This window comes from Balaenoptera borealis (genome assembly GCF_965194805.1).
Source record: "Balaenoptera borealis genome assembly, chromosome: 4".
In the NCBI taxonomy this organism is placed as follows: domain Eukaryota; kingdom Metazoa; phylum Chordata; class Mammalia; order Artiodactyla; family Balaenopteridae; genus Balaenoptera; species Balaenoptera borealis.
Window position 1 is genome coordinate 134441810 of NC_138861.1, and position 72089 is coordinate 134513898.

At 35.0% G+C, this 72089-nt stretch overlaps 1 long non-coding RNA gene across 1 annotated transcript; it reads left to right on the forward strand.

Annotated features, from left to right (window-relative positions):
* Positions 1–10037: 10037 nt before the first annotated feature.
* On the forward strand, positions 10038–42474 carry LOC309628398. The gene is made up of 2 exons (XR_014244476.1): positions 10038–15285; positions 15610–42474. It is a non-coding gene; the product is annotated as an uncharacterized lncRNA (long non-coding RNA).
* The last annotated feature ends 29615 nt before the right edge of the window (positions 42475–72089 follow it).

Here is a 72089-nt window from a genome sequence, read left to right on the forward strand (position 1 = left end):
TTAGCCTCAGGTGTAGAATAATAATTGGGTTATTGAAAAATGTATATATGTAAAATGCTTAAAAGTGGTCAGTATTGCCAAGGAAATTGATAATTATTACACTGTAGTTCCCCTTTCTAGTTTAGAGTATTTCACTAATCTTTAACCTTTGCAACATCAATGCTACTTTTATGCTCACTTGGATTGGTGTCACAGAGATGTCACTGTTGCTCACATTATGATCAGAGGAACAAGAAAAAACAGTTTCTTTGTTTTATTTTGTCTACAACAGTTCTGGCTTCGCTTATGATTAGTTGGAAATAAAAAAAAACTACATTTAGTCCAATTTGGTTTAAAACTTAATCCAATCCAGTAATTTTAACAGTCTTCTAAAAAAAAATGACTGCTTGACTCTTTTATTTCCACTCTTCCCATGCACTTGATAGTCTCAAAGATGGTGTTAGGTTGATGGTGTTCGGGGATAGAGTCAATTGGGGACTTTTATGAACATACAGGGGAAAAGGGAAGAGTCTTTGGATCCATCAGATATTTATTGGTTTTCAGACCACTGCTGAGTGGGTGTTCCATGTATGCTGTAGTATTTCGTTGGCCTGGTCCTTTTTCAGGATTTTCTGCTGGCATTTGCTGCTGACATCTGGGGCTGATGAACACAAATTGCAATTTTTCTTTGCTCAATCAACAGCTCTCTGCTTACTCAGCCCTTGCTGCTTTGCAGACTCTCTGCCACCTCCTCTGTCTGGATCAAGTCACTCCACTCTTGGTCAAGTCACTCCACTCTGTCATAGCAGGTTCTTGCCACGTGGAAACCAAAAGAAGCTTGGGAGATCATTACAGACTCTCTTTACCTATGACCCCATTTCTTCGTGCCTTAACCATGCTGCTCCACCACATGGAGGCATAGGCTTCTTCGTGCAGTTAGACTTTTCCAAGTGTCCCAAATGGAGAACTGGACAAGATCTCTTTATCCTCAGCTTCCTTATCAACTAATTGACCACACCCACTTCTGAAGGCCAAACCCAGAGAAATATCCCAGATATAGGATATGTATCTGACAGCTTCCTTTCCTGGTATTTGCCCTATAATGCCCAGGGTTCTGAATGTCTGTTTATTTCTTCCTATCAGCCTAGGGCTTCCCACTATTATCTAGTTCACAGAGTTTGAGTCTTGAATGGTTAAAATGGGAGGTACAAAAATTTAAAAACTAATTTCTTCCTCAGCCATGCTTGGCTTTCAAATCTAGTAGCTTCTTGAAAATTCATATTTGTAATATCATAATCTGAATATTGGTGTTTTATTTTCCTTTGCACTCCTATTCTAATAGTTTTAATCACTTTGAAGCAGATAGGTGCCTAGGGCTAACTAGGGAGAAGGTCTTGTCATGAAAATGCAAATCACAACAACCCTTTAACTTTTTTTTCAAATATGACTTTTAGTATTTACACTAAACTATTGCTATCTTTTCTATTTAAATTATTTATACTTATCATTTCAAATCAAAATTCTAATAATTCAATGCTTAAACGGTTACATGACAATATATTTTGTCTCTATTTGTTTTTATCAGTTAATGTATTATCCTTCATCAAACAAGGAACAACACATATTCAGATACTCTATGAAAATAATCTTTTCTTATGGTTCTTATAACAGTAAAGAGCAAACTGATGATCCTTAAATTGCTTATGAAAATGAATATAATTTTAAATAAAATTTTATATTTTAAATTAAAATTATTGAAATAAAAATATTTAAATACTGATCAAATTAGTCACCCACCTACATTTATTAATGTAAATAATATGTGAGCTTTTTTCTTTCTTTTTTCCTTTCTTCCTTCTTTCTTTCTTTCTTTCTTTCTTTCTTTCTTTCTTTCTTTCTCTCTCTCTCTCTCTCTCTTTCTTTCTTTCTCTTTTTCTTTCTTTCTCCCTTTTTTCTTTTCTTAATCCATTTTAGGCTATCACCATGGATTCCAGCATTAATCCCAGCATGATTTTATGCAGAAAGAAGTGGTCAAGAAAAACGTTCATAACATGGTAAGCAGAATGTAGAATGGGCTGAGAGAATCTTGCTGAGAGAACTGTACACTGTTATGCATGACTGAGTATCATATTTATTCCTAACTACTTTCTGCCGTTATTACTCGTTACTTTTTCCCAAAGTGTATATATTTAAGATTTATTGATGTGTTTCCCTTAAACTCTTAAATTCTCTTGCATTTAATACACTGAAGTAATGCACTGCCTTAATACATAGAAATATTCATTTATTACAAAGAAATATGTATTAGTATTCCTTAATAAATAGAAATACTCATTTATTATAAGAAAATATACATTAGAACCTAAAATTTTTTATTAAATTCCATTCAGATAAAGGAGGTAAGTTTCCTAAATACATGGCAATCTCCTATCCAGAGGACGTTGGAGAGGTTATAACTATTGTATACTTTCTTATGCATATTATATACTTCTTTGAAGATGTTCCCATTAAATAAAATTTCATTTCAATATGTTTAAAATTTGTTTTTAAGAATACATTTAACATAGTTAATCTAATCTAAGCTAATGTATTTAATCTTTTTTAGGTCTCCTCTGAGTTGAATTATCTTTCTATTGTTATCTGTGGAATGCGGATTAAAATTATAATACTAATTATAAGGTTCTCCCAGTCCTGTATATCTGGAGATGAAAAATGCCATGTTCAAAAATGAAAAGTTAAACAAAGAATGGCAAAAATTGTTGTAGAAAACCTTATCATTCTAATTTGTATTTTACTAAGGTTTAATTTTGAAAACTTGAAATATTTGGTTTTATAAAAATCTATACACTATCTACAAACTAACTGTTCATTATGAGTGAGTAAATTTTACATATTTAATAATTTAAGTATTAAAAATGTAGTGGTTATAACTTAGCTTATCTTTACAATTTAAAATAACATTATCATTACATTTTTGAATGAAGAAATGAAGTAAAGAAAGTAAAACAACTAAGAAAATTAATGAATAAGAAATGGTAAGACAAATAATACCAAAATTAAATGAAATACAGAATTTTAAAGCTGCTGGATAAAATTTAAGAAAATAAAACTATTTGTGTGGTTTTTTTGTTTTTTTTTTCCTGTCTGAGCACTACTCATTACTTTTGTTGATATTATTTTCAAATTTCTCAAAACATATATTAAGTATTTTCTACAGAAGAGAACCATATGTGCTCTTTAAATATTGGCTAAGAAAACTCCCGTGGATAAAATGAATATTAACATGGCACAAAATGTAAGTTGTGACCATATTTTGCTCAAACTACCTCAGTATTTTAAAGCCAAAGGAGGAAAATTATAACTCCTAAATTTAATTACTGTGACAGTTAAGAGCAAATCAACAAATGAATAGCAAATGAGCTCTTGTTCCCATGCCTCATGAGCTTAGTCCCTATTTAATATCATATACTTTGAAGGAGTTACCCTTGATTCAATTTGTGGTGATTAGGTTCTTAGCAGAATAAAACGAAGACCATCTTGGTCTTGCTTTCCACTAGAGAAATACTATGCCTCACCTACACTGCAGAGGTCAGTATACTTCCAGCCTAAGTAGGAATTCATTAAATTCTAGAATGATTCTGCATTGTAAAACTATATAGATACATAGATTAAAAATTTGTACCTATGAAAACATGCAATTACATATAAATGTCATATACTTATGACATATCCCTGTCACATACATACCCACAGAAACATTGAATTAAGGAGTAAATTAGGAAATAGGTACTTGGCAAGTATGGCATTCCCTTTCTGGATATTTTCTAGCCATCTCCCCAATCCCTACCTTTCTTTGCAAAATTTGAAGGAACAAAATGCTATTCTGATTGTTAACTTCAAAAAAGATATAATTGAGGTATAAACATTACAAAATCTGCTCAAAGAATCAATTGAATGAGAGAGTAGATGGAGATCCATTTTAAAACTTTATTTTGAAAAAAATTCTGAAAAGAAATATGGCTTAACATTAATTTGTGAAATTATAAATAATATGGGTTGCAGAAAACTGCTGGATTAAATCTCTCAACCAAGTGGATTGTACTAACTTCAAATTGTTGCCACAAACCTCAAACCCAAAATAACTCTTTTCCTATCCTCACTTTTAGCTGATGCTCTTGTCAAATATTTTAGTGAGAAAATAAAAGCAGCCAAAAATAGACTTCCACAAGCTCCTGATGACATATCTACCCTCCTACTAGCATATGCTCTGGCTTTTTTGCCCATTAATAGAGATGAATTTTGCAAGTTCCTATCTAAAATCATCTCCTCCATTGTAGACCAGATGCCATCTGCTTTAATCTACCTCTGCTGTGTTGCTCTATCACTTCTTCACGCTCTCTCCTAAATCATGGACTTTTCCTCTAATTGTTCTCATGTGCATGCAAGCATGCTATTATTTTCACAATTTTAAAATAAATAAACTGAAAACTACTCTTCTCAACAATTTGCCCACAAACTTCTGCATCATTTCTCTAGTCCCCTTCAGTAACATCCCTGCAAAGAGTTGTCTATGCCCATTCCCATTATCTCTTCTAAGTAAGAGTAACAGCAGTTTCATCTGGTGGCCCTGCCTCTACCTAGTCTTCTTTGTCCTACCCACCTACTTAACACTGGAGTGCCCCCAGTACACAGTCTTTAGAACCCTTCCCTATCTATTGCCACTTCTCTGATAATCTCAGAGTTTTAAAACCTATATTCCAATGACTCTCGCATTTATGTTTCCAGTCCGCACATATTTCCTGAATTTCAGATTCATGTATCCAAATGCTTACTTTAAATCTTCTCTTGGATGTCTAACTGATAACTTATTTTTGAACTGAACTCCTCATCTTACCATCCCACCTCCACTCCAACCCACCCTTCCCTGGAAAATTCTGCTTTTACAGAGTCTGCCTCTCAGTGAACGGCATCTCATTTTTTTCCATTTGTTGAAATCTTAGAGTTATTCTCGACTTCTTTCTTTCTCTCACAGCCTAGGTGTATATTTACAATTAGAATATCTTCTTGATTTATTAACCCTTTAATTATTATACAATAACTTTTTGTCTCTTGTTACAGTTTTGCCTTAAGGTCTACTTTGTCTGATATAAATATAAATATTCCTGCTTTCTTTGGTTCCATTTGCTTGGAATATTTTTTCCATCCCTTCATTTTCAGCCTGTGTGTGTCCTTCAAGCTCAAGTGGGTCTCTTGTAGGTGATTTATACACCACCGTTACCGTTGTAGAGTATTCTGATTTTGATCATATACTTAACATTATCAGTGAGTTTTATATTTTCATTTGTCTTCATGTTACTAATTAACTTCCTTTCATTTCAACTTGAAGAAATCCCTTTAGCATATCTTATAAGCAGCTCTAGTGGTGATGAACCTCCTTAGCTATTTTTTTTTTTTAATTGGTCTGCAAAAGTCTTTACCTCTCCTTCATTTCTGGAGGACAACATTTTTGGGTAAAGTATTTGTGGTTGGCAGACTTCTTCTTTTAGCACTTTGGATGTATCATCCCACTCTCTCCAGGCCTGCAAGGTTTCTGCTGAGAAGGCTGCTGACACCCTATGGAAGTATGTCACAATTCACTTTGTATGTGACCTTGTATGTGGCAATTCACTTTTCTCTTGCTGCTTTCTAGAGTCTTTCTTTGTTTTGATTTTCAAGAGTTTGACTATAATGTATCTTGGTGAAGTCTTCTTTAGATTAAAAGTTATTCTGTCATCTTGCTCTTTCTTATTTGTTTTCTGAATGCTGTTTTAGTTCTTCGGTTCCTTTTTGTTCTTTTGCTATCATCATTTATTATTTGACAATTTTCTGTACCTTCATCTTTTGTGTTTCTACTACAGGTTTTTTCTTTGTGAGTATCAAGAAGCTTACATAACACATTTTATAGTTATGATAGTCTATTTTAAGTTGACCACAGTTTTATACCAAACTAAAATCTTATGTAAATATTAAGAAACAGAGCATATTTATTAACAGGAGAAAAAGTTTAATATTCTATTTTCACATGATTATATTATGACTGAAAGTGCCTTCCATGCTCATTTACACTAATACGGAAAATGTTTATGATCAAAGTTTTAGTGAAAATTAAAAAAAAAATCTAGTTACATATGATTATCAGTAGATAAAGACAAACAGTAATAGAACAACAAGCCAAAAACAAGAACAATAATGAACTACAGGGCTTCCCTGGTGGCGCAGTGGTTGAGAATCTGTCTGCCAATGCAGGGGGCACGGGTTCGGGCCCTGGTCTGGGAGGATCCAACATGCCGCTGAGCAACTAGGCCCGTGAGCCACAATTACTGAGCCTGCGTGTAGGAGCCTGTGCTCCTCAACAAGAGAGGCCACAATAGTGAGAGGCCCACGCACTGCGATGAAGAGTGGCCCCCACTTGCCGCAACTAGAGAAAGCCCTCGCACAGAAACGAAGACCCAACACAGCCATAAATAAGTAAATAAATAAATTAATTAAATTAAAATAATAATAATAATAATGAACTACATAAAAAAGAGACTAGAAAAATAGATTATCTTTTTATGAGTTATTTTCTTTGGGTAGTAATTTTTAAAGTTTTTTAATGTTTCTCATGTTCTCTAATTTTTCTTTGAGGGCATGAGTTATATTAACAATGGGAAAGTGCTAAATTTATTTATTTAATTAAGTACAGCATACATAGATGACTTGATTTAATTTAAAATTGTACTTATAGTAGGCAGCTTCTGCCTCCCAAATTATTGCACATATTTTTCTCCTTTTGGATAAAATACATGATTTTTAATTAAATGTCCCACCTTCATATGTCTCCATATTTACTCATGTATGTGATGTGGAAAATTAACATGTAGACATCTATTGAGATAATTTTCATATATATGATAATCTATATATTTAATAAAGAATATCTATAGAAGAAGACCCAAAGCACAACTCTGTCCCTTCCTCTCATTAAACTAGTTTCTGAGATTCCTTTATAATGGAATAAAGCTGATAATTTCAAAAGATTCTGAACAATCAATTCCCTTTATACTTGTTGGTTTTTCCTTTCACGAGATGAAATATTGAATGCTCTAAAAGTTAATTTCAAACATTGGCATTATTATTAAATAAGTTTTCTGCTTTGGGTATTAAATATTACATATATTTATCTTAATATTCTTTGTTTTTTTCTTAACCTAATGGCCCAACTTGGCTAGCTTCACTTTCTCTATTTTGCTTCCAATTGACTTCATGTTTCTTTGTTTAACATCCATTTTTCTGCCTAGTTATGTCTCTGAGGGAATGCTTGTCAGATTCCTTTACTAAGGGAATAGACTCCTGTGACACTCCAACTTGGTGGTTTGGACTGTCTCTCTTTTAGCACACTTTTTTTTTCTTATTTGTCATGTGGCATTTTGTAAAACATTTCCTTTCCAGGAGTCTTCAAAAAGCTACATTTTCTCTGTGGTAGAAAACAAAACTTGTTTATTATTTGTAAATGTACTGAAAGCATGACAAATACTGCAAACTACCTGATTTTTGTAGTGAATAGAGTCTGACTTATTTCTCTTCCAAAATATGACTTGAAAACATACCAACTAAGAGACATTTTGGGGAAAATGATCTGTAAAATTGTAACACATCTAAGATCAGAAACAGGAAACATCTTTTGGTCTAGAGATATTTTTGTTTTATGATTTTTTTCCTTTTGATGTCTCTTCTTTCCATGTGGATGCACTCACTATCACCTTTAGTTTTTGTCTGCCTTTGGAGGAAATCCTTTAGAGTACTCACAGAACTTTGCAAAATAAACTAATTGTTGCTGATTCTCTACCTTTAAAGGGGAAGTACATTTTGGAAACATTAATTTTAAAACTTCCTTAGCAAGATTACTTAACAGCTATAAAACAGAGATCAGGCATTTTAAAATACCTTCCATAAAAGACAGATTTGTGGATTCTAAGCAAAATGCTATAACAAATGTGATAATAATATAGTCAGCTTGAAAAAAAGTTCATAGACTAATGAAATGTAACATATCCATTATTAAATCAAGACAATATACTAATAAATGTATGTTCATTTAACTTCCTAATACATGTTCTTTAAGTAAAATTGTTCCATTTTGTATTTAAACTTCAGTGTTAGAGGTACAAATTAAGGCTAAAGATAACTCCCCTTTGTAAAAAGGGAAGAAAGATTTTAAGGGAGCAGAATGAATCTAGGAAACAAAGTATATAATTAAAAAAACAAACATTTTTAGTTCAAAGACTCAGTAAGCTTTTCAGAAAACATCACTAAAGATGAAGAGAGGTTTGGGGTTGAATGCATAGGATTATATTTAACCGTGGTCTTGTTTAAAGTGCTAAATTGCTAAGAAATATCAAGTCATAATACCAATGTTGTAGCATTTTACTGGGAATGAATAAATTTTATTGATTTACAAAGAAAAATTAAATGGCATTTCAGAAATCAGTGTAATTAGTGTTGGTGTTTCTTTCTATAGTCACCTACCACTGATTTAGACCTAAATTTGAAGCATTACACTAGTTAGGTATATGGCTATTAGCACCTTGCAGAAGAACACATGTGAAGGTACTGGATTTTTTTCTTTCCTTCTTTCTGTTAATTGGTTCTTCTAGTTTTCATTTTCCTGTAACTTTAAATGAAAAAAATCAAGTTTGTGTGTGTAGTGGAGGGGTACCTAGGAAAACCCTAAGAACTATGTGTCTGTGTGTGGTGAGATTGAGAGTAGGTGGTCTAAAGGGTCATTTGACCTAGTAAAGGGGCCAATGAAAGGAAAATAGTGTGTGAACCATTAATCTCAAGCTTGTTTACACAACTGTAATTTTGTATTGCTTGTTTACTGCCACTCTGATGACAGAAACAGTTCTTCCTTGACTTAGCAGCAGGCTCCTGGACATCATGCTTAAAAAATTATTTGTGATAACAAGTGATGATAATATTTAATAAAATAGTTTCATATAATCTGATACTTTTAAATGGGAATGATATTTGACTATGTTAAAGTATTGACAAATTAACCCTATCAGGTAAATATTATGGCTTTAGTGTTTACATTTCTATAAAAATAACTTAAATTTGAGGAAAATAATACGTTTCTGCAATGTAGTAATATGTACTTCTAGAGAACAGGTTTGTTTTTTTTTTGTCATACCAGATTATTGGCTTAATATATATTTTGAAGATCTTTTATATGCTCTTTATCCATTATCAGTGCTATAAACTCTTTGGGTATTTTATTCATACTATTTCCATTGGGTTTTATCTCCTGGTGGGCTCTGTTTTAAAAGTATATATTTACGTTAAGTTGTCTTTTTGGTAAAGTTCCCAGAATTTCTGCATAATAGGTGATTAGTTTGTGATGTAAATAAAGTCCAAAATAAATTGTGAAGATCTAAACTGTGAAAATCTATCTTTCACCCCAAAATGTCTGTCATTTAAAAATTTCACTGAGTGTCTACATGTACCAAGCACTAGGCTGAGGATGGAACACAAAACATACACCATTACAAGACTCCCAGAATTTGTAGCTGTGGTGGAGACTGGGTTGAGCAGAGAAATAATTCCATAATATGAGTATGGCATATTCTGATGAGAGGATAATTTAAAATGTTTACAGTTCTAACAAAAAATAATTCACTTATAGATATTTTCTTGAAAATAACCATGTACATGGTTTAAGGCGAATGCCAAGTTTGAATGAAAACTACTCTATACCATAAGAAAATGTGTAGTGAATACAGAAAAAAAAAAAAAAAAAGAAACTGATCTGAATGTTTTATTTACTAATTGTTAAACAGCTAGTTTGATTTAACACTTTTTTCCTGATTTGATGGGAGTTCTCAAACTTTTGAATGTCTCAAAAACTTGAGAAATGAAATTTTTATTTCTAGCAATAAAGTGGCTGATTGAGATAGTGATTCTCAAGGCCTGGGAGCTTTATATCATTATCATGTGTCTGGGCTGAGAGGAGGCATGTGTAGTTAAAACAAATTCCAATAAGCAGGAAAACTTTTTCCCTTCTCTCTCCTTGCCATTCTTTCCACTAACTAATAACTAATTCGAATAACTAATTAATTCTAAATGATTTTAGAAAAACTGTATACATGGTAGAGATCTCAGAGAATTCACAGCTAATTAAAAGAGGTCTCTCAGTGGAGCTGACATGAAAACTATACCAAGAACTTTATAATACTGATAATACAATGCATGTAAAGAATTAAAAACACTTAAACATATAATATTTGTTCACCAGGATTAATTACTACAATTGCTACTGTTTACAAGAGTTAAAAATGTATTTTTTCCCCTGAAGTTAGGCTTTTTTTTCATGCAAAAATAATCATGAGCTATAGAGCTTATCTGGTTCTTCAATTAGCTTCATTTTCAATTATATATATTATATATATAAATATGTATAAATATTCTTTAAAAATACAAAAGTTTTAGGAAATTGGATCAGTGTTACTTGAAAGGAATAGTTTACTTTTTAGAAGTCAGATTTTCCAGCTCATGTGGGATAAAAAATTAGGTTACATTAGAGGCAGTTTCAATGTCATACGTAGTATCTAACTGTCATGTGCTTAAGTTAATGTGGAAAGAAAGAGCTCTATGTTGAAGCGTGGAAGAAGTGAGGAAAGAGGGAAGAAATCAGATCCAAAATCTCTCTGTAGCTTACAAAATTCCAGTACCAATAAACACATAAAGTCTGGGAAACCAGACTGAACCCACAGGACTCTCAATGAAAAAGGAGAGCTATTTGAAATACTAATTATTCCTTCAGTTTAAAAAAATCAAGCTTTACCCCCAAGGTATGAAATGATTACACATGCATAGAACAGCTGGTGGAAATTGAATGAGGATGTTAGCAACGCTGATAACAGAGGGGAAGAAGGGTGGGTAGAAAGCTTCGAAGGGAAATTGACTAGTGTATGAGTGTATGTGCTTAAAAGGAGCACTTCAGTATTATAATCTGATCACTTAATTTTGTTCTTTTATATTCTATTTCTATTCCTAGATGTCCTTAGGACTGGAAAAAACTAAACAGCTTTCTGTGAAAATGAAAGATGCTAATTTAATTTGCTAGAATCAAATAAAAAGCAAAAATCACAGATTCTTCCTACATCTCAGCATTTCTTCTTTTTATTTTTATTTTTCACATATTATTCCATTGCTATAATAATTTTGTTGATGAAAAGAAAAGAATATTGTCTGTAGTTTTTAAGTCAAGGTGTCTGTTTGACATTTACCCTGGTAAAGGACCTTTCATGAATTTATTTATTGTAACTATAGTGTTATTATTTTAATAACACTCAGACTCTCTTGCTTTCCTCACCTGATGGAGTTAATTCTATAGCCCTATTTCCTCTGTATCCACCACAGTAGCACTGGACACATGGCCCAAACTAGCCAGAGTACTACATTCTCTGGTTCACAGATAAGCATGTGGCCCATACCCAGCCAATTAGTGTTATGTTGTCAATTAAAAATAGTTCTAGACTTGTATATTCACTTTATCATAGGAGGGATATTCCCTACACCACTGTAACCCTAACTTTGGTCACAGTTTAAATATAAATAAGTAGAAGACAAGACCCTGAAAGAAATCAAAATTTTAACTTAAAAAACCAAAAAACAACAACAACAACAAAATCAAACTTCTGTTTTCTAATTGTCATGTAAGGAGCTTGGAAGTGGCCAATCCATCCTAACAACAAGCAAAAGGCTGAACAAACTGAAAAATCTACAACTCCTTTTAGAGTCATTGGAGAAATGATGTCAAAGAGCAAATAACTGTCACCAAAATTGGAGATAGATGAACACAGAGAATCATAATGAACCAGAGTAGAAACCCACGAGAAGAAATCTCCAAAGGAAGCAGTGCTGGAGTACGAAAATCTAAACTGTATTGTTGAATTGCTGGAGGCTTATGTGGCCAAATCTGAGAGTTACAAACTCCAGGGTAAACCAGTCATGGAGTGGCTCCACTTTTGTGAGTTTTACTTCCAAGAGCTTGACCAGGTTCTCACAGTGACTATTTGAAAAAAAAAAAAAAAAAAAAAAAAAATCCCTCCCAGCAAGGGAGGGAAAAGGAAACATTTTCAAATATGTCACAACACTGTATTGTTAACAAGGCCTTTCCTCAGGAGAAACTAATTTACCAGAACATAAGCTATTGGAATATGAACAGAGCCTAACCAACCTGGGTGAAGGGAAATAGTTAATTCTCACCTGCTCTAGTCTTCTACACAAGGGAAGGGAAATACCCAACCCCAGCCCACTACATCCATCCTGTCCTACAAAAAGGAGTGGGGACTGAGAACACTAGTGAAGTGCTTCACAGTTCAGAGACACAGGCTCATTAAAAGACTGAGATCTAATCATAGGATTATAGAATGCTTTTGTCTCTCCACATCTTAGTATCACTTACTAAAGGTCTATTTATAGCAGTTTCTTTGATTCAGCACATCATGCACAGATTATCAAAAAAAAAAAAAAAATTACAAGGCATACTAAACAGCAAAAAGCACAGTTTGAAGAGACAGAGCAAACATCAGACCCAGACTCAGATTCAGCAGGTATTTTGAAACTTTCAGACTGGAAATTTAAAACAATTCCAACTGATATACGAAAGTCTTTACTGGAAAAGTAGACAGCATTCAAGAATATTCAAGATGGACATGTAAATGGAGAGAGAGAGATTCTGAAAAAGAATCAAAAACAAATGCTGGAGATTGAAAGCACTCTAACAGAAATGACAAATAACTTTAATGAATTGATTAGTAAACTGAACATAGTTGAGGAAACAAATGTTGAGCTTGAGGATATTGCAATATAAACCTCTAATACTGAAAAGCACAGAGAAAAAAGACTGAAACATACAAAACAATTTCTAAGAACTACGGAAAATTACAACATGTGTAACATACATGTAATGATAATACCAGAAGGAGAAGAAAGGGAGAAAGAAACAGAAGAAATATTTGAAGCAATATTGACTTAGAATTTCCCCCAAATTAATGTTAGACATGAAAGCAAAGGCCCAGTAAGCTCAGAGAACACCAAGAAGGATAAATGCAAAAACACAACAAAACAAAACAAAAACTACACCAAGGATATCATGTTAAAACTGCAGATATTCAAAGATAAAGAAAAAATCTTGAAAGAAGCCAGAGTAGAAAAACACCTTATCTATAGAGGAGCAAACATAAGTATTACATCTGACTTATCAGAAATCATGCAAAGAAAAACTGAGTGGGATTAAATATTTAAAGACAGAAAAAAAGGTACCAATTTAAAATTCTATACCCTGCATAAATGCACTTCAAATTAAAGGAGAAAGAAAGACTTTTTCAGACAAACAAAAATTGAGAATTTTAGGGAAATTGTGAATTTGTTGCCAGGAAACCTGCCTTGCAAGAAATGTTAAAAGAAATTTTTTAGAGGGAAGAAAATTACATAGGTCAGAGACATAGAATTTACATAATAAAAGGAAGACCATCAGAAAAAAGAATAAGTGAAAGTAAAATAAAAACATTTATTTTTCTTATTCTTAATCTAACAGATAACAGTTTGTTCAAAATAATAATAGCAATAATATACTCAATTACATATGTCTATACAAATAGATATAGATATGCTTATGTATGCTAATTTATAAGTCAAAAAAATAATAGCAATTATTTGGGGGAAGTAATTAGGATTATTATGTCATTATAAGGTATTCACATGACCCAGGAAGTGGTATAGTCTTACTGGAATGTGGAAATGAGTTTGTTGTTAATGTACATTGCAAACTCTAGGTTAATTAGTAAAAAAAGGTAAAATAAAAAAAAGTGTAACTGGTATGTTAAGAAAGGAGATAAAAAGAAATTTTATAAAATACTTAATTAGGCATGTGAGAGACCTTCAAGATGGTGGAGGATTAAGACGTGGAGATCACCTTCCTCCCCACAAATACATCAGAAATACATCTACATGTGGAACGACTCCTACAGAACACCTACTGAACACTGGTAGAAGACCTCAAACTTCCCCAAAAGCAAGAAACTCCCCATGTACTTGGGTAGGGCAAAAGAAAAAAGAAAAAACAGAGACAAAAGAATAGGAACAGGACCTGCACCTCTGGAAGGGAGCTGTGAAGGAGGAGAAGTTGCCATACACTAGGAAGCACCCTCACTTGTGGAGACTGGGGTGGCAGGGGAGAAGCTTCAGAGCCACGGAGGAAAGCGCAGCAACAGGGGTGCAGAGGGCAAAATGGAGAGATTCCCGCACAGAGAATTGGTGCCGACCAGCACTCACCAGCCCAAGAGGCTTGTCTGCTCACCCGCCGGGGCAGGTGGGGGATGGGAGCTGAGGCTTGAGCTTCGCAGGTCAGATCCCAGGTAGAGGACTGGAGCTGGCTACGTGAATACAGCCTGCAGGGGGCTAGTGGGAGGGAGTCCGGGAAAAAGTCCGGAACTGCCTAAGAAGCAAGAGACCATTGTTTCATGGTGCACAAGGAGATGGGTTTCAGAGCACTGCCTAAACGAGCTCCAGAGATGGGCGCGAGCCACGGCTATCAGTGTGGACACCAGAGATGGGCATGAGATGCTAAGGCTGCTGCTGCCGCCACCAAGAAGCCTGTGTGCAAGCACAAGTCACTATCCACACCTCCCCTTCCGGGATCCTGTGCAGCCCACCACTGCCAGGGTCCCATGATTCAGGAACAGACGGCGCACCTCAGACTGGTGCAGCATCACACCGGCCTCTGCCAGCCCAGGCTCGCCCCACATTGCCCCCCCCACCCCCCAGCCTGAGTGAGCCAGAGCCCCCTAATCAGCTGCTTCTTTAACCCTGTCCTGTCTGGGCAGGAACAGACACCATCAGGCGACCTACAAGCAGAGGCAGGACCAGCAAGCTACAGTGCTGGACAACCTATTCCAAACAAGTAGCAAGACAGGAACACAACACCACCCATTAGCAGAGAGGCTGCTTAAAATCATAATAAGTTCACAGACCCTCCAAAACACACAACCAGACATGGCCTTGCCCACCAGAAAGACAAGATCAGCCTCATCCACCAGAACACAGGCACCAGCCCCTCCACCAAGAAGCCTACACAACCCACTGAACCAATCTTACCCACTGGGGGAAGACACCAAAAACAATGGGTACTAAGAACCTGCAGCCTGCAAAAAGGAGACCCCAAACACAATAATTTAAGCAAAATGAGAAGACAGAGAAATATGCAGCAGATTAAAAAGAAAGGTAGGGCTTCCCTGGTGGCGCAGTGGTTGAGAGTCTGCCTGCCAATGCAGGGGACACGGGTTCGAGCCCTGGTCTGGGAGGATCCCACATGCCGCGGAGCGACTGGGCCCGTGGGCCACAATTGCTGAGCCTGCGCGTCTGGAGCCTGTGCTCCGCAACGGGAGAGGCCACGATAGTGAGAGGCCCGCGCACCGCGATGAAGAGTGGCCCCCACTTGCCGCAACTGGAGAAAGCTCTCACACAGAAACGAAGACCCAACACAGCCATAAATAAATAAATAAATAAATAAAATTTAAAAAAAAAAAAAAAAAAAAAAAAAGAAAGGTAAAAACCCACCATACCAAACAAATGAAGAGGAAATGGGCATTCTACCTGAAAAAGAATTCAGAGTAATGATAGTAAAGATGATCCCAAATCTTGGAAATAGAATGGAGAAAATGCAGTAAACGTTTAACAAGGTCTTAGAAGAACTAAAGAGCAAACAAACAATGATGAACAAGGCAATAAATGAAATTAAAAATTCTCCAGAAGGAAACAATAGCAGAATAACTGAGGCAGAAGAACGGATAAGTGACCAGGAAGATAAAAAAAGTGAATATAACTACAGCAGAGCAGAATAAAGAAAAAAATGAAAAGAATTGAGGACAGTCTCAAAGACCTCTGGGACAACATTAAATGCACCAACATTCAAATTAAAGTGGTCCCAGAAGAAGAAGAGGAAAAAAAGAGGGACTGAAAAAATATTTGAAGAGACTATAGTTGAAAACGTCCCTAATATGGGAAAGGAAATAGTCAATCAAATCCAGGAAGTGCAGAGAGCCCCATACGGGATAAATCCAAGGAGAAACACGCCAAGACAAATATTAATCAAACTGTCAAAAATTAAATACAAAGAAAAAATATTAAAAGCAGCAAGAGAAAAACAACAAATAACATACAAGGGAAACTGAATAACGTTAACAGCTGATCTTTTCAGCAGAAACCCTGCAAGCCAGAAGGGAGGGGAAGGACATATTTAAAGTGATGAAGGAGAAAAACCTACAACCAAGATTACTCTACCCAACAAGGATCTCATTCAGATTCGATGGAGAAATTAAAACCATTATAGAAAAGGAAAGCTAAGAGAAAACAGCATCACCCAACCAGCTTTACAACAAATGCTAAAGGAACTTCTCTAAGCAGGAAACACAAAAGAAGGAAAAGACCTACAATAACAAACTCAAAACAATTAAGAAAATGGTAATAGGAACATACCTATTGATAACTACCTTAAATGTAAATGGTTAAATGCTCCAGTCACAAGGCATAGACTGGCTGAATGGATACAAAAACAAGAATACAAAAACGAGACCCGTATATATGCTGTCTACAAGAGACCCACTTCAGACCTAGGGACACATACAGACTGAAAGTGAGGGGATGGAAAAGGATATTCCATGCAAATGGAAATCAAAAGAAAGCTGGAGTAACAATTCTCATATCAGACAAAATAGACTTAAAGACAAAGACTAGTACAAGAGACAAAGAAGGACACTACATAATGATCAAGGGATGAATCCAAGAAGAAGATATAACAATTGGAAATATTTATGCACTCAACATAGGAGCACTGAAATACATAAAGCAAATGCTAACAGCCATAAAGGGGAAATCGACAGTAACACAATAATAGTAGGGAACTTTACACACCACTTTCACCAATGGACAGATCATCCAAAATGAAAATAAATAAGGATGCCCAAGCTTTAAATCATACATTAAACAAGATGGACTTAGTTGATATTTATAGGATATTCCATCCAAAAACAACAGAATACACTTTATTCTCAAGTGATCATGCAACATTTTCCAGGATAGATCATATCTTGGGTCAAAAATCAAGTCTTGGTAAATTTAAGAAAATTGAAATCATATCAAGTATCTTTTCTGACTAAAACGTTATGAGACTAAATATCAATTACAAAAAAAATGTGTAAAAAATTCAAATACATGGAAGCTAAACAATACACTACTAAATAACCAAGAGATCACTGAAGAAATCAAAGAGGAAATCAAAAAATTCCTAGAAACAAATGGCAATGAAAACAAGACGAACCAAAACCTATGGGATGCAGCAAAAGCAGTTCTAAGAGGGAAGTTTATAGCAATACAATCCTACCTCAAGAAACAAGAAACATCTCAAATAAGCAACCCAACCTTACATCTAAAGCAATTAGAGAAAGTAGAACAAAAAACCCACAAAGTAAGCAGAAGGAAAGAAATGATAAAGATCAGACCAGAAATAAATGAAAAAGAAATGAAGGAAACCATAGCAAAGATCAATAAAACTAAATGCTGCTTCTTTGAAAAGATAAACAAAATTGATAAACCATTAACCAGACTCATTAAGAAAAAAAGGGAGAAGAGTCATCTCAAAAGAATTAGAAGTGAAAAAGGAGAAGTAACCACTGACACTGCAGAAATACAAAGGATCATGTGAGATTACTACAAGCAACTATATGCCAATTAAATGGACAACATGGAAGAAATGGACAAATTCTTAAAAGCACAAACTTCCAAGACTGAACCAGGAATAAATAGAAAATATAAACAGACCAATCACAAGCACTGAAACTGAAACTGTGGTTTAAAATCTTCCAACAAACAAAAGCCCAGGACCAGAAGTCTTCACAGGTGAATTCTATCAGACATTTAGAGAAGAGCTAACACCTATCCTTCTCAAACTCTTGCAAAATACACCAGAGTGAGGAACACTCCCCAACTCATTCTACAAGGCCACTATCACCATGATACCAAAACCAAACACAGATGTCACAAAGAAAGAAAACTACAGACCAATATCACTGGTGAATATAGATGCCAAAATCCTCAACAAAATACTAGCAAACAGAATTCAACAGCACATTAGAAGGATCACACACCATGATCAAGTGGGGTTTATCCCAGGAATGTAAGGATTCTTCAATATGCGCAAATCAATTGATGTGATACACCAGATTAACAAATTGAAGGGGAAGAGCCATTTGATCATCTCAATAGATGCAGAAAAAGCTTTCAACAAAATTCAACACCCATTTATGGTAAAACCCCTCCAGAAAGTAGGCATAGAGGGAACTTAGCTCAACATAATAAAGGCCATATATGACAAACCCACAACCAACATCGTTCTCAATGTTAAAAAACTGAAATCACTTCCTATAAGGTCAGGAACAAGATAAGGTTGTCCACTCTCACCACTAATATTCAACATAGTTTTGGAAGTTTTAGCCACAGCAATCAGAGAAGAAAAAGAAATAAACGGAATCCAAATGGGAAAAGAAGAAGTAAAACTGTCACTGTTTGCAGATGACATGATATTATACATAGAGAATCCTAAAGACGCTACCAGAAAACTACTAGACCTAATCAGTGAATTTGGTAAAGTAACAGGATACAAAATTAATGCACAGAAATCTCTTTCATTCCTATACACTAATGATGAAAAATCTGAAAGAGAAGTTAAGGAAACTCTCCCGTTTACCATTGCAACAAAAAGAATAAAATACCTAGGAATAAACCTACCTAAGGAGAAAAAAAGTCCTGTATGCAGAAAACTATAAGACACTGGTGAAATAAACTAAAGATGATACAAACAGATGGAGAGATATACCATGTTCTTGGATTGGAAGAATCAACATTGTGAAAATGACTCTACTACCCAAAGCAATATACAGATTCAATGCATTCCCTTACAAACTACCAATGTCATTTTACACAGAAGTAGAACAAAAAATTTCACAATTTGTATGGAAACACAAAAGACACCAAATAGCCAAAGCGATCTTGAGAAATAAAAACAGAGCTGGAGGAATCAGGCTCCCTGACTTCAGACTAGACTACAAAGCTACAGTAATCAAGACAGTATGGTACTGGCACAAAAACCAAAATATAGATCAATGGAATAGGATAGAAAGCCCAGAGATAAACCCATGCACATATGGTCACCTTATCTTTGAGAAAGGAGGCAAGAATATACAATGGAAAAAAGGCAGCCTTTTCAATAAGTGGTGCTGGGAAAACTGGACAGCTACATGTAAAAGAATGAAATTAGAACCCTCCCTTACACCATACACAAAAATAAACTCGAAATGGATTACAGACCTAAATGTTAAGCCAGCCACTGTAAAACTCTTAGAGGAAAACACAGGCAGCACACTCTATGACATAAATAACAGCAAGTTCCTTTTTGATCCACGCTCTAGAAAAATGGAAATAAAAACAAAAATAAACAAATGGGACCTAATGAAACTTAAAAGCTTTTGCACAGCAAAGGAAACCATAAACAAGGTGAAAAGACAACCCTCAGAGTGGGAGAAAATATTTGCAAATGAAGCAACTGACAAAGGACTAATGTCCAAAATATAGAAGTAGCTCATGCAGCTCAATATCAAAAAAAAAAAAAAAACAAACAATCCAATCCAAAAATGGGCAGAAAACCTAAATAGACTTTTCTCCAAAGAAGATATACAGATTGCCAACAAACACATGAAAGGATACTCAATATCACTAATTATTAGAGAAATGCAAATCAAAACTACAATGAGGTATCACCAGTCAGAATGGCCATCATCAAAAATCTACAAACAATAAATGCTGGAGATGTGTGGAGAAAAGGGAACGCTCTTGCACTGTTGGTGGGAATGTAAATTGATACAGCCACTATGGAGAACAGTATGGAGATTCCTAAGAAAACTAAAAATAAAACTACCATATGACCCAGCAATCCCATTACTGGGCATACACCCTGAGAAAACCATAATTCTAAAAGAGTCATGTACCACAATGTTCATTGCAGCTCTATTTACAATAGCCAGGACATGGAAGCAACCTAAGTGTCCATCAACAGATGAATGAATAAAGAAGATGTGACACATATATACAATGGAATATTACTCAGCCATAAAAAGAAACAAAATTGGTTATTTGTAGTGAGGTGGATGGACCTAGAGTCTGTCATACAGAGTGAAGTAAATCAGAAAAGAGAAACAAATACCATATGCTAACACATATATATGGAATCTAAAAAAAAAAAAAAAAAGGTTCTGAAGAACCTAAGGGCAGGAAAGGAATAAAGACACAGATATAGAGAATGGAATTGAGGACACAGGGAGGGGGAAGCATAAGCTGGGATGAAGTGAGAGAGTGGCATGGACATATATACACTACCAAATGTAAAACAGATAGCTAGTGGGAAGCAGCTGCATAGCACAGAGAGATCAGCTTGGTTCTTTGTGACCACCTAGAGGGGTGTGATAGGGAGAATGGCAGGGAGACGCAAGAGAGAGGAGATATGGGGATATATGTATATGTATAGCTGATTCACTTTGTTATAAAGCAGAAACTAACACACCATTGTAAAACAATTATACTCCAATAAAGATATTAAAAAAAAAGGCTCAATTAAAACCACAAATGAGGGGGCTTCCCTGTTGGCGCAGTGGTTGAGAATCTGCCTGCTAATGCAGGGGACATGGGTTCACGCCCTGGTCTGGGAGGATCCCACATGCCGCGGAGCAACTAGGCCCGTGAGCCACAACTACTGAGCCTGCACATCTGGAGCCTGTGCTCCGCAACAAGAGAGGCCACGATAGTGAGAGGCCTGCGCACCGCGATGAAGAGTGGCCCCCGCTTGCCGCAACTATAGAAAGCCCTAGCACAGAAATGAAGACCCAACATAGCAATCAATCAATCAATCAATAAATCTTTAAAAAAAAAAAACACACAAATGACAGAAAAAGAGTGGAAGACAAAAGTAGAAACAAAGACAACGAACAGAAAACAGGAACAAATATGGCAGATGTTAATCCAACTATATCTATAATTACTGTAAACATCAAAGACTTAAAAATACCAATTAAAAGAGATGATCAAATCAGAGTCAATAAAAAATCAAGACTCCACTATATGTTGTCTATGAGACTCTTACTTTAAGTATAAATGCACATAAAAATTAAGAGTAAATAGATGGAGAAAGATACGCCATTTTAACACTAGTCAAAAGAAAGTGGGAATAGCTATATTAATTTCAGAAAGCAGATTTCAGAGAAAGGAAACTATTGTCAATGTAGAATATATGAAAGAATTGGAAAACAAAACCAAACCAAACAAAAAACAAACAAAAAATTCCAGGAGCTCCTGGAATACAGCAAGGTTATATAATACAAGGTTAATGTGCAAAAGTTGATTACTTTCCTATCAACCTATCTACCAGCAATGAACAAGTGGACTTTGAAATGAAAAACACAGTATCATTTATATTAGCATTCTAAAAAATAAAATACATAGATATAAACCTAACAAAATATGTATAATATCTATTTGAGGGAAACTACAAAACTCTTGATTAAATACATCAGAGAAGAATGAAATAAATATATATTCCATGTTCTGGATTGGAAGACTCAATATGATCAAGATATCAATTCTTCCCAACTTGATCTACAGATTCATTGTAATCTCAATCAAAATACCAGCAAGCTACAAGTTATTTTATGGATATCACAAACTGATGCTAAAGTTTATATGGAGAGGCAGAAGGCTCAGAATAGCCAGCACAATATTGAAAGGAGAAGGCAAAGTCAGAGTACTGGCACTACCAGATTTCACGACTTATTATAAAGCTATAGAAATCAACAGAATGCGGTATTTGAGAAAGAATAGACAGATCAATGGGATGGAATAGAGAACTGAGATACAGATCAATATAAATATTGTCAACTAATCTTTGACAAAGGAGCAAAGGCAATACAAAGAAACAAAGATAGTTTTTTTTCAAAAATAGTGCTGGCACAACTGGACATTCACAGTCAAAAAAAAAAAAAAAAAAAGGAATCCAGACACAGACCTTATATTCTTCCCAAAAATTAACTCTAAATGGATTTTTAGATGCAACACCAAAGGCATGATTCATGAATGAAATAATTGATAAGCTGGACTTCATTAAAATTAAGAACTTCTATGTAAAGGATAATCTCAAGGGAATGAAAAGACAAGCCACACACTTAGGTAAAATATTTGCAAAAGAAATATCTGATAAAGGACTACTATACAAAATACACAAAGTACTCTTACAAATCAACAATAAGAAAACAAAAAACCTGATTAAAAAATAAGCCAAAGAACTCCCCTGGCTGCCCAGTGGACAAGACTCCATGCTTCCAATGCAGGGGGCGCGGGTTTGATCCCTGGTTGGGGAACTAAGGTCCCACATGCAGTTGGCGGCATGGCCAAAAATAAATAAATAAATAATAAGCCAAGATCTTAAAGATACCTCATCAGAAAAGATGTATGGATGGAAAATGAGCATGTGATGGTACTTCCCTGGTGGTGCAGTGGTTAAGAATCTGCCTGCCAACACAGGGGACACGGGTTTGAGCCCTGGTCCGGGAAGACCCCACATACCACAGAGCAACTAAGCCTGTGTGCCACAACTACTGAGCCTGCACTCTTGAAGCAGCGAGCCACAACTACTGAGCCTGCGTGCCACAACTACTGAAGCCCGTGCGCCTAGAGCCCATGCTCCACAACAAGAGAAGCCACAGCAATGAGAAGTCCGCACACCGCAACAAAGACCCAATGCAGCCAAAAATTAATTAATTAATTAATTAATTTTAAAAAAAGAGAAAATAAGTACGTGGTGAGATGTTCCACATTATCTGTTGTTATTGAAATGCAAATTAAAACAATAATGAGATACTAATACGCCACTATTAGAATGGCCAAAATCTGGAACACTAACAACACCAAACACTGGTGAGGGTGTAGAGCAAGAGAAACTCTCATTTCATTGCTGGTGGGAATGCAAACTGGTTACAACCACTTTGGAAGACATTTTGGCAGTTTCTTACAAAGCTAAGCATATTCTTACCATATGATCTAGCAATTGCAATCCTCGTTATTTACCTAAAGGAGTTGAAAACTTCTATCAGTACAAAAGCCTGCACATAGATGTTTATAGCAACTTTACTCATAATTGCTAAAACTTGGAAGCAACCAAGATGTCCTTCAGTAGGTAAATGGATAAATAAACTGTGTTACATCCAGACAATGAAAAATTATTCAGTGTTAATGAGAAATGAACTATCAAGCCATGAAAAGACCTGGAGGAAACTTAAATGCATATTACTAAGTGAAATATGCCACTCTGAAAAGGCTACATACTGTATGATTCCAACTATATGACATTCTGGAAAATGCAAACTATGGAGATAGTAAAAAGACCCGCGGTTGCTAGGTGTTAGGGAAGAAGGAGGGATGAATAGCCAGAGCACAGAGAATTTTTAGGGCAATGAAACTATTCTGTATAATACTGTAATGGTGGTTACATATCATTATACATTTGTCAAAACCCATAGAATGTACAAGAGTGAATCCTAACAAACTATGGACTTTGGGTGATAATGATGTTTCAATTGTAGATTCATTAATTGTAATAAATGTACCACTCTGGTGTTGATAATGGAGGAGGCTATGCATGTATGGGGGCAGGGATATATGAATAGTTTCTGTAACTTCTCAATTTTGCTGTGAACCTGAAACTTCTTTAAAAAACTGCTTTAGATTATATATATATATATATATATATATATATATATATATATATATATATATATATATATACACACACACACATACTGTTGGTAGTATATATATAATAGTGGATAGTTGATAATGGAGAACCTTTTATTTCTCTGAGGAAACAGGTATATATAGAGAGAGAATATATATAATAATTATGGTTATTTTCTTTTCACTAATTGTACATATGAAAAGTACATCAATATGCAGAAATAAAATATTTTCGGGTCATTCTTAGGAAAGTGTAACCATATCACAATATAATTAATCATTAAAACTTGTTAGCTCATTACTCTTTGAAGACCTCCTATCTCTAAGAAAACCACTTTGATTATTTCTGGGTGTTCCCAAATGTCATGTGTGCTCAAGAACTAGTCATTTCCACCAAATTAAAGCCATTCTGCAAGTCACTTTTACTGTCCCAGATGATAGTAGAAGTACTTTCTGCAGCTCAACAGTAACTCCTGGATTTCCACAGTCAGTAAATCTGCAGTGGTGCATGTCCTAATACTAAGGGGCCAAAACAGTGATACTGTCTATAGTGGACTAGGAGTAGGAAAAATACCACTCTCCTTTGTGGTACAGAAATATTTTGATACAGATATGTTTGATAGGGCATGGATGAATTTTAGAGTTCCAATATTGAAGGAGCTAAGAAAGAAATTGATTTAAATAATATGGTCCTGTGGATTCTTTTCGAGTGATAAAGGTTTATTATCATGTAAAACTCAGCATATTTAACTTATCCTTGTCTTAGGGTGAGATAGCTTTCACAAAGCTCCTTGGCCACTCAGGCTCTATTTTACTTAGTCTCTTCATATAAGGGGTCCTGTAGTCCCTTTGGGCTGCTCTAACAAAATATCACAGACGGGGTGGCTTATATGTATATAACAGAAAGGTATTTTTCACAGTAGTGGAAACTGGAAGTCAAAGATTAGGGTGCCATCATGATCAGATGAGTGTCCTCTTCTGGGTTACAGACTTCATGTCGCATCCTCATGTGGCAGAAGGGGCTAGGGAGCAATGTGGGGTCTCTTTTATAAGGGCCCATTTATGAGGGATATAGCCTCCTGACCTAATCACTTCCCAAAGGCTTCACCTCCTAAAACCATCACATTGGGCATTAGGGCTTCAACATATGAATTATGGAGGGAGACAAACATTCAGACCATAGCAAGGGCTTTTTGAAAGTAAATTTTCATATTATTTTATTAAATGAATTAGTTTCAAGTCAAGTGATTTTTGCGAGTACTTTAAGATTTAGATTACATTTTATTTAATTGCAAATGGAAACTCAATCATAGTAAAAAAATAAGTTCAGACAATAAATTAATGTATACAAAAAAACATTTTCTTCCCCATGCCAAGATCACCAGTTTCCTCTTTCAGTGGTGGGGGAGAGGCAGAAAAACAAAATGCCAAAACTTCAGTAATTTCTTGCATATCCTTTCAGATAATAGCCATATTTAAACAAATACAAGAAACTGCCTGCAGTGGTCAACTGGTGGCCCACCAAAAGATATCTCCACATCTAAATCCCAGAACCTGTGAGTGTTAACTTATTCGGGAAAAAGGACTTGGCAGATGTAATTAAATTAAAGATTTTAGGGTGTGGAGATAGTCCTAGATTATCTGGTTGAGATCTAATGCAGTGATAAGTATCTTTAGGAGAGATACACAAAGCAAAAGGAGATGTGAAGATAGAGGCAGATGGGAGTGATGTCACCACAAGCCAAGGAAGACTGAAACCACCAGAAGATAAAAGAGACATGAAACCAATCCCTAGAGTCCTTGGAGGGAGTGTGACCCTGCTGACACCTTAATTTCAAACTTCTGGCTCCTAGAATTGGGAGACAATAAATTTCTGTTGTTTTAAGCCACCAAGTTTGTGATAATGTGTTAAGGCACTCCTAAGAATCGAATACACTGACCTTTAATTGAAATAGGTATATACTATATGCATTGATTTTCACTATGATTTTGTACATTGTCTTTGAATTTTTTTTATATCAACACATGTAAATGCACCAAATTCTATTAACATCTGAAACGTATTTTATTATTTGACTGTATCAAAATTCATCTAACCAGTCTTCTGTTGATGGTCATCTAGGTTGTTTCTGATTGACTGGTATCACTAACACTAACACAATTACTACATGTGCCTGTGCACACATGTAACATCTATATAATAAATTCTCAGAAGTAGAATTATTTTTGAAGGTATGTACATTTAAATATCTCCCCTTCATTCTATTAATCTTTTTTCTCTCCTTCCTAACAAACCCAATCACTGTGCAATACACTAGAGGTATAAAAATCATGTAATTTATAGTTTCTGATGTTTTAGTGGAAGATGTATTGTTAAATAAGTGCACTAAAGGGTTATAGGCATAGACAGTGCTCAGATGGACACATACAACGTACAGAGGGATGGTCAATTCTCGCTTTAGCAAAGACATGACACAGACAACTCTTGATTTGAGTCTTAGAAAAATTGTTTGCTTATTAGGGTGTCCCAGGCTGAATGAACAGCCAGGGATTAAAAAAAGAAAGGGGAATGTGAAAGAGCAGTAAATCAATGTACCTGAAGCAAATGTTTTGTTTTTTGTTTTGTGTATGTGTGTGTGTTTAAAGGGTGCAACAAGAGATAGCCTAGAGAAGCAGGTGGGTCCAGATTGTGGAGTCCTGAGAGAACCTGAGACTATTTTTCTCTATGTAACATGGAGCCAATGAAAGATTTAATGAAGAAGAATAACATGGTCAGAGTTGAATTTTCATAAAGTCATTTTGACAGCAGTGTAGAAGATGGATTTCAGGGAGTATGGGTAGGGACTAGAGGCCATAATATCAGTTTATCAGCTTGAAGATAAATTTCTATTTCACTTGGCACATTTCAAGGAAGCTCAAACTCAATATGTTCAAATTTGTGATTTTCTTTCTACCTAGTACTCTTATGGCACTCTGTATCTCAGTTAAGAGAATCCTAAATCTTTCAAGCAATAGGTGTAATATAAATGATTCCTTCTACTATCCTCATGTCTTATGTCAATTTGTCATCAAATACTAGAGGATCTGTCTCAGCGATGTCTTTAAATCCTGGTGTCTCCCCTCAGTCCTTATTTCCACTGCCTTTAGGTCGGACCCATATCCTCTCTTGTAAAGCCTATTTCAAATGCCTTTCATCTGATCACTCCTTTCTCCACTTTCTCCACCTATATTTCATTTTCCACATTCCCCAAAGCGTGTTGGTGGTTACCAAAGCCCATCTACAAAATAAATCTGATTATGTCATTTCACAGCTTCAAACGTCCCTTGGGTTTTTTTTTGTCCACAGGATTGCGTCCTGCCCTCCACAGTCTGACTGAATTTTACCCTACCAACCTCTTTAGCACCTGTTTGAAACATTTCTCAATCCCATTACAGAATCTCTCACTCCCAGAGTACTGGAGGCTTTGCCATGGCTTCACGTCATTTTGTGATCTGTTTCCCTGCCTGAAAAACCTATATCTTTCTTTATCTGAAAGCTCCAACTATTTTTGTTAAAAGATAGAAATTGTCACTTCCTCTTGGAGAAATCGCCTCACAGCCTATGGCAGAACAACTAGTTCCGTCCTCAGGGTGTTACGATCACATTTTGGTCTTATTTATATTATGGCGCTTTCTTTGCTGTGCTATAATTTCTGTATTTTTGTGGGTATTTCCACGAATTTTCAATTTTATTCTGAGGAGAGTCTAACCTATTACACAATACATTTTAGGCACTGAATTTATGATTCTTAAATAATTAGCCAAGATTATAACTTTACTATGAGAATATTATGAAAGAGACAACTTACTCTTCATATAGCTGAGGTTCACAAATGCCATATTTTCTGTGAATAACTGAGGGAATGGTAAGCAACTTTTTAAAAAAATCAGGTTTATGTATATTGTGTGAAGAATTGTCAACTTTTAGTGGATTTGCTTTTAGTTTAAATTTTCTCTTAATGTCAGCAGAGGACCTAATACTGTATACATAGTCACATAACTTATTTTGGAAGATATTTACAATTCACATGGTGTTTGAAAGAAATTCTGATCTTACACATTCATAAGCTAAATAAATATTAGTGAAATTAAACTGCATGAAATGTTAAAAAGCCTAATATTATGTTGCTCTATTTTCAATTTCATTTTAAAAACTCAATAGAAATTAGCAAGAAAAATGTAGATACTAGAGTGAACCGAGATTTAACAATGCCAGAGAAAAATCTAGATACCTAATGAAGACAAAAAACAAGTCCTTCTTAACTTTGAAGTAACAGCTAAATTTGGGTGGCATTTTATGACTTCCCACAGTCTGATTAAGAAGGGTCATTATGCTTTCAAGACATAATGTAGCACTGAAGTATGAATAATAACTTTTTTCTTATTTAAATGATATTAGTTTACCAAATGTTTCCTGTCTTTATGCCCATTATGCTACATTCCTAAAGACCTCTAGTAAATTTAGACAACACTATCCCCAAAAGATACGTTAGCAACAATATAAATATAGTCAAAGCACACACAGAAGTTCAGTGTGCTCCAATGATATCCTGCCTTTCATACTGAACGCTCTACTTTTCTGCAAACCCATGTATGTTGGGTACAGAGAACATGGTGTGTAATAAATTTAGCTTCCTATTCTTTATGTTTTTGTTTCTGCCTCTCTCTCTTACTAGAATATAAACTTTTTGAGAGCCATTTCTTTAACTTTTTTTCTATTTTTTTCCAAAGCCTAGTGCTTCGTACGAGGCCAATGTTCAAGAGACATAATTTGAATGAGCAAGTGAATGAATGAACAACTGTATACCCTGGTTAGAAACTGTTTCAGCTAGGAGAAAATAGGATAATTTTTTTACACCTATATTCTTTGTGGGGCTTTAAACTTATACAGTTTGGGGGGGGCCTCATTTAAGATACGTAATATACAATAATTAATATGAAATTGCTAGGGCCTCGCTCATTGCTGTGGAAGTGGTCCATGCAAATGAGGGTCTCTGAAGCCACAGCTTCATTAACCCTCTGAGACTTTTGTTTAGTACTATAATAGTATACTATAATAATGATCTTCTCTGTGGCTGGATTTGTAATCTGTTTTAGGTCACTTTTATCTGAACGGCTCTCCTTAGGCTGGACAGAGACCAGAGAGTTGAGATCTCAGAGGGGACATGCCCTGAAGGAATTCTGTTCCCGTTAAATGCAAGAGGACTTTATCTGAAGAGTAATTTTTAAACTGCATGAGAACTAGCATCATTTTTAGGTAAATTTCTTTAGTTTTCTCATATAAGTTTAAAATTCATTTAATTATTTAATAAAGATACACTGATTACTAAAATTAATGAGTCCGTTACATTATGGGTAATTACACAGATATATGAATAAAATGAGAGGGAAAGATAAGTGCATAAATGTATGTACAGTTAGAGCGAGCATGAGAAAGTTCAAATGTACATATATATATCCTATTAGCTCAGGGGGGAGACTTTTTTATTTTTTCCCCACCCTTACACAAAATGGGTTTACCTCCATTTATTTTAGGGCAGAGCTGCTGATGTGAACTTTAAAGCCTGAGATTACATCTGGGAAATCTGGGTTTTCTCCAGATGGTTTCGTAGGAGGTCTGGACCGCCCATTCCCCATTCTTAATTCCTGCCTTGTTTATATCCAATTTAATGACCGTCTGGCCTCTGTTACTGGCAAAAGGGTGTTACAAATCCCAGTGGTCATTGGTGCAGGTTTTAGCCACAGCTACAGAGAGAAGAGAGGAATGGAAAGGCTGGATTTGGCTGCTACTCATGCTGTTTATATCTAAACTGTCTCATAAAGTCTGACAAGTATATAATGGTTACTTCTGTTCACGGCACGCCTGGCCGCTGATGTTGCATCACGCTGGTCTCAGGCTTCATGTTTGCAGGCTGCCTCAGACTTCAGTTCTCATGGATTTACTCATCCCTCGATAAACCAGTTCCTCTCAGAGATTAGCATATTGGATTTATTTCAGATACGGTTTGCCAATTCTTGAGAAGCGTGTTCTGACACAGCAAGTCTAAGTTAAATAAAAGGCTTAGTGGCCACTTAGGTCTAATAATTTTAGTGTAAATTGAGATATTTGCAAAAATATTTTACCATCATTATATCTTCCCCAGATTTGTCCTTTCTTACTAGTAAAGCTTTTTGGTGACAATAGGATGTGAATCAGTTACTCTGAATTATCTATGCTTTCCAATGTGAAAATAATCCTGTCTACAATCTTCAAATACATATTCTGGTATCAGAGTAAAAAAATTTTCAAAATTAAACATACGTTTATTTTTCTAATATTTTATCCACTGTTCTGAAACAGTTTTCATAAGTCACTTGGCACTTAAAACTTGACCTGACCCTTTCTTTTTGTTGTTTTTCTGTTGTTGTTGTCTTTTGTTTGTTTCCACTGGTTGTTAATTCCATGTACACAGGAATGGTGCCTCATTCAGATTTGCATTTAAGGCGCTGACACAGAGTAAGTGTTAGGAATGAAAATGAATTATATCGAAGGTGCTAATGTGCTTTGGAGGTTTGGCTTCTTAATGGGAAAATGTTTCTATTACTTTTATAAATTATTTGCAAATAGAATGGTGTAGTGAGAAGCATCCTAGATTTTCAATCAGAATTTAGCAAAGAAAGTACAAGATAAGCCTGGAATATTTGTAGTGTCAAAAAAGACTCAAAACTGATGGGAAAACCCCCAGAAATCTGCTTGAACAGATTCTTGCTGTCCAAATATGGAATAATTTCATGATCAAAAAATAGTAATAATAATGGATTTAATCTATCCAATAAAATAGCAAATGGTAAGTCAATACAAATATGAAACAATGAATGGGTATATTGAAAGTCGATGAGGAATGGAATATTTATTGTTTCAAACTACCTCCTTGTAAAATATGTATTAATTTCAAAGGGGAATAGAAAAACTTAACAGTAGAAAGGCTTGGCTGACATTGTCTTAATCAAATGGTCAAGGTAAACATGATTAATAATGGGAGAGATTGAAATTGTGTGCCACTTTATAAGATGCACTGAGAAAACCACAACATTACTTCTATGATAGTACTGCCCCAAATCCATAACCTTAATCTAATCAAATCTATTTCAGATTGGTACACATTGTAAAAGTAATTAGCTCATGATCTTAAAGACGTCAAAGTCATGAAAGTCAAGTAAAGACTAAGGAAATATTCCAGACTGAAGGAAAATCAAGAGACATGACAATTAAATGCAACATGTAATTGTAAAACTCGATTCTTTACCATACAAGCCATTATTCAACCAATTAAAGACACTTGAATGGGATCTGAGGCTTAAATGATATAAATGTATGCATGTTAATCTCACGGGTTCAGTGGTGTGTTATGGTTATAAAGGATAATGGCCTTGTTTGTAGGAAATATACACTAAAGTATTTGAGAGTGATGGGATGGCAACTTATTCTCAAAAATATTCTTCGAACTCTTCTTCCAAGATCAGTAGAGGTTAGTAACAGTTACCAACATTAAAAAATTAAAAACTAAAAATTAATTTTAGGGTTATAAAAAGTTTGTGAGAAACTGAACTGCATTCTGTTTACAGTATTAACTTGCAAAGCAAAAAAATAAACAAATGAATAAAATAAAGTCTAAGCTCAACCTTAAAAATAATGATATGAAATCAATAGTTTTTTTTTAATACCAAAGAAAACATTTTTAGAAAGTGGACATAATTTATCAGAGGGAACTACTGAGTTAATTAGGATGCTCAAGGAATAATTAAATACAGAAAGCTGTAATACCATGCATAGCATTATTTCTTCAGTGTGACTGTTGCTTCTCATTCTCATAAATTTTTATTTTTGCTACTGTTTTTATATACTGGAATGTACTTTGTGGCACTTAAAGTATATATATTTTTCTGGAAAAGAATATTATGAAAGGCCCATAACATTTATGTTTATTGACCTCAGTAAAAATCTGGACTATATTTGGAAAATAGAAAATCCATCTGTTTCACTAGAGTGTAATAGATTTTGACTTCCAGACAGGTTAACAGAGTTGTGTTGGGTATCGATATACATTACTACCCGCTCGTTTGTTCTCCATTTTTATTAGGTAATCCTTTCAAAACAGTCTCTCCAGTGTGAGTTGTAGGCATTCTGTAAAAACATGATCTACTCACTTAGTTGTGGACTACCACATTTGTCTTTTAGTAAGACAATGGAAAATCTGTTACTCATTAGACATTAATATATTTTTTTATTAAATCATGTAGGGCGAGCTCTAAAATTTTGTATTGGGCCTAATTATTGCATTTAAGAGCTTGTATTGATTAAAATATTAAAGTACCAAATTGTTACTTTATCATATTTGTTCTTAATGAACTTTTGGACTAGTTTTTAGCCTCTTATAGAAGAGGATATTTTGTGTTTTAAGATACAGCAATAGCTTTACATAATCATTACTGATGATTATTAATGTGATCTAAATTTAGCACACAGTTTTCAGAGATTATACTTTTAATCATTCATGAAGGGAGAAAAGATCCTAGAGAAGATCCTGATGATTAAAATGACCAAATCATGAAAAAATATGATGACTGTCTACCAAAGGACAGTCAGATTATCTACTTCCAAAGTTCATCCTGCCCATGCAGAGCCAAGAGAGAGTAACCTCTCCATCGGATATGAAGGCCAGAGATATAACAACAGGGAAGTATTGCCAGTAACTACAGACATTGGGAAGAGGCCCACATCAAACTGAGTCCTCCCAGCATGCTGTACAAGTCGCTTGCCAGTAGACTGCTGATTATAAATGGGCTCATTTATTCTAGACTGAACTAGTGGAAATGTTTTCTGTTAACAGTGCACATGGACACTGATTTAAACAAACCCATATTAAATGTATATGTTGGCAACTAAAACACTTGAAGTAATCGGGAATGTTTTCCAGTGTATTAATGATAATGTGAGCATTTAATAAAACCCTTTATTTGAAGGCTACAAAATGAAGGCAAATATTCTTTCCTTTATATTTTACAAAGATCTAGCAACAATAAGTGATTATTTTTCCAAATATGACATACCAAATGAAGTAGTGTGAATATAAGTGAGTCAGCTGTAACACAGCTGATGTTATTAGTTCTACCATTTCCAGAGTCTCTGCCCTGAATTGTTCATAAAGCCCTCTATTATTTTCTTTGCCTATAATCATCTCCTAATTTTACATTTTCCCCATTTCTACCTTCAAGAGAAGTGCAACTTTTCTTGACCCTCTATGTTTTCTTTTTTCAAGCTTAGTCTTTTACTCTTTCTTTGAAATGTTTAAATAATGGTGGAGAAAATAACTCAGGATGATCTGGAAAGTAGCTAATCTTTACTTACGTGACAGTCATATAACTGGGAACTTGATCCCTTCTCCCCATCTAGAAAGATGATGACACACCACCCTACCAATCCATCACTAAAACTATCAGTCTGAAAACTCCTGTAGAATAAGAAGGGAGAAAAAAGAAGCAAAGAAGAGGCTTAACAAGCCATAGTCCATGTTCAGAACCACTAGAGAAGCTTAGATTAAAAAGGTTAGAATTTAGAGATGATGCTAGCCCTTTGAAAAGACTCAGGGATTTAGGTATTCCTGTTGCAGGCAAAGATAGTAATCTGGAAAGCATGGTGGTAATAATTCAAACAAAAGTGAAACTTGGGGAGATCTAACAAGAAGTTATAATGAGTGCCTGGGCCCTCAAGGTACTCAAGAAAGAGACTAAGTTATTAGAAGTAGTGGGTAAAGTAAAGATGTGGTTACAATAACAATTTTGAAATACAGTTTATAGACCTAAACTTAATGTAGGAAAAAATACCAACAGAGTTACTTACACTGGGTCACTTAAACTCTTAAATTAGATATTTTAACATTGTCCCTGGGATAAGCTTCTCCCTGGGGTAGGAGAAATTCTCCTACCATGAATGAAATTGAGGCTAAATACACTCAGAGAAATGGAAGAGAGCCATAGAGACAAGGAAATATGTTGGTTATTATAGGGTTAATATATTATTGCAAGCAAGATGTTTTCAGATCCTCTGAAAAGTGAAAGGTTAGATTTAGCTCTTCTGATAATCAGATAAATCCATGGAATAAATTTCTACTTTAAGATTTATTCTTTCTGTGTTCCATCTGAATTAGGTAAATTCCAGTGTCTATTTCCAAAAATAATACTATCTCTTCTTTTTTTTCAAACTTCTCCTAGTATATCTGATGGATACCCAAATCATTCCTTTTTATACACAGTCTTCTTACAAGTATGGTCTATAGTCTGAACTTTACTTCCTCAACACCTGTTTGAAATCTAATTGATATTACATAACTCTAGTAAAATCACTCATTGACTTCATCACCACCCAAATCCAATGGGCACTTTCTTATTTCTCATCTTATTTAATCTTTCTGTAACATAATATGGAGCCCTCCTACCTCTTAAAATGCATGTTTCTTGTGGCATCAGGTTTCCAATTTTCTTCCTAGCCTTCTTCCATCTCCAATCTCTCTGATCAGTCCTTCTCAGCCTTCTTTCCTAAATCTGTTTTTTGAATTTTCTTATCCTCTACAGTTTAATCTTGGATCCTCTTCTTTTTTATATTTCATGTGTTTTTTCTTGATGATATCCTTTACTTGGTAGCTTAGTAAGCCATTTTTTCACCAATGACTTTATCATTCTTATCACCTAATTTTCTGTCACTGATCTCTCTACTGAGCTTATTAATGATTGAATTCCTAATTGCCAATTTGTATATTTAGTAGGATATTAGACAGAAAACAAATACACAGGTCCTACATGGAATTCACTTTCTTCTCTGGAAAACTTGTTCCTTCTCATCTTCTTCTTATATTTCCCCTATTACTTAATGGCATCGATATATATTCAGTTCCATGGCAATTACTTCTAATTCCTTTCTTTTCCTGATGCTCCTCGTGCAATAGTTAACATCTTGCAACATTATCTAAATTATATAATTTTTTTTTGTTACCATCCTAGTCTAGGTTTTCATCATTTCATAGATCTTTTCTGTTGTCCCTGAAACACAAATACTTCTACATTGGATGCTTTGTTTCTAAAATAGTTTAAGTTCCTCTGTCCAATAGTGTAACCTGTATATCACAGGAATTGCAGTCTAATCAAAGTCACTTGTGTCTTATGGCCTAAATTGAAATGGCTGTAATCCTCCATCTAATATTCAAAAATTTTTCCATTGTCCCGGGTCTACTTCCCCTCATTCTACCCCCTTACATTTGAGAGTATTCAGAATGAAGTGTCTCATATGGATTCAGGAATAAGTCTGGCTTGGTCTTCTCTTTGTTGCCTGAAAACACAAGCTTTTCATAATAATAATACCTACTCTTCTAGGTATAGACACAACTTGATGCTCTTGCTCTGTGCACTTGCCATTGGTTGGGTGATAGAAAAATTCTAATTTCAACCTGGAAATGTGTAAATATCTTCTCCAACGTAGTGAGATGCTTTGATATATTGGTGTTGAAGTGGCACTGGTTGTGTCCTAATTCTTACAAAATTCTGAACATCAGCTTTATTTTTCTCATCAATAAATGATCAAATAACACGAAGATATACTCTTACACATGCTCCACTAAAACAAGAATGGCTAAATTTTATTTTTTCTTTATGATTTTCTCTGTTTTGCTTTGTTTTACCTTCCTCCTATTTAATAAGATAGGCAGCCCTGAGTTTCCTTTCTGCACATTATGTTTGTAGGATAATAGCTTATTATAATTTTAAATCTTAAGCCCACTGATGAGGTTAAGTGAAGTGCTCCTAAAAGAAATATCAAGAGAAAAGGATGTGTGGAAACAATATTTGGAGAAACTCAGTAGGTGTGGGTGAAGAGTAAGGCTTTCCTCTAGATAGAAGAAAAAAAAAAATCTCCTTATGTTATAGAGAAGCAATGAGAAAGATGCTTGTGGTTTTGCAGAAGAGGAGACCCTAGTCCAGCCTCTTGGCAGTGTGGCAGGCAGGGAGGCAGGAATATTCTGAAGGAAATAACTATGTAGTATTTCTGGATCCTGTGAAGCACAGCCTTGCTCCACTCATGAGAAGAATTCAATTCAAAGCAGTGGGAACTTGAAGGATTTAGCACACAGAGATGATGGGCATCTCAGTGGAAAACTTTGACCCACGGAAACTAAAGACCATGGTATGACCTGTTGATACCCTGAAGCAGAAGCACAAGACCAGCCAGACACCCAGTAAGAATGGAGGTTATGCTTTCTGTCAGCAATAGATGGGGATTAAACCCACAGTTGCTACCAAAATTGAATCCTCATCCAGCAAAGTTAAAATGAAAGATAACTGAGTGTCTTATCAAGACTCAGTTATCAAGTGAGGACTTATCAGGGAGACTTATCAAGGAGGAAAAACCACCTATTCTGTTATCATCCTATCTCTTATTGCCCTGAGAGGTGTGGAATGTGATATATTAGCATAGCATAGTAGTCAAGAGCATGGGCTCCAGAGACAGACTAATTGTCACAATCAGTGATTCCAATACTTCTCAGTGATGGACCTTGAAAAATTATGTAACCTGTCTCTTCCTCAGTTTCTTGATCTGGTATAAAAAATGATAATAATTTTACCCTTTTCATACAATGACTATGATAATTAAATAAGATCATGAGTATAAAAGACTCAGAAGAGCACATAGCACAGAGTGAACACTCAATATGGCAGTATTATCATCCCACCACTGCCATCCCAGGTGAACAAGTTGAATAATTTACTCTGTGAACGGTCTCAACTTTCCAACCCAGGTGATGCTGTGCATGTAGGATATGTTTTCCTAAGTAACCCATTCAGTTCAGGAATATAGATTCCACCTTCAGTTTAACGGTTGGGGTAGGAGCAAAAAGTATTCATTTTTGTTTTAAGAAAGCATGGATTTTAGAGGGGGGTTGAGTTGTCAAAATAATATTTTGAGATTTTTAATTCGTGTCCTGCCCCCCCCCCCCCCACCAGCAGGTTTCTCCCTATCTCTTTTCCCATTCAAACAGAGAGCAGGCACACTAACTACTTCCTTGCCCAAAAGACAGTGTATGATGGGTTGCCAATTTCCAAAATTAATGATCTAAGTAGTAAATCACTGTAGATATTCCTGAGAGAAAACACAAAAGAAGATTATTTAAAGCTAGTGTTTGCTAGAGAAATCGGGTTGTGAGTGGAACTTCCCAACTCCACATGGAAAGAAGTTTCCCCAAGCTGGGGAATATACAAGACAGAGAGATCTCAGGGACCAAAAAAAGGCCAAGCTAGGCTCCAATCAACTCCAATCACAAAGGAGTTTGCAAGACCCTAGAGGGAAACGGTTTTACGGTGCAGCTAGACAAAATGGGTTCATCATAGAATGTAACACTCACCTCTTCAGTGAGGTAACAAGGCCCTGGGAGAAAATGGTTTTATGATATGGTTATACAGAAGGGACTATTGAGTAAAGATTTCTGGTCCCTGAGGTGACCCAAAAGCATAAGGCAGTCACCACCCTGAAGAAGGTCTGTGGACAAGGATAGCTGGCATCTCTAAAAACTTATGAAAACCAATGACCAAAGGCTAGGGACACTATCCTATCTGTACCTCCTCTGATACACAGATGGACTCCTCCCTCCCACTCCAGATGTGACCCTGGAAATTAACAGTGAGCAGGACCCCAGAAATAAAACACAGTGTTGTGGGGAGGGAGCTCATCAAGAAGACTGGAGTTTAGCTTTCTGACAATCCCAGAGCTAGGAGTCTGACATGAATTTGATTTACACAAATAAAAGAAAATTTTGAACTAAGATTCAAACTTCTTAAAAAAAAACAACAGGTGAACCTTAATCCATATTTACAAACAAATATCTCAGAGAAAAATCTCTCTCTTCCACATAGACCACACCTCATATTTTTTAGTGTAATGCACCTTTGATCTACATAGTCTCAAACAACTGCATTTTAATATTTATTTACTTATTTGGCCACGTTGGGTCTTCGTTGCAGCACGTGGGCTTCTCTCTAGTTGTGGCATGCAGGTTTTCTCTTCTCTAGTTGTGGTGCAGGTTCCAGAGTGCGTGGGCTCTGTAGTTTGTGGCATGCAGGCTCTCTAGTTGAGGCGTGCGAGCTCAGTAGTTGTGGCGCATGGGCTTAGTTGCCCCGCAGCATGTGGGATCTTAGTTCCCCAACCAGGGATTGAACCCGCGTCCCCTGCATTGGAAGGTGGATTCTCTACCACTGGACCACCAGGGAATTCCCTCAAACAACTACATTTTAGTTTGTGGTTTTTCCTTCTCATTTGCAGAAATAATGGCCTGATTAATTGATTTTACCACAAAGAAATAATTTGTTGTAAGAGTGTGGACAAGTCTCCTCCTTCAACAAAACTAAACCAAAACCTCCTCATAGCTTCAAAAAGAAGTATTTCGACTTCTACTTTTCTCATTAAATTTTCATACATGGATCAAGATTCCATGAAACTCAGCCTCCAAAAGTAGGTTTTCTTAAGTGTGAGGCTTAGGAATGGATGCCTGGTCCCAAAATAATGGGAACAGAATGGCTTCTTGCCCCTTTCACAGCTCTTCTTCTGGTCCACGATCTCGGATACATTAGTAGTCTCTGCCAAGTCATTCACAAGAATGCTCCATCCCACTTTTCCTTACCAGTGTCACCTCTCTAAGCTTCCTCTTCACATCCCAACCATGCTAAACATATTCAAACATATCTTCAGAAGTCCTATCTCCTTTCTCTACACCTTTCTACTGCTGTGCCTCCTGCTGTCTTCCCCATTTCCCACACCCACCACCATTGTTCTCTATCAGTAGGACCTCTCTTCATTCTCTAAGAACCTACCCAAGACTTTATTTCCTCAGGCAAAAAGTGCTGCCTTGTCTTCTGAACTTCCATAAAACTTTCCAATGTCTGCATTATAACACTTACTACAGTGACTATAATTATTTATGTGTCCCTCTCTTCTTAATAAACTACACGCTTCTTAAGAAAAGGGGCAGGGTTTATTTTTCTTTAAATCTTCAAAGCTTTCATAGTGCTTGGCATAGATAGGAGCTCAGTATTGTTGAATGAATGGTTGAATGAACTAGTACAAACTTTATAAGCCACTTCCAATTATTATTCTGAAGCACTTGCATTAGCCCAAGGCTTTGTGTATTTTAAAGCTCCATGAGAAGAGTCATCATGCATGCATTTCAAGAAAGGATATACATTTTTTTTGTAGTTTCAGTGAAATACCTTTTATAAAAGGCACTAAGTATTTTATCGCATAGAGGTACATAAACGTTGTTCTGTCCACCTTTTGACTAAAACACAACATAAAAATGAAGCATCGATAATTGATAATAGGGGATTACAAGGTAGAACTACCCCCAGTGATATGGGAATATTTCTTTGAGGGTCTGATAGGTAATCTGACATATTTAGAATGGAAAAAAAAGTGTTGGGAGAGGTCTGCCACCTCTGGAAATTACCTACAGGACTGGCTTCATTTGTATCATTATTAAAATATCTAGTGGTTCTGCGCAATTATAGCATTTGAGTAGTTTCTCCTCTATACTCTTCTTGAAGATGTACTTTACAATTGTACCTCATTCCCTGAAAAAGTGTCCTCTATAATAATAAGAGATGGGAAGAGAATATTTTATGTTTTATTTTTTTTTTAGGTTACTGATGTAAAGTTGGTTAACTCAAATGACTAGCAGAGGGCAAGGCTTGTATAGTTTAGATTACATTTACATTGCCAACTTCAATGGATCAGAAAAAATATATATGTGAAAAAGAAAAAAAAATGAGAAGACTGAAGTTTAATTTCTATCCCTAAAATCTAGAAGGAGAAATATATTAAAAGCAAAATAAAGCATGCTGACTTAAGACAATGGAAAAAGAGAGAGGACTATTCCTCACATAAGAGAGTAGACAGATGCTCTAGAGAGTCAGCTTTGCTTTCTGGATATCAGGAAAAAATGTTTTATAAAGTCTGGACTTCCTAAGCTCTAATGAAGGATGATTTAGAAGGTGAAGCCAACCCCAGTCGTCTTCCAACTTCACACTTCAAGGGCTGCCAATGTTTATGGTTAATGAGGTGGACTTGGAGCCATGCCCTTAATTACCTTGACCCTGTGAAATCCTGTTTCTTAAATGTTTTAAACCCATGACCCTCTAAAGCTTTCTTGTTCTGTGCATTTACAATAGCCAAGAAAACCCTCTCTTGTTTTTCTTTATGTACTTTGAATTGTAAAAACTAACATGTGTCATAGACACTTTTTCAATATATTGGGCTTATTGGTGATTTTGACATGTGTTTTTAGTGTGGGATTTGCACCACGTGTCAGCTCTCCTTATTGAAAGTGGGGTTAAAATATGAGAGCTCTACAACTTGTAGGTTAGGGTAGTCTATATGAGCTGGCATGTTATTATATGTTCTTTATGAGTGTTATTGAAGGAATTCAGCATTCTTTAAACGCTGGCATGTTATTATATGTTCTTTATGAGTGTTATTGAAGGAATTCAGTAACATAAAACATACAGAAGGCAGGAGGGAAAGTCTTAAACTTATCTTCATATTTAATTTTGTGTATAACTTATACATTCATTATATATATTTTCAAGTACGTTTCACTGAAATTTTTAAAAAGCAAACATTATTTTTGTAGGCTTATCTGTAGTAGGAGAGAATGCCTCTACTGTGGAACAGAGCCATAATTTCAATTTTTCAGTTCAGTGGATTTAGAGAAGTGCTTTTTTTTTTCACTCAGAATGTGGTACTATCAAAAATAGGACTGAGTGTGGTACAAATTAATTACTCTATCATTATTAGGAAAGTATATGAAATTGAAGACAAGAAAATTTAATTTGTATACTTGGAAATAGCAGAGAATAAACATTTTTCTTTTCAGTATACTCTAGATTTTGGCTTATATGCCATTACAATGTTCATTGGGCTATATAACACTTTTATTTAAAAATATAACCAATTTAAATGAGACACATCCAATGAGGGGGTCTGGTTACAATTTTTAAAATTAAATTAGATTTACTGAATGCTTCACAAACTTTCTGAACATGACTGGGCCAATTTTATTTATTTATTTATTTATTTAATTTTGGCTGTGTTGGGTCTTCGGTGCTGCACGCGGGCTTTCTCTAGTTGAGGCGAGCAGGGGCTGCTCTTCGGTGCGGTGCGTGTGCTTCTCATTGCGGTAGCTTCTCTTGTTGCAGAGCACGGGCTCTAGGCGTGCAGGCTTCAGTAGTTGTAGTATGCGGGCTCAGTAGTTGTGGTGTACGGGCTTAGTTGCTCAGCGACATGTGGGATCTTCCTGGACCAGGGCTCGAACCCGTGTCCCCTGTATTGGGAGGCAGATTCTTAACCACTGCGCCACTAAGAAAGCCCAGACTGGGCCAATTTTGAGAAGACCTGTACTGATTGATTATTTGAGGTAGAAACCACATAACTTCATGGTTGCAAATGGATTCAACTGGAAAAGAGACACAGCCCAGCGATTCTACACATGTTTAGTTTTGCAACTGAGAGTAATAGCCATAAATTAAGGTATTTCTTAAGTAAAACAGAAAAATAGAAACGAAAAAAATTTTAATCCCAACCTACATCAAATTTTGTACATTAAAAAGATAGGAAATTTGATTTTAATTTGTTTCTACATTGGCATTAAATAGAATCATCTGATCAAACTCTGCAGGTATTCAAGGATTCACACTCTGAAAGTATACATTTTGCTACCATTCAGCATATGCTAGATTCAGGCAATTCCTAGATATATAACTGCACGTTTAAAAAAATTTTATTGGAGTATAGTTGATTTACAATGTTGTGTTAGTTTTGGGTGTACAGCAAAGTGAATCAGTTATACATATATCCACTCTTTTTTAGATTCTTTTCCCATATAGGCCATTACAGAGTATTGAGTAGAGTTCCCTGTATAATTGTACTTTAAATAGTACCAAAACACCTATTGTATCATTTCACCTTGTATTGAGTACTTGGCCTGACACATCTCAGGAACCAGGAAATATCTTCTGACTTTTCTTAGGACAAGATTTCAAAGTATGTAGAAGTATCTGGGGAATTATTAAAATACAGATTTCTTCAATCTACCCTCAATGATTCTGATTCGATACTTCTGGGGAAAGACAGCGGAATTTCCATTTTCAACGACTAAACCAAGACATTCTGATGGAGGTGAGTTTTTTAAACACATTTTGAGAAACTCAGTCTTTAGGGGAATTCTAGGCACCTTATGCTCACAGCTAATGTAAGAACCACATATAGTCCACTGTGAATGGTACTGAGTGTAGTGCACTAATGAAATGGTTACTTTGTAAAAATTCAAATCTCTAGCAAAAGCTATTGCTTAATTTCTGCTTTTTAAAAAACAATTTTGTCTTCCTGTGGAAAAACTATTTGTAGGATTGAGCTCAAGATTGAAAAATTACAGTTTTATCATAGCTTTAGGCTAAGGTTAAGAATATTATATAGTAGAAGTAAACTTGTCTCAGTGTTCCTTTTGTTTTGGCTGCACTGGATCTTAGCTGTGGCACTTGGGATCTTCTTTGTGGCATATGGGATCTTTAGTTGTGGCATGAGAACACTTAGTTGTGGCATGTGGGATCTAGTTCCCTGACCAGGGATCGAACCTGGGCCCCCTGCATTGGGAGCGTAGATAGTCTTAGCCACTGGACCACCAGGGAAGTCCCTTAATGTTTCTGAATGCCGTTTTTTTCCAAACCATTCACCCTGCTCTTTCATATATCTAGTCCTAAGTGTCTAATTGCCTTTGCTATCAGTTCAGCTCTTCAGGGGGTAATATTTCAAGCATTTAACAGCTAATAAGGCCAGGGCAACTGTCAGTCATACAGACTCTAGAACCAGACAGAATGGATGGAATCTATTAAAATTTAGTCAGGAACAGATCTGTCCTGGTGTCTGCCAGCTGAATTTCCCGTGAATCAATATTTTTGTTTCTTTGTCAAAATGAATTTCACTTATGAATTACACTATTTCCATAATACCTTTGTGCTTTGATAGACATATTCTTAGAATAAACAAACAAAATAAACCTTAACTTAAGGAAGGTGCTCTACTTATCAAAATTTTTAGTACTGTGGTCTGCTATTTGGAAGATATGTTAGTATAGATGATATTGTTAGGTTTTTCTCTAGGAATTATTTATTTACTGAAAAATATTATTATGCCCATTTTATGCCAGAAACTGTATTAGAGATGTAAATGTAACTATCAACAATTTTGTATGAATAATTTTGTATAAATAAAAACTTTTATAAAGAAAACCTATCTTTACCTATTTGACTTGACTTATGTGAGCAGGTATCAGTTTGTGGGCTGGGGGAAAGGAATGAAAGAAAAGTTTTATCTCCATGTGCACCAGCTACTACAGAGACAAAGGAAGTCAAGAAAATATTTAATTTCAAGTATAAGTATGCTTAGAGTAGAAAATGTGCCCAGGTCTCCTCTTATACCCCACCTATAGCCTACATATTAGCTATCCAATCTTATAGCATGGTGAGCTTTAAAGACCAAATACCTCCTTTAGAGGAAAGAGGTGCCAACCCTCTTTCCCCTAAAAAATGCAGTGTAAAATCCTAATGTCTCAGAGGGTAGAAAATATAGCCATGCAAAATAGAACATGATGGTGTGTGAAACTCAATGTTTATTTGTAAAACATAAGTCATAGTTCTTTTTGCTCTTTTAAATGGCAAATATTTTCTATATTTTCTCAGGATAAAAAACAAAACCAATGAATGATAACCTCTTTTCATCCTCCATGGAGTTATCTATTATATTAGAATGTGCTTTTAACCTGCAGATGTCATATTCACACAATGGTGAACGAATTTAAAAGCTGTGATGAAACAAAACACGGGACTCTCCTGCCTCCTATGGAATAAGGAGGGAGGAGAAAGTATGGTCATCGGGAAGGTGTACTGGGAATTAACCAGATCTGGAAATTATCTCTGTGCCTCTTTTCTATCATCAATCATCATTCATTTATATAAGATTTTCTGACAGTTGAAAATATTAGTTTTCTTTACAGGAGATTTTTATTAATAATCATTAATGGTGAGAAAAAATTAGGGACAATGAGAATAAATGTTGAATCAATGTTGAATAAATTATGGTAGAATGAATAACGCTCACATTTGTTTATCTTTATAGCTCTAGATATAATTGTATACGTGTGTGTGTGTATGTATATATATATATATATATATATATATATATATATATACAGAGATAGATAGAGATAGATGATAGGTAGATAGATAGTCAAGGTAGAAATGTTTGAAAATTTTAGGAAATACTTCACAAATCCTAAGTAAAATGTAAAAAGTAGAAGATGGGCATGGCTTTCTTGAGCTTCAGAAGTCAGTTGGTATAGAGTTTGTACCCGAAAATGTATAGCTCAGCTTTTTTTAAAAAATGCCTTCTCTTTCATAAATCCAAGCTAGCATCTGCTGCAAAATGAGTCTGTGACCTAATGAGATTTTAAATCATCCATAGGTTGAAATATCAGTAATAATTTTCTAGGTAAGGGGATTTCTCTAACCAAGAGGAGTAACTGCCTTTGCTGCATTAATGGTAGATATACTGACTTGTTTGCTACCAAGTAATATGTAGTTAATACTTGGAGGAGAAAGATATACTGAAATTGGAGTTAATTTTAAATGATAATCAATAAGGAAAATTGCTGATTTTTATGAGGCTAAAAACATTAAATTAATTAAATTATTATCTTGTGGGTTGAAGTACACAGGCACATAAATAAGGTAAACATTTTATCACTTAGATGTTTAAATTAGTATTTAATTAATTAATTTAATTAAGACAATTTTAATAAGAGCTAATATCTGATATACTCATACCTATAAATTTTCAAATGTAGTTCTGTCTATTCTGCCTGAGCAAACACTAGTATTTTTTAGCACTTTAAATATTTTATGTCAGGTACCAGTACTACTTTTCCCAGTAAAGTGTTATTTATGGTTAGTATTACAATAAATCTGTCACTAGTATGAGAAAGAAATTTAATTTTCATACAAAAAATATATATATTTTAAATAATAACTGCAGAGCTGCCTGATTTGATCCAGTATTTTTCCTTCAGGTTCTTTAGCACTCTTCTCCCTCTCATCCCCCCACTTCCCACCTGACACACACATAAGTTGAGCCATTTTCTTCCTGATCTTTGGTGGTCTGACTCACTCACAAACTTCTTCAGCAGACTTAGAGATTTTGATGCTAGATAAATGACATTGATATCTACTAATTAAACTACTGCGGGATTTGATAGACCCAGAGATCTTTTATTATATTACTTTATCAATTCTGAGGAAGCCCATTGTTTCAGTTTTCGGTTAAGGCTTTTTCATTTTAAAGACATCTAACTATATAAGATTTATATTTAAATTAAAAGTTCCTTTCTTAAATTTATATTAAAAGAACAAGTTTTTAAATTTTCAGGATTATGTTCTTTGTGCATTTATATCATTAATAGCCTGGATTCTGGAACCAGACTGACTGGATTTGTATCCCAGCTCTATCACTTTTTATCTGTGTGATCCTGGGAAAATTACTTACATTCTTATGCCTTGGTTTCCTCACTTGTGAAAATGGGGATAATAGTAACTTGCCACATTAGGCTATTAAAACATTTTGAGGGGTTAATTAGTTAAAATATGTGATGATTTTAGAAGAGTGCCTGGCATACAATTATTATTTTTAACAATAATATTAAAATATTGTGTAAGAGTAGAATAGTGTAATAGCATTGCTCACCTTATTTCTGTTCAAAAGTAAAACTTTAAAACCTTAATGCCATCTTTGAATTAACAATAAGTAAAAAAGAGGAAAGATTGATATTTAGTATTTGTCACTGTAAAGTCAATTTTTATCATTTTAGTTACAAATTTAATACAAAATCGGTAGAATTGACTTAGAATGACTTTATAGAACCTGAAATATTAAATCACACATTTCAGAAATATTTATATTTTCTTATGGCAGTAAAATATTGGCATATGAAAAGCATGTGTGAAGTCATTATCAGTGTGAATGAGAAGGCCTAGTTTTGATTTTAAAAAGAACAAAACAAACTAAAAATTCATGGTTCAACTTAGTATCCATAGATTTAAATACTGTTTTGTGATTATAAGATGTCATCTTTTAGGAGTTGAGTAGTTTTAAAATGTGTAATCTAAGACTTTGTCTATGGCTTTATAGACCCAGAGAGCTGCTTATCAAATCCAGAAAGCTCAGCAGCCTGTATGGCAGTTCCGTGGAAATTTCTCATGAAAATAAATCAGAAACCCATAGGAAAGAACCACTAGAGGTCATTCAATCTAACTTTTTGACTGTCCACACATGTACATTTAGATTATATCCAATCTAAAGCACTTATTGCATAACATGGTTTATTAAAGACATTAAATTGCTCTTCCATGTTCAAGTATAATTTATTCATTTCAGTTGCCCCTACAAAGAATGTGTGGAGTACCAACATCAATGCATATGGAAAAAAATGTGTCATTTTGACTCAGTGGAATTCATTTTGACATGCAGGTTTTTCTTAATACAAGTGAAAACTTTTCAAACTCACTCCCAAGTCAATAATACTATATAATACGATATTATAGATCAGACAATGTCACAGCAGTTTTGCAAACCTTACAACAACCCTATAATTGTTATTTCCTTCATTTAACAGATGATAACTTTGAGGATCAAAAAGGTAAGTGATATGACTACATCCATATAACAGATTAATGATGGGAATAGTGACTTGAGCAAAAACATCTTGGATCTACAACTCAAGTTCTTATTTAGCACGATGCTACCTTTTGCATATTACACTCCAAGTAAACCCTCAAGATGTGTTTCTAAAATTACACTTAGATGCATGCTGTAAGACTTTTTCATCTCCAGTTAAATGTTAAAATTTCCCAAATTTCATCTTTTTCTTTTAGATATTAAAAAATACTCCTTTTTCCTCTACCTTATAGCTTAATGTAGTAATAATATTTATTAAGTGTATACTACAAGCCAAATATTATGATCAACTCTTTCAAAAATTATTATGCTTAATCTTTGTAACAGCATGGTCAAGTATTATTATCTCAATTTAAAAGATGAATAAAATATGGTTTAGGATAGTTAAGTTAATTGCAGAATTGTTGAATGGTAAGAGATGTATTGAATCATGTTAGTCAACTCCAGATTCCATGTTCTCTAACATTCTCTTAAACACCTGGAAAAATAAAAATGGAAAGGAAGATGAACAAGGAAAAAACGTGATGGGGTAGTCTGTAGACAAGTGCATGAAGCTAGAAGGCTGAAATATATATTTAAAAATATATTTTCAAGTAGCTCCCAAAAATCATAAACAAGATAGAAGAAATTTTTTAAAATAACAGTGTAAAAAAATTTAAGTTGCATAACTAAACTAAAAAGAGAAAACAAGGGAGGAAAACTGAGATATTGGAAACTCTTAATAGAAGTAATAACAGTTTAGAGATTAAGACACAGGATGCGACAATATGGGAACAAAAAGAGCAGAGAGTTTAATGGGAACACACATTTTCTACATGAAAGTAGCAAAGATTCTGGAAGACCCCAAGGCTGCCATGAGGAGAGTCTGGTGCAATCCAAGACACAAAGGAAGAAAAGAAAAAGAGAGAACATGTCAGTGGTTTCATATTTCTTTTGGCAACAAGAAGCTTCAGAATTACATCTGTTTTTCCATTTCCCTTTACTTCTAGTTCTGCTGGATTTGAAACTCCAAACGACCAGTAAATTCTATCCTATACCTTGGTAATCCTGCATAAAACACAGAAAAGTGAAGTACTGATTTAAAATGTGATTATTCGGAAATAAAGTCATTATATCCTGTTCTCCAAACTTGAGAAATTGTGTTGTTAGGATTTCAACATTTGGAGTAGTACAATTTGTCACCTTTTCTCATTTGAAGTAGGTGAAGGAGAAATGGAGATAGAGGAGCCAAAGGCAAAAACATTGACTTCAATGCAAGTAACATTTCAGCTGAAATTGGTTATTTTCTATGTGTGTATATATTCGCACCTGGGAGTCTTAGGCGATAAAATTGGCAAGTAGAACTATGACTTCTAGAGAAAATCCTGGAGCCCTACTTCACAGCACAAAATAGGCACTGGGACAATAACACCTGTAATTCAGTCTTTATATGAATATCTTTGGGTCAGGAAATAGTATTTTTGGCCATAGCCTTTTCATCATTCTCTTAGATGGCTGTGAAAATCTTGTGCAGAGAATGTATACTCCAGAAGTCAAAATAAATTAGAAAGACCTTCCTTCATGAACTTCATTTATTTAATGCAACTGGTGCTCACTACCTCTGTGACTTTGGGCAAGTCACTTTCCATGGTCCTCTCTATTTTCATTCTATAGATGTATTGTTTAAGGCAAGATAATTTATAAGTTTGCTTTAAGTTTTGGTTATTACACTTACTTACAATAACATGACTGAAATGAATTATCAGGCAACAGACATTAAGTACATTTTTAATAACTGTACTGTGTAAAGGACAGATGGGCTTCAACCATTTAATGACTAGGTGTATGTCAGTTATGTGTTAAATATTTGATTACATTCTTAACATGGCAACCAAAAGATCAAGTTATTAAGGATATGCTTGTATTTCTGTTACTGAATTCAGGATACCTCCAATATTGGTTTCACACTTGGGTGAAGGGTTTGGAGACCCAAGTGTTGCTCCCCTTTCTCTTTTCTTTCTTTGTAACTGCTCCCTCAGAGGATAAAGGGGCATGATGCTTACCACATTTAAATGTTTAATGGCACTCTGGAGTTTCCTTGCAATTTACACTTTAGAAAGCATAGCACTCTTGTAAATTTTAGAACTTAGAAGTGTCCCTTCCCCCACAGGAGCCACTAATCTCACAGGAAGGGAACGGGGAGGGGGTGGAATCTCACACAGTTTAGAGATTTACAAGTCTGTGGTGAAGTTTGGGATGTAAATTGCTGGGAAACCTAAGAGTATATTTAAATATTTAAAGCTAAGGGACACCTAGGTCCTTCCTCCTGTTTGAAACTAATTAGATCGATAGGGAGTTAGAAGGAGGAGTAGGAAGATGCCTGGCATGATCCTAAAATTTAAGCCCTCTGCCAAAAAGAAGAGGAGAGTTCACCGAGCTGCCCAAGTTCCATTTTGTATCAAGCATTTAAGTTAAAGAGTCAGAAGATTCTCAGAGCAGGTAGAACTTCTTATACGGAAGATTAATAAGAACAACGGCCTTGCTTCTAGAATTCAAAAATCTTCAATATTTAAGTGACGTGATTGTGGTTTCCATAACACAGCCTAGGGCTTTAAAATCCTCCATTTTTATTTCCTGTTAACTGAGAATATCCTATTGGACATTTCAAAGTAGCCTCCTTCCCTTTTAACCTAGTGGAAACAGAATGCTGCCAGAGGGTCATTTTGACACATAACCCAATCAGAATCACTGCATCAATGACCTCAGACAAAGGTTTCAGCTCCACAGTATTGTACTGTCCAGCAATTAAGAGCATTTGGAAGCAAAAAGCCCTAGCTTTGAATCTCATCTTTTTCACTTAAGAGCTACGTGATCTGTGCAAATTATTCTGTTTCCTCATCTATAAAATCTAAATGATAATAGCATCACCTATTGCTGAGGTTTGTTGTGTCAAATAAATTAGAACAAATAAAGCACTTATCATTGTGCCTATCTCCAAGTTACTGTTCAATGAATGCAGATATTGCTATTTTGTATTTATTTTTAATGACATTTTAAACATCCCTATCAATATTATTCATAATTCTAGTTAAAAAAAAATAAACCATACTGAAAAATGGCAGTCCTCTGTTCATACCTTCCTTATCCTTGATTCACCCTCCTTGAATACTTTCGTTGTTTCTTCTGATATGTCACTTCTGACTTCTAAATAATGTGCTTGTATTTCTGTTTCTTGATTTGTCAATTTTTCTATTACCTGTTTTCAATCCTATAATTTACTCTATGATCTGTAGTTTCTAGTTCTCCCATCCCAGATTTTCTGTGATTTTGTACCCTGAATTGTCTTGCTTCTCATTGGTATAATTCATTGCATATATTATATTGATACTCTCTTATTTTCTATTTTTTTCATTTATATATATTTTATATATTTACTCTCATTTTATTGGGGTCATGAGGTACAGGAAACAGTGCCTGTGTTCAATCCTACCATGTTTAACTAAGAATAACTTTATTGATATTATTTATCATTCTTCTCTAATAACTCTTATTTCCACTGATAGTTAAAGGCATATATGTTTCAGGACCTCATAAAAAATGGCATTCTGTATATTGACATCATTAAGACAAGTTATATTTGTGACTATTCTGTGTTCCACACTTCTACTTTTTTAACCATTCTTTTTCACAAGTTTTAAAAAATGCTTTCTTTACTTTCTATAGTAGGTTGAATAGTGTCACACCTCTCTCCCTCAATTCATACCTACAGGAAGCTCAGAATATGACTTTATTTAGAAATAGGGTCTTTACAGATGTAATTAAGGTAAGGATAGAGATGAAAGCACACTGGATTAGGGTGAGTCCTAAGTCCAGAGAGAGTGTCCTTATAAGAGACAGAAAAGGACACACAGAGGACACAAGGAAGAAGGCAAAGTGAAGACTGAGGCAGAGATTGGAATTATGCTACTATAACCCAAAGAAGCCTGGCTAGAGCCACAAGGAGCTGAGAAAGGAAGGAAAGGATTCTCTCCTAGAGCTTTCAGAGGAAGTGTGGCCATGCTGACACCTTGATTTTGGACTTCTGGCCTTCAGAACTCTGAGAGAATAAATTTCTGTGTTCATAAGCTGCCAAGTTTGTCACAATTTGTTACGGCAGCTCTAGGAAAGTAAAATGCTCTCCAATCTACAAAAATAGCATTAGTTCAAATACTACTTATCTCTCATTTGAACATTTCAACCTTCTCTCCACTGAATTTTCCTCTTCTGTGAATTGTCTGTGCTGTTTCCAATGACATTGGTCCTTTGTTATCTATCTTTTCTGTCTTTCATTTTGACCAGGCTAACCACATTTATGGTGACCTCCTCTTTTGCTAGAGGGCACTTAAAGTTGCCTTAGACTAGGACACTTATTCAAAATTACTCTGGGTCTGGATTACCTCTCCTTTGAATTAACTGTCTTTTGTCCACTAATTATACATCTCTTAAAATTCTTTGATGTGTCAAGAAGTTGACCCAAATTACTAATGAGAGGAGATGGTATATATCCAGTCTAAACATGAACTGTTTATCATATCATAAAAGTTATATCTGGCTTACTTTTACCCATAAGACAAATACTTGTATATATTTCCAGGTTAATGTCTCAAGTTATTTTATATTTTAGATTATTAGTGTTACAATATCCATATTGTAAATAGCTAGAGTAAAATTATCAACTTCACATTTTAAATTCGTTCTAATGACCTAATAATAAATCATATCATGACTTGTTTTACAGATGCTAATAAAGAAAATGTTGGAAAAGTACATGTAATTTTTCAGATAAATCTCAGGATTTTTGTTTGCAACAGCACAGCCCATAGCTAATAGCACTAGAATAATTAAAGTAAGCAATTATAAATCACTTTAACAATAAAAGTGCCACACAAATGTTCAGAAGTAACTCTTCTCTCTAGATACAATAAAATAATATATGTTTCATAACTTTAGTGAAACAAAGAGATATTTTATGTTACTAATGAGGTTTATACTAGATTATTTGTTAATGGGTAGAGCTAGAAATAACTAGAATCACATTCTTTAATTTTTTAATTCATTTCAGTAGAAGAGTAAGAATTCCCAGATGTTTGTCATGCTATTAAAACAGTAAGATATGGTGAGTTTTTGTATGAGTTTTTTTATAGAGAAAAATACTTTATATTACACAAAAACAATGATTCTCATAATTTTTGTATTATATGGCTTTAAACTTCTTCTGTTGAAAAAAATATCTCTGTTTTTAAAATTAAATTGGTGGGACTTCCCTGCTGGCGCAGTGGTTAAGAATCCACCTGTCAATGCAGGGGACATGGGTTCGAGCCCTGGTCTGGGAAGATCCCACATGCTGCGGAGCAACTAAGCCCATGCACCACAACTACTGAGCCTGCGCTCTAGAGCCCACAAGCCATAGCTACTGAAACCCACGTGACATAACTACTGGAGCCCGTGGGCCTAGAGCCCGTGCTCCGCAACAAGAGAAGCCACCGCAATGAGAAGCCTGGGCACCGCAAAGAAGAGTAGCCCCTGCTCGCTGCAACTAGAGAAAGCCTGCATGCAGCAACAAAGACCCAACACAGCCAAAAATAAATAAATAAATACATTTATAAAATTAAATTGGTAATTAGTTGGTAGGTTCTTTTGACCCCCAATGTCCAAGTCAAGCAATATAAATAAATCAGAAATCTCACATTTATCCATATTTTATTGATGAATTCAGTCCAAAATTCTGGAATCCATCCAGTTGTGGGAATTCTGGAATGCACCATTTAACAATTGAGCATACTGTACTTAAAAGAAGATAGGCAGAAATGTTTAAAATCTAATTAAGGTGTTTTAAAAGTGTAAGCTTTTGACATGTTCCTGAATTACAACTGATTCATTACATATGTAAGCATACTGGATGTCTATACCTTTAAAGTGTTTAAGAGTATAGAAGTACATTCCAGGAAATAACATTTCTGGAGAAAGAAGATATTTCATTGCTTAAATTTATCTAGGGAGAAAATTCTGATCAGTCTGGTGAACTATGTCTATTAGGAAATGAGCCAAATTTTTAGATCCGAACTGCCATGACATAGATTAATTCTGTCATTATTTCATATCTGATATTTTCAGTATGTCTCTTACTACAAATAATCACTCACTTTCTAATATCTAATGCAATTTTAGCCCATACGCACAAAGCTCCTCTTGATCAGTCAACCTCATTCCCAATCTCTCTGTCAATAGCATAAGAATAGCCATGAAACTAAATACAAAGCAGAATAAAACAGAGTTCTTAAAGAACATTTGTGCTCAAATGTGTAAGAAATGAACTCTCAAACAGGAAAGTGCCAAATCTCATCTAAGTTCCCATGCATAATTATCTCATTTAATGTTTTCACTTTTCCTTTCTTTTTTCATGTAAAATTTGCCACATTTCTTGAAATTCTACCATTTTGGAAAACACAAATGGCTTTAAAAGGAGGAAGGTGTTAAAAATCTTTTCCAGATTAATGTGATTTAACTTAGGCATTTAACTCATTTTATGTATTCAATGCACATTGATTATGTCCTGCTCTGCTCCAAGCATTTTAGAGGAATAAAGGTGTTGAGAATGCCTTGGACCTAGTGCAGTTTTGAAGCTCTACAATGAGGACCTACAGCAATACCTTGGCCCTGTGCGTGTTCTGATATTGAGTTTCCTCTTTTGCAATTTTTCAATATGCTTAGTTTCGTGTGCATCATCATATAATAGTTAAGATAATTAATACATATATGGCTTGTAAAACACTTTCAAACTTATTTAATATTTTCCACTTGTTCTTTCTGCCTTTGTTTACAGAATAGAAAATATTTCATATATTACAGAATAGAAAGTATTTCATAAATGAGCAAACTATGGTGCTGAAGATTGTATAGCTGATCAGTTTTGGAGCCGGGTTTTCTCATGTCGATTGTAGTGATTTTTCTCTGAGTTCTTCCAATTCTAAACTACGCCCTCAGATTCTCAGACTGTACTGGAAGTTCACAGGGAGTAATGACGTTCTAGAGATAGTAGCTCAGTGATGGCACTGAATCAGTCTTGCCATGTTGGCTTCTAGTTCTCCCAAAGCTGAATTCATTTCTCTGTTCTCTGAGTCCTGCTATTTACCTCAAGTCTTCTGGTGCTTGGATTCATGCCCCTCGAATTTGGATTCTAATGTTTTGCTTAGACATTAATAATGCCATTTTCTCTTGTTCATCTCTCAATATCTAAACTGATTTCCTGCTCCTTTGACTGTTGATAATGTCCTGCTTCTTCAGTGCCTGGATGGTCATGTTCACCTTGAGCACAGATATACTTTTGGGTGAATGTATTCACACATTCTTTCACTCTTTTTCCATGGATTTTTCTCCTGGTATCCCTATTTGATAATCTTTAAAATAGCCAATCCCCATTTTCTCTAGCCTGAAACTCTTCAATGCAGAAATTGTTCTCATTTATCTTGTGTGTCCATCCTCTAGTATAGTGTTTGCACAAAATTGATGCCCCGATACACATTTTTAAAATTAATAGTAATAATAACACAACAATAATAACAGCTAAAGTTCCCATATTGTTTATATTTTGTCTATCATTGTTCTAAGAGCTTGAAATACACTATTCAATCTATCTTCATAAAAATTTTATGAGCTAGTTACTAGTACTGATCTCCATTTTACAGATAACTACACAAAGACACAGGGTGATTAAATAAACTGCTTAAGGTCATAAAATGCATTAGTGACAGAACCAGGATTTGGGCCCTAGAAGTCTGGTTCCAAATTCTGTGACCTTAACCACTTTTCAAATGAAGGAATTGGTTGTTTACATGTTAACCCTTCATTCAGTCCTAGGACTCTTCCCACATTTAATGGACCACTCCGGTGCACGTGAATGGATGTACACATGAAGATTGAAAAGGAGCACAGAAATAAAGATGCTGACCCAAAGGAAAATGCCACCCATCACAGTATTCTAACTAGTGTTGTACTTGACTCTACTTGCCCCTTCTTCCTTCTTCCTGGTTCTCGAATCCTAGAATCCATCTCTTAGATTACATATTTCTAAAACGCATGAGGTCTATATTAGGCTAACTTAGAAAACCAATATTGTTTTAAGGTAAAATTGATTTTGAGCTCAAAACAAAAACACTCATAAATAAAATTTCAATATCACATGTTCTCAAGTTACAGTCCTACCTGCATACACACACACACACCCAAACACACACACACACAATCTTGTTTCTTTTGAATTAGGAAGTCCCTTCTTGCAGTATACAATCATAGCTTCCCTTTCCTAAACAAAAATTGCTATTCCATACTTTTACTTTTAAAGTCTATAGCTAAAAAATTAATTAATTACTGATGTATTTATAGAAAGAGTGGCCTAATTAAACTGCAGCAAGAGCAAAGGAAGCAAAGCCTCTGAAAGTGAAATGAGATCATGAATGTCCTCCTTATAGACATTAATGAGGACAGTGAATGGGAATGTGGTGTTTGAGCAATCAGGTGAAATAGCAGGGCCTTTTTATTAAAATTTTTCTTTGCTATAGCAGAGGGAAAAAATCATTTATATTGGGCCAAGTTTTCTAGGCTGTAGAGACTAAATTGGCTTTGTGATTCCTATTTTTTGAACTTTTGTGATAATGATGTTAGTGATAATTTCATTTTGGTTTTTAAATCCTTAAGGCCAAACACAGTAGACTTATGTAATTTTTATCACCATTTAGAAGCTGTTTATTTGTAGTGATCCACACAGGAGAATTATACTAGGAACATATTTGGATGCTTTTCAGTATAGACATTGTTCTGTAATATATAATAGGAATTAAAATTTATTATGCATTTTGTATATTAACATAGTCATCCATAACCAGTATGTTTAAGGTTCTATATCATTAAATATACCTCATCAGACACAGAAGCAGAAATCTTCAAAGGTCTATAAATCAGTTGCATAGCTAGGCATTTGATAATGAAGAAAATCCATTTGGAGAGGAAAAAATGCAAAAGGAAAACAGTTTATTCATAATCATACAAACACATGAATCAGTCATTATCATAAGGTATGTAATGATGTCTGCTTTGAAAGTAAAATGAGCAAAGCTACATATTTTCCTTTGGATCCAGATCGCAAAGGGTCAGATTCTGACTCTATCATTTGTTATGTGTTATACTAACAGCAAGTAACTAATCTCTCTGTGCCTCAGCTTTTCTGAAAATTAGGAAATAGTGAGGAAGTGTGAGGATTATCAAGGTAATATTTGTATAATGAAAAGAACAAAACCTGGGACAAAATATGTCTTCCTTAAGTGTTAGTTATGGGATAGTTTTTCTTAGAATTAGACATAATATAATAATCATAAGATATTTCTTTATTTTTTTCTTTTTTTAACAGCTTTATTGAGGTATAATTCACAAATCATACAATCTACCTAAAGTGTGCAATTCATTGTTTTTAGTATATTCATAGATATGTGCAACCATCCTTACAGTCAATTTTAGGATAGTTTCATCTCCTTAAAAAGAAACTCTTTACCTGTTAGCTATCAGTCCTGTGTTTCCAATCTCCACCCTCAGCCCTAGACAACCACTAATCTACTTTCTATCCTTACTCTGGACTTCCATATGATTGGAATCATATAATATGTGGCCTTTTGTGTCTGACTTCTTTCACTTAGCATAATGTTTTTTTTTTTTAAACATCTTTATTAGAGTATAATTGCTTTACAATGGTGTGTTAGTTTCTGCTGTATAACAAAGTGAATCAGCGATACATATACATCTATCCCCACATCTCCTCCTTCTTGTGTATCCCTCCCACCCACCCTCTAGGTGGACACTAAGCTCCAAGCCGATTAACCTGTGCTATGTGGCTGCTTCCCACTAGCTATCTATTTTACATTTGGTAGTGTATATATGTCCATGCTACTCTTACTTCATCCCAGCTTACCATTCCCCCTCACCATATCAAGTCCATTCTCTACGTCTGCATCTTTATTCCTGTCTGCTCCTAGGTTCTTCAGAACCATTTTTCTTTTTTTTTTTAGAGTCCATATATATGTGTTAGCATATGGTATTTGTTTTTTTCTGACTTACTTCACTCTGTATAACAGTCTCTAGGTCCATCCACCTCACTACAAATAACTCAATTTTGTTTCTTTTTATGGCTGAGTAATATTCCACTGTATATATGTGCCACATCTTCTTTATGCATTCATTTGTTGATAGACACTTAGGTTGCTTCCATGTCCCGGCTATTGTAAATAGAGCTGCAGTGAACATTGTGGTACGTGACACTTTCTGAATTATGGTTTTCTCGGGGTATATGCCCCGTAGTGCGATTGTGGGGTTGTATGGTAGTTGTATTTTTAGTTTTTAAAGGAACCTCCATACTGTTCTCAATAGTGGCTGTATCAATTTACATTCCCACCAACAGTGAAAGAGGGCTACCTTTTCTCCACATCCTCTCCAGCATTTATTGTTTGTAGAATTTCTGATGATGGCAATTCTGATCAGTGTGAGGTGATAGCTCATTATAGTTTTGATGTACATTCCTCTAATGATTAGTGATGTTGAGCATCCTTTCATGTGTTTGTTGGCAATCTCTATATCTTCTTTGGAGAAATGTCTATTTAGGTCTTCTGCCCATTTTTGGATTGGGTTGTTTGTTTATCTGATATTGAGCTGCATGAGTTGCTTGTAAATTTTGGAGATTAGTCCTTTGTCAGTTGCTTCATTTGCAAATATTTTCTCCCATTCTGAGGGTTGTCTTTTCATCTTGTTTATAGTTTCCTTTGCTCTGCAAAAGCTTTTAAGTTTCATTAGGTCCCATTTGTTTATTTTTGTTTTTATTTCCATTTCTCTAGGAGGTGGGTCAAAAAGGATCTTGCTGTGATTTCTGTCATAGAGTGTTCTGCCTATGTTTTCCTCTAAGAGTTTCATAGTGTCTGGCATTATATTTAGGTCTTTAATCCATTATGAGTTTATTTTTGTGTATGATGTTAGGGAGTGTTCTGATTTCACTCTTTTACATGTAGCTGTCCAGTTTTCCCAGCACCATTTATTGAAGCGGCTCTCTTTTCCCTATTGCATATTCTTGCCTCCTTTATCAAAGATAAGGTGACCATATGTGCATGGGTTTATCTCTGGGCTTTCTATCCTGTTCCATTGATCTATATTTCTGTTTTTGTGCCAGTACCATACTGTCTTGATTGCTGTAGCTTTGTAGTATAGTCTGAAGTCAGAGAGACTGATTCCTCCAGCTCCATTTTTATTTCTCAAGATTGCTTTGGCTATTCAGGGACTTTTCTATTTCCATACAAATTGTGAAATTTTTTCTTCTAGTTCTGGGAAAATGCCATTGGTCACTTGATAGGCATTGCATTGAATCTGTAGATTGCTTTGGGTAGTATAGTCATTTTCACAATGTTGATTCTTCCAATCGAGGAACAGGATATATCTCTCCCTCTGTTTGTATCACCTTTAATTTTTTTCATCAGTGTCTTATAGTTTTCTGCATACAGGTCTTTTGTCTCCTTAGGTAGGTTTATTCCTAGGCATATTATTTTTGTTGTTGGAATGGTAAATGGGAGTGTTTCCTTAATTTCTCTTTCAGATTTTTCATCGTTAGTGTATAGGAATGCAAGAGATTTTTACGCTTTAATTTTGTATCCTGCTACTTCACCAAATTCATTGATTAGCTCTAGTAGTTTTCTGGTAGCATCTTTAGGATTCCCTATGTATAGTATCATGTCATCTGCAAACAGTGAAAATTTTACTTCTTCTTTTCTGATTTGGATTCTTTTATTTTTTTTTTCTTCTCTGATTTCTGTGGCTAAAACTTCCAAAATTATGTGAATAATAGTGGTGAGAGTGGGCAACGTTGTCTTGTTCATGATCTTAGTGGAAATGGTTTCAGTTTTTCACCATTGAAAACGATGTTGGCTGTGGGTTTGGTCATATATGGCCTTTATTATATTGAGGTAGGTTCCCTCTATGCCTGCTTTCTGGAGGGTTTTATCATAAATGGGTATTGAATTTTGTCAGAAGCTTTTTCTGCATCTATTGAGATGATCATACGGTTTTTCTCTTTCAATTTGTTAATATGGTGTATCACATACATTGGTTTGTGTATATTGAAGAATCCTTGCATTGCTGGGATAAACCCCACTTAATCATGGTGTATGATCCTTTTAATGTGCTGTTGGATTCTGTTTGCTAGTATTTTGTTGAGGATTTTTGCACCTATGTTCATCAGTGATATTGGCCTGTAGGTTTCTTTCCTTGTGACATCTTTGTCTGGTTTGGGTATCAGGGTGATGGTGGGCTCCTAGAATGAGTTTGGGAGTGGTCCTCCCTCTGTTATATTTGGAAGAGTTTGAGAAGGATGGGTGTTAGCTCTTCTCTAAATGTTTGATGGAATTTGCCTTTGAAGCCATCTGGTCCTGGGCTTTTGTTTGTTGAAAGATTTTTAATCACAGTCTCAATTTCAGTTCTTGTGATTCATCTGTTTATATTTTCTATTTCTTCCTGGTTCAGTCCGGGAAGGTTGCGCTTTTCTAAGAATTTGTCCATTTCTTCCAGGTTGTCTATTTTATTGGCATATAGTTGCTTGTAGTAATCTCCCATGATCCTTTGTATTTCTGCAGTGTCAGTTGTTACATTTTCGTTTCTAATTCTATTGACTTGATTCCCTCTTTTTTCATGCTGAGTCTGGCTAATGGTTTATCAATTTTTTCAATGTTATCAAAGAACCAGATGTTAATTTTACTGATCTTAGCTATTGTTTCCTGCATTTCTTTTTCATTTATTTCTGATCTAATTTTTATGACTTCTTTCCTTCTGTTAATTCTGGGGTTTTTTTGTTCCTCTTTCTCTAATAGCATTAGGTGTAATGTTAGGTTGTTTATTTGAGATGTTTCTTGTTTCTTGAGGTAGGTTTGTATTGCTATAAACTTCCCTCTTAGAAATGCTTTTGCTTCATCTCATAGGTTTTGGGTCGTCGTGTTTTCATTGTCATTTGTTTCTAGGAATTTTTTGATTTCCTCTTTGATTTCTTCAGTGATCTCTCAGTTATTAAGTAGTGTATTGTTTAACCTCCATGTATCTTTATTTTTTGCAGGTTTTTCCCTGTAATTGATATCTAGTCTCATAGCGTTGTGATCGGAAAAGATACTTGATACGATTTCAAGTTTCTTCAATTTACCATGGCTTGATTTTTGACCCAAGATATGACCTACCTTGGAGAATGTTCCATGAGCACTTGAGAAGAAAGTGTATTCTGTTGTTTTTGGATGGAATGTCCTATAAATATCAATTAAGTCCATCTTGTTTAATGTATTATTTAAAGCTTGTGTTTCCTTATTTATTTTCATTTTGGATGATCTGTCAATTGATGAAAGTGGGGTGTTAAAGTCCTCTACTATGATTGTGTTACTGTCAATTTACCCTTTTATGGTGGTTAGCATTTTGCCTTATGTATTTAGGTGCTCCTATGTTGGGTGCATAAATGTTGACAATTGTTATATCTTCTTGGATTGATCCCTGGATCATTATGTAGTGTCCTTCTTTATCTCTTGTAATAGTCTTTATTTTAAAGTCTATTTTGTCTGATATGAGAACTGCTACTCCAGCTTTCTTTTGATTTCCATTTGCATGGAATATCTTTTTCCAACCCCTCACTTTCAGTCTGTATATGTCCCTAGGTCTGAAGTGGGTCTCTTGTAGACAGCATATATATGGGTCTTGTTTTTGTATCCATTCAGCCAGTCTATGCCTTTTGGTGGGAGCATTTAATCCATTTACGTTTAAGGTAATTATCGATATGTATGTTCCTATTACCATTTTCTTAATTGTTTTGGGTTTGTTATTGTAGGTCTTTTCCTTCTCTTGTGTTTCCTGCCTAAAGCGGTTCCTTTAGCATTTGTTGTAAAGCTGGTTTGGTGGTGCTGAATTCTCTTAGCTTTTGCTTGTCTGTAAAGGTTTTAATTTCTCAGTCAGATCTGAATGATATCCTTGCTGGGTAGAGTCATCTTGGTTGCAGGTTTCTGCCTTTCATCACTTTAAATATGTCCTGCCACTCCCTTGTGGCTTACAGAGTTTCTGCTGAGAGATCAGCAGTTAACCTTTTGGGGATTCCCTTGTATGCTATGTGTTGCTTCCTTGCTGCTTTTAATATTTTTTTCTTTGTGTTTACTTTTGGATATTTTGATTAATATGTGTCTTGGCATGTTTCTCCTTGGATTTATCCTGTATGGAACTCTCTGCATTTTCTGGACTTGATTATTTCTTTTCCCATATTAGGGAAATTTTCAACTATAATCTCTTGAAATATTTTCTCAGTCCCTTTTTTTTCTCTTCTTCTTCTGGACCCCTATAATTCAAATGTTGGTGTGTTTAATGTTGTCCCAGGTGACTCTGAGACTGTCCTCAATTCTTTTCATTCTTATTTCCTTACTCTGCTCTGTGGTAGCTATTTCCACTATTTTATCTTCCAGGTCACTTATCCATTCTTCTGCCTCAGTTATTCTGCTATTGATTCCTTCCAGAGAATTTTAAATTTCATTTATTGTGTTGTTCATCATTGTTTGTTTGTTCTAGGTCCTTTTTTTAACATTTCTTGTATTTTTTTCCATTCTATTTCCAAGATTTTGCATCATATATACTATCATTACTCTCAATTCTTATTCAGGTAGACTGCCTATTTCCTCTTCATTTGTTTGGTCTAGTGGGGTTTTACCTTGCTCCTTCATCTGCTGTGTGTTTCTCTGTCTTCTCATTTTGCTTAACTCACTGTGTTTAGGGCCTCCTTTTCGCAGGCTGCAGGTTCATAGTTCCTGTTGTTTTTGGTGTCTGCCCCCAGTGGGTACGGTTGGTTCAGTGTGTTGGGTAGGCTTCCTGGTGGAGGAGACCGGTGCCTGTGTTTTGCTGGATGTGGCTGGATCTTGTCTTTCTGGTGGGCAGGACTGCATCTGGTGGTGTGTTTTGGGGTGTCTGTGAACTTATTATGATTTTAGGCAGCCTCTCTGTTAATGGGTGGGGTTGTGTTCCTGTCTTGCTAGTTGTTTGGCATAGGGTGTCCAGCACTGTAGCTTGCTGGTCATTGAGTGGAGCTGGGTCTTAGCCTTGAGATGGAGATCTTTGGGAGAGCTTTCACCGTTTGATATTACATGGGGCTGGGAGGTCTCTGGTGGACCAATGTCCTGAACTCGGCTCTCTCACCTCAGAGGCTCAGGCCTGACACCCAGCTGGAGCACCAAGACCCTGTAAGCCACAAATCTCAGAAGAAAAGGGAGAACAAAAAAGAAATAAATTTAAAAAATAAAATAAAGTTATTAAATTTTAAAAAAGTTATTAAAAATAAAAATAATATAAAAGAAAGAAAGAAAGAAGAGAGCAACCAAACCAAAAAACAAATTCACCAATGATTACAAGCGCTAAAAACTATACTAAAAAAAGAAAGAAAAAAAAAGCCAAACAGAACCCTAGGATAAATGGTAAAAGCAAAGCTATACAGACAAAATCACACAAAGAAGCATACAGATACACACTCACAAAAAGAGAAGAAGGTAAAAAAGTTTATATATATTAAAAACAAAAAGGTAGAGCACAACCAAATCAATAAACAAATCTACCAATGATAATAACCTCTAAATACTAAACTAAGATAAACATAAAACCAGAACTAAATTAGATGCAGAAAGCAAACACAAGTCTACAGTTGCTCTGAAAGTCCACCGCCTCAATTTTGGGATGATTCTTTGTCTATTCAGGTATTTCACAGATGCAGGGTACATCAAGTTGATTGTGGAGATTTAATCCTCTGCTCCTGAGGCTGCTGGGAGAGATTTCCCTTTCTCTTCTTTGTTCACACAGCTCCTGGGGCTCAGCTTTGGATTTGTCCCTGCCTCTGCGTGTACGTCATCTGAGGGTGTCTATTCCCTGCCCAGACAGGAGGGTGTTAAAGTACCAGCTGATTAAGGGGCTATGGCTCACTCAGGCCGTGGGGAAGGAGGGGTACAGATTGTGGGGGGAGCCTGCAGCAGCAGAGACCAGCATGATGTTGCAACAGCCTCAGGGGCTCCATGTGTTCTCCTGGGGAAGTTGTCCCTGGATCACGGGAGCCTGGCAGTGGCGGGTTGCACAGGTTCCCAGGAGGGGAGGTGTGGACAGTGACCTGGGCTTGCACACAGGATTCTTGGTGGCTGCAGCAGCAGCCTTAGCATTTCATGCCTTTCTCTGGTGTCCACACTGATAACCGCGGCTCACGCCCATCTCTGGAGCTCGTTTACACGGTGCTCTGTATCTCCTCTCCTCACGCACCCTGAAACAACGGTCTCTTGCCTGTTAGGCAGTTCCAGACTTTTTTCTGGACTCCCTCCCATCTAGCTGTGGTGCGCTAGCCCCCTTCATGCTGTGTTCACGCAGCCAACCCCAGTCCTCTCCCTGGGATCTGACCTCTGAAGCTGGAACCTCAGCTCCCAGCCCCCACCTGTCCTGGTGGGTGAGCAGACAAGCCTCTCAGGCTGGTGAGTGCTGGTCGGCACCGATCCTCTGTGCGAGAATCTCTCCACTTTGCCCTCTGCATCCCTGTTGCTGTGCTCTCCTCTACGGCTCTGAAGCTTCCCCCCTGTGCACCTGCTGTCTCTGCTCCCTCCCAGTGGTGCAGGCCCTGTCCCTATTCTTTTGTCTCTGTTTTTCCTTTTTTCTTTTGCCCTACCCAGGTACGTGGGGATTTTCTTGCCTTTTGGGAAGTCTGAGGTCTTCTGCCAGCATTCAGTAGGTGTTCTATATGAGTTGTTCCACATGTAGATGTATTTCTGATGTATTTGTGGGGAGGAAGGTGTCTTACTCTTACTTACTCAAGAGTAAGTAAGTCTTACTCTTACTCCATATCTCACTCCTCCTCCATTTTGAAGGTCCCTCCTCAATCATAAGATATTTCTAATCCATTATTTAAAAATTCTGAAAATAGAAATCAACTCTACTCATAGCTTAATATCTTGAAGAATACTGGTTTAGAATCTAGAATTTTTTAATACCTCCAAATTAGCATGATATCCTTTGATTCCAAATGCTCACTAGCATTTTTCTGCTAAATCTTATGAATTTATTAATTTTAAAGTTTTTCTTCTTTTTAGTTGTCATTTTACATGTATACAAATAAAGATACTTCGAAAAATGATAGAACATAGATCTTTCGGTTTTTATAGATTTAGTGGGCATCAGTTAATCATAGAGCAATTATAGGGATCATGACTAATAAGTTAATTCTATCATTGGGAATATGAACTACTGATCAAAGACGCAATGAATTTTAGAGAGATCCATTAATCCAAAAATACCAAATACACACACATACACACACAAGACATACATTCCATGTATTCATATATAATAGCTGAGATCCAATGACATGATAAATATACTCACACAACAGAAATGAATCCCCAGAATTGTAAAGGTGTTATTGGAGCTATAGCCACTGGCCTTTTGGACTCTAAAGATTAGAAAATAGGAGTGGAAGCAAGGACATGATTGGTTTCTGAAAGGAAAGCACTAAGATTTCTCAGAGTGACATGGTTCTCCCTATTCAGTCTCAATGGTTAAAGCCTGGGATTGAGGAAAAAATAGATTCCCTCTGCTTCAATTGTGAAAAAGTAGATTCCTTCTCCTTTAATTCTGAATAAAATGGCTGTTGACTTGTTGCTTGTAATATGGCATCATAGAAAGCTGCTAACTTCAGGAAACAGAGATACAAAATCACAACCTGTAATTGGATTTCTGATATCCTCAATATCTTTATAAAATGGAAACTGCCATTTTAATGACTGCACCTGGTCTGTGCTAGAAGAAGGCAATCTCAAAACTTCAGAATTGCTAGAAAGGGGAGAAAATAATGAAAATGTAAAATAAAATCAAAGAAAAACAAGCAAACACATACACACAGATGCACACACACACACTCACCAATAACAATAACAACAAAACAAAATCAAAGTTGCCAAAATGTTCCCATTCATAACATGCCTACAAGTCTAAACTTCTTTAAAAATTCAAGAAATTAAATAATAAAGAAGACAGTATCAAATCAAGTAACAAAATACACATTCACTCCAGGAGAAACTTATATTAGAATCAGTCTAACTGAGAATTTAAAATAATTGGAGTTTGGATGCTCAAAAATATTCATAATACTTACTAAAAATAAATTATACATATGACAGTAAAACCAGTTCTCATAAATAAAAATGGCAGATATGCAAAAGAATAAATTAATAAATAAGAAATAGTTTCACAGAAATTGTAATTACTGAAAGGATAAATTTTGTGTGAGCCACATATGAAAGTTAGCCCCAAACCAGCATAGAGAAAAAAAATTTATATATGCAACATAATGTATAGTTTCAGAATTCCCACCAGAGATATGAGAAATTCAAGTGAAGAAAATAACAAAGAATCAAAATTTGAAGGGAAATAACTAGGATGGTTCCAGATTTGATGAAGTTTCCTGAGATATAAAATTCAATGCAAGTTCCAAGCAGAAAAGAAAAATGAACATCTTACATCTGGTCATATCAGAGTGAAACTGAAGAATAACAAAGATAAAAAGAATAAGTGACAAATTTGTGATAGAAAATATTCAGCAGACTTTGCACCACCAATGTTTGCATCTTCAAAGTACTTTGTGTAAATAATAGTCAATTTAAAATGTAATATTTAGTGGATATATCATTCAAAGTGAGAGCAAAATAAAGCTAGTTTTGGACTAAAACAATGAAAGATTTTAAAGCTTAAAATCTCATATATTACTTTAAAATAGTTTCTTTTAAAATAAGAAAGTAAAATCAGAGAAAAGTATGAAATATAAGAAACAAAGCTGAAAAAGTAATTGATAGAAATATGGTTAATAAATCCAACTGTTTAATATAAAAATTAATATTTTTGAGTTTGTTTTAAAAAGATAAAAAAATCAAGACAATCATATAAATAAGATGAAAGTGAGGATAGGGAATTTAAAGGGTACTTAAACATGCTAAAGTCATGTGTGTTTGTTAAGTTACTTTAGTTATGTAATTATGTTTAAAAATGTACTCAGAAAATAATAAAACTAATGTCTGTTTCTTCAAAATGATCTGAGGGAAATAAATGTGGGAACTTTCTCATTACAACAGAAGGCACGAAAATGAAAAAAGCAAAAAAATAAAAAAAAAAAAAAGGAAATGAAAAGCAATCAAAAATAAAAATATCATAGAAATAAGTACAAACATATAAATAATTACAAAAATTATGAATTGTTAATATAATCTATAGAAATATAGAGATTAGCAGATTAGTTAAATAAATCAAAATCTAGCTGAATGATTTAAGAACATTATATTCTAATCTCCTAATTAATAGAGATTGAGGGGGAAAAAAAAGATGAAAATCCACAGACTGTACAAAGCCTACTCAAAAGAAAACTGGTACAAAATTAGAATATCAGACAAGCTATTGTTAACGGGAAAATGTACTAATATACATAAAAAGTGAACAAAAGATAATCTATCAAGAAAAGAATCGTGAGTTTGTTTGTACTTAACAGCATAGCCTAAACATATATGCTACATATATAATATATTTTTAAAGCTATAAAAAAATAACAAGAAGGAGAAATTGACAAATTCATAAGCAGAATGGGAAAGAATTCAACACACTATTTTAGAAACTGGTGGATTAAATAAAAATAATTTTTAAACAAAAATATTATTTACATATTAAATTGTTAAATTATCTATAATCAATAGCTTTGCTCACAATTGTTACTTATATCTCATATCTTTCTTCTCTAATTACAGGTGACACTTGAACAATGGGGATTGGGCGTTGTTTAGGGCATCTAAAAACCCATATAATTTTAGAGTAGGCCCTCTGTATCTGCAGTTCCATGGATTCAACCAACCACAGACCATGTAGTAATATAGCATTTATTGGAAAAAATGCCCATATACGAGATCCCACACAATTCAAATCCCTGTTGTTCAAGGGTCAACTGTACTTTATTTCAGAAGATCATGCCTTCAAACACACTGTAGTGAGGGTCTGTTGGTTATAAATCCTATGGTTAGTTTATGTATGGAGGTACCTTTTTTTTCTTGCTCTTGAATAATAGGTTCACCTAGTATTAAACTTTAAAAACAAGATTTAACAACAAAATTATCAAGATTGATGTAGTAGATTAATACCAAATTACACAAGGAACAATTAAATAAATTGACTTTATTTGGTCATAAAAGAAATTTCAGCAAAGTTTAAAGAATTAATACCATGCTGAATATGTTCTCTAATTATAAGGAAATTAACTTAGAAAGAAGCAATACAAATAACATACATATGTTAGGAAACTGTAAAATTCACATCCAAATAATTAATGAATTAAAGAAGAAATCTAATGAAAAGTACCATATATCTAGAAGTGAATGGCAATGGCAAGATAGCATATTAAACTTGTAAGAAGCAGCTAAATAATCCTTAAAGTAATTTGATAACATTAAATGCATTTATTTGTAAATAAGACATAATAAAACAATGATTACTTATATTTGTTGAAGTGTTCTTTGTCATATTTTGATAAAATATTTTTTTATTTCTGGTTTTATTGAAAATAAATTTTGATAAGTCTATTTCTTTAATTAAATTTTCTTTCCTGGAGAATGAAGGTAAATTTCAGGGATGCCTTATAAGAAGGAAGTTCATATAATATATCATCCAAGATGGGGCATTTTTGAGAGCGAAAGTAAAAAGTGTTAATAATTACACTGGGACAATGGGAAAGAGCTGAGATTCATTACCATCCTGTTTCTCACTGTCATAGCTAGAATTTAGAACATTTTAATATTTCCATAAATCCATGTTGTTTACTTTATTGTTTCAAATTGTGCCATCTATTTCAAGGATCAATTTTGGTTTTATAATTCTATGTTTAGAACAAAAGTGTTATCTCTCTGTTTTAGTTAGCATTTCTAATTTTTTCGTAGTTGTTAATTTACTTGAAATCTTTGAAATTACTTCCTTCCAGGTCGTTGTCCCCGTGGCTTCTAAAATGAACTTTTTTTTTATATGCTTTTTCAGCTTTTTCATCTAAAATTAAAGATTACCTAGATAATACATATAGCCCCATAAATGAATTTAATGCTTCATTCTGGTAATAATAAATGTGTTTAAAATTATGAATACTTTAGGGATGATTCTGAAAGTCCTAATGAACAATAATAATGTAAGTTCAGACAGTTTCTTAATACTGTGAAACTCGCTCACAGCAGCAAATAATTAGTGAAATTTCACACCAGGGAAGTAGAAGCAAAAACTGTCATTTTGAGTAAAGCATTTTTTCACCCTGTAAAATTGCCAGGTGGCCTATTCAATTCCCAGCTTACATAAATGTCTAACAATTAAATGTGACTTTGGAGAGGCATTGTCTGTAAACTTTATATTTTTACTAGTTTTTAAGCTTGAAGAATGTGAAAATGTATGGGTAAGCTGCATTTGTGAATTTGGTATCACTGATGCCAATATGCACGGGTATGTATTTTAATCTGATTGTCTTCCATCCAAAAAGATGAAAGTTCCAGAGCTCCTCAGAGATTACCAGGTCCATCCTGTGTTCTCTTGGGGAATTGCATTAATCTCTGGGACATTGTGAGATGGTGAATTCTAAAATTCTTTAGATCAGAGCTTTTAGAACCTTTTGCCTTCCTTTAATAGTCTAATCCTTTTTTCAAATGAGATCTACATATAAATTTTTAACGTTTTCCTTATTTTCAGGAGTGCTAAGTTTAGTAAACTAGGCCTTCTTAACAATTTTCAACCCGGTTGCCCCATTTGACTGAATTATTGGTACTGCTTTACTTTTCCCTGCAGAGCAGTTATGCTCTTAAAATAAAGTTTAGATAATGTTATTTCCCCTCTTCAAAATTCTTCTGAATTCCCAGAAATAATTCCAAAGTTTTCAGGAAAACAAAAAGATAACCTGTGACTTGGCAGCAATCAACATTTTCTCTTTTATTTCCTGCCTCAACTATGCACAACCACTTCACATTCTTGACCAAACATATTTTATATAATTGAAAAAAACAACTCAATTTTATTCTACCTGTGTAACCTCTATCAGAAAGTAGTCCAGATGCTCTCTCATTCCATCCTGTATGAGTTTCCAGTATCTTGGAATCTCTTCTTTTCAAGATGTTATAATAAATATTTGCTCTAAATTGTAAATGATTTTTGATTAGAGATGAGTGTTTGTTTCTCTTCCCATTCATTCTGGGGAATTATAATGATTACTTATAGCAGGAACAAAACAATTTAAATTATTTTAATAATCCCTTAATCAGACCTCAAGCTCTGATTAAATTGAGGAGTAAAAGGTGACACTCCAATTTTGAGGCTATTAAAAATATCTAAAGACTCCTTTAAGCCTTTAACATAAACCAGTCTATTAGAGCTATCTTCATGCAGGTATATTCTGGTCATTCTCATGCACTTGGCTCTTTTCACAACCGGTGCCAATTGGTGAATCTCAATCAGCCATATAGCAATTGGCACCTTTAAGATTGTTATGTTGTGGCTTCATCATTTTCACTTTATATCCCTTGCCTCAGAGGCAGAATTTGGATAATTTGAACAGAGACATGTAGACATTCGTGAATTTGGACTGGCAGAGAAATGTGGTTTTAATGGAGTACATTTTCAAAACAAAAGCAGAACACATGTTCTGCAGCTGAACTTCACAGAGATCCTGGTTTAATGAAGCAGTAGGGGCCACCACTTCTGTACTCCTTAAGTAGCAACAACACGGTGGCACCAAAGGGAGAACAATGTAACCTTTCCCAACTTTTTTCAATCTTAATATAAATGTATTAGTTTTCAGAAAAAAAAAAAAAAGAGCTGAGGAAATTATAATTCCCTAAATCCACTATAAAAGGGGGAAAATGAAGTAATAAAATTATAGCTTCTATTTAATTCTCTGACACAGTGTATCTCCTTGTTAAATATATGATCTTTCATGAAATAACATATAAATTTAGGCACAGGCTCCTACTGTCTATTCTTAATGGTATTTCGGCAACCCCTACATAATGTCTTATTTCTTTGGGGACTAACTGGGCTGTGTCTACTTGCCCGGCTGCTAAGAGAGAGAAGGTTACATGTTTTCCTCCAAGCCTTTCTTTTGTAGTCCTTTTCATGGAGGAATTGGGCTTTTGCTTCAGGATTACTTATAGGAAGGTTGTAGACAAATTAATGAAGTCTCGTAAGTCACTGTCAGAGTAGCTGATGGGTTTAAAGAGGATAATTAAGTTTACTTCCTCTTCCAAATGTAGTTGGGTATTTCTTTTTCAATTTAAAAAAAGAAAACTAGCTAAATCATTGGATCTCACTGCTATTGATTATATTCTTGTTCATTTGAGGATAAGTGGAGAATGAATCAGGGTCAGTATTTGGATCTTCTATCAGTTTTAGAGCATAGGCTGTGTGGAGAAGTGTGCCTCTATGCAAGTGTCTGTTGCTTACTGCCAAATGACTTTATGTGACTCCATATGACTTATAAACTGTGACTCATCAGGTATATTATCCAAATCAATATTTGCAAAATTCTCTTCCAATTTTTCATATAATTCTTCAGGGCAAAAATATGAAAGTAACCCCACATAATATATTGCTTTAATAAATATCCTGGGATTTTCTTTTTACAGGTTATTGTTAATTTTTGTCTCATTCTCCTGTTATTTAGATATGCTAGGATAAACTTTTAATAATGCCTTGGAGAGAAGATATTTGCAAGTGATACATCCAATAAGGTGTTGATGTCCAAAACATATAAAGAACTCATAGAACTCAACAAGAACAAAAAAACCTGATTAAAAAATGGCAGAGGATATGAATAGATGTTTTTCCCAAGAAGATATACAGATGACCAACAGGCATATGAAAAGATATTCAACATCACTACTTCTTAGGGAAACGTAAATCAAAATCACAGCAAAATATCACCACATATCTGTCAAAATAGCTATTATAAAAAATTCTACAAATAGCAAATGTTGGTGCGTATGTGGAGAAAAGGGAATCCTACTACACTGTTGGTGGGATTGTAAATTGATACAGCCACTATGGAAAACAGTATGGGCGTGCCTCAAAAATCTAAAAATAGGGCTACCATATGATCCAACAATTCCACTGCTGGGTACATATCCAAAGAAAACAAAAAGGGTAAGCTGGGACAAAGTGAGAGAGTGGCATGGACTTATATATACTACCAAATGTAAAATAGATAGCTAGTGGGAAGCAGCCACATGGCACAGGGAGATCAGGTCAGTGCTTTGTGTCCACCTAGAGGGGTGGGATAGGGAGGGTGGGAGGGAGACACAAGAGGGAGGAGATATGGGGATATATGTATATGTATAGCTGATTCACTATGCTATACAGCAGAAACTAACACACTATTGAAAAGTAATTATACTCCAATAAAGATGTTAAAAAAATAAATAAAAATTAAATAAATCAAAAAGATACATGGACCCCAACATTCATAGCAACATTATTTGCAATAGCAAAGATATGGAAGCAACCTAACTGCCCACCAATAAATGAATGGATAACATACATACGCACACACACACACACATATACACACATAATGAAATACTACTCAGCCACAAAAAAGATGAAATCTTGCCATTTATGACAACATGGATGACCTTGAGGGTATTGCGCTAAGTGAGAAAAATCAGAGAGAGAAAGACAAATACTGCATGATTTCACTTTTATGTGAAATAAAAAAAAAAAAAAAACTAATAAAAATAAATAAATGAACAAACCAAACCAAACAAAAGGAAACACAGATAGAGAGAACAGAGTAGTAGTTACCTGAGGGGAAGGGGCTGGAGGAGGGTGAAATGTATAAAAGGGAACAGCTGCATGGTGAAGCATGGAAATTAAAGTTTTGGTGGTGAGCACACTAAAGGGTACAGGGAAGTAGAAACACAATGCTGTACACATGAAACCTGCATAACATTATAAACCAAAATTACTACAATAAGAAAGAAAGAAAGAAAGAAAGAAAGAAAGAAAGAAAGAAAGAAAGAAAGAAAGGAAGAAAGAAGGAAAGAAAGAAAGAGAAAAAGAAAGAAAGAAAGAAAGAAAGAAAGAAAGAAAGAAAGAAAGAAAGAAAGAAAGAAAGAAAGAAAGGGAAAGAAGGAAAGACAAAAAAAAAGCAAGCAAGCAAGCAAGCTCTGGAAAATGGAGA